This window comes from Dendrobates tinctorius, unplaced genomic scaffold (assembly GCF_039654945.1).
Source record: "Dendrobates tinctorius isolate UK_male_01 unplaced genomic scaffold, ASM3965494v1 ptg000028l, whole genome shotgun sequence".
NCBI classification, from domain to species: domain Eukaryota; kingdom Metazoa; phylum Chordata; class Amphibia; order Anura; family Dendrobatidae; genus Dendrobates; species Dendrobates tinctorius.
The window spans coordinates 80150039-80222127 of NW_027361696.1; the positions used below are offsets into that span (position 1 = coordinate 80150039).

The 72089-nt window shown below is 45.2% G+C and overlaps 1 long non-coding RNA gene across 1 annotated transcript; it reads left to right on the top strand.

The window, feature by feature from the left end:
* The first annotated feature begins 263 nt into the window (after positions 1-263).
* On the top strand, positions 264-34340 carry LOC141084960 (uncharacterized). The gene is made up of 3 exons (XR_012231187.1): positions 264-723; positions 33694-33993; positions 34201-34340. It is a non-coding gene; the product is annotated as an uncharacterized lncRNA (long non-coding RNA).
* Positions 34341-72089: the final 37749 nt, after the last annotated feature.

Genomic DNA, 72089 nt, shown 5'->3' on the forward strand with positions numbered 1-72089 from the left:
CTAAGTACCCGGGCAAGCCTGGGGGTCCAGAGGCCCCCCGTTGAGAGGAGGGTACTGTCATGATCTCAGTGCGGGTTTGACTCGCACACGTGGGGTTAATGTTTGGAACCAGCGCTGATGACTGGCATTTCTGGGGTTAAAAGTTGTGATCCCGGTGCAGGCTTACCTGCACACCTGGGGCTATGATTGTGGCCTCTCCCTGGTTCTGGGGGAGGCTTCTTATAGCCTCAGGACGCTCCCATCCCTGTCAGTTATACTTTCGCCCTTGGCATTGTGTGGTGACCCCTGAGTGTGTTAGTGCTGTGTTCTGGTTACTTGATTCTCTGTGTATGACTCGGTCTGTTCCCTGGATATCGCTTTGGATTCTGCCTGGTACCTCCTATGTCTGTTTGGTTTTGATCTCTGCTTGGCCCTGATTATCCGCTCTGTCTCCTCCCTGGTACTGTACTGATATCTTGTGTATGACCTTTGGCTTTGTCTGACCTCCCATCTGTTTATCTCTCCTGTACCTCGCTGGTCTGTACTGTGCATAACCTCTGCTTTGCTTGGACTCTGAGTTCTCTTCCTTCTCTGTGCACAGGACGCTAAGCCCCGCCCCCTTGCAGTCACATGACCATTCACATGACCATAGGTCCTATGCTGGCTTCCTAAACTTCAGCATCCACAGGTCCTGTGCATCGGTACTTTCTGGCTGTACCTGACCCCGGTACCCCTACATTGCGGGTGAGTCACTGCTCAGCGGAGGCTGCACGCCGGCGCTGACACTCAGGACACGCGCACTGGCTCAGTGAGCAAGTACAGTGCGGTGTTCCTGACACATGTCAGAGATTACATGATAGACATTATCCAGATTGGAATTTAACAAGAGCAATATCAATAGTGGATAATGTGGATAGGAAAAAATTATTGGAAAATAAAAGTAAAAATAAGAATAAAAAATTTTCTAATAGAAACAGTGAACAAAATATTACTTTTAGTACTGAATATACACCACAATATACAGATATAATTAAAATAATAAAGAAATATCTACCTATCCTAAAACAAGACAAAGATTTGGATAAAATTTTAGAAAGAAATAAAATCAGATTAGTCGCTAAAAAAGCGCGTTCGATTCAGTCTATTCTGTCACCTAGTGAATATAACATTGTTGACCAACAAAAATCTCATACTTGGCTTGATTTAAAGGGCTTTTATAAATGTGGAGCTAAAAAATGCAAATGTTGCAGATTTGTAAATAAAACAGAAAAAATAGTTTCAGTAAAAAATGGTAAAGAATATAATATTAATAGTTTTATCAATTGCAATACTACTAATGTAGTTTATTCTGTTGTATGTAATAGCTGTAAATTACAATATATTGGATGTACTACGGGCTCTTTGAAAAAAAGAATCCGTAGGCATTTATCTGATGCAGTAAAAGAGAATATGATAGGAGGCTCTGCAGTTTCAAGACATTTCTGGTATGAACATAAAGGAAATTTGAATGATTTGTCCTTTTATGGTATAGAGAAAGTAAAGAAATCCTTACGGGGAGGTAATAATAGAAGGACTTTATTAAATCGTGAAAGTTATTGGATTTTTACACTGGAAAGCCGTATACCTAATGGACTGAATAATAGGTTAGATTTAATCAGTCAATTCTAAATGGCAGGTTTTCCAGTGGTAAATATATATATATATATATATATATATATATATATATATATATATATATATATATATATATATATATATATATATATATATATATATATATATATATAAATAAAAAAACACTTGAATTTTCCTTTCTTTTTCCAATTTTTTTTTTTTTTTTGTTCATATGGTAAATTTTGTGATATCTAAGAATAAATATAAGATGCGAATAATAATGTATTAGATAAAAATAAGGGCACTTTGTAGCGATATGCTTTAAATATGTAGTACATTTTGTATTTAACAAAGTTTTATCCCTGTGTAAGGGTATACACCCTATTTTAATTAAGCCAGATTTTGTAATTGGATCAAGTTCCTGGAAGCAGGGTATATTACTATCTTGAACACTGCTCACACTTAAGACCTAGAAGAAGACCTAGTAAGGTCGAAACGCGTAGTCTGCACGCATAAAGCAGCAGTGTGCCCTTTTTTTCTTCTGACCCCCTGTATATATTTGGGTTTCTGCCACATGGAACTATTTTAAAAGATAAAAATAAAATTGATTTTATGGCCAAGTAGGAAGCATCCGCTGGAATTATTTGCTGGTTTTTACTTCTGTATTTTTCACCCACTCCTGGTTTTGGCTTACAAATATTGGGGTAATATAAAGGAACTGCTGGCCGGGAAGGAGAGAGAGAGAGAGAATGAATTTTGTCCAGCACCCAGAAAGAATTTCGGGTTAAATCAGTGTCTGGAGGATTCGCCAGAGAAAAAAAACGTTGCAAGCTCCGTTTTGAAATCTTTGAGGATGGTGACGGACAGCAACTTTTGGCGGATCCTCACAAAAAACAGATGCAATGGACAGCAATCCGTCACAATCCGCCATTAATGCAAGTCAATGGGGAAAAAAATGGATCCTCAAAAGAAAATTGAGGATCCGTTTTTTTCAAAACCTGGCGGATTGTGACTGATTGTAAAAAACGGAAGTGTGAAAGAGGCCTAAAGTCCTTTAGGCCACATTCTCATATTTGTGTGAAATGTCTGTGAGCTGCCAGATTTTTTTATATGGACTCAGAGATTTATAGATTCATTCACAGATCTGAGAATGAGATCTGTGAGACTCAGAGCATGTCCTGTTCTGATCTGTTTTTGAAGATCACAATAGGACTTACTTAATGGTCTGTGTGCTGTTTGAGAAAAAATGTCGAGCAGCACACTGATACAGAAATGTAGCCTTATTACCATATATACTCGCGTATAAGCCGAGTATTTTTTAAGGCTGAAAGTCCCCCTCTCGTCTTATACGGGAGTAATACGCCAGGGGGTCGGCGGGGGAGGGGAAGCGGGGGTGTCGGATCATACTTATTCTCCCAGCGCGTCTCTGCAGCCCCCCTGCTTCACCCACGGTCTCAGGTGCCTTCCTTCAGTGGTCATGTGGTATCGCTCATTAAAGTCATGAATATGCACATATTCTTGACTTTAATGAGCGGTACCACGTGACCACTGAAGGAGGGAATAGCTGCCGGAGACCGTGGGAGAAGTGGGGCTGCAGAGACCGCGCAAGGAGGGAGTTAGTATATGCGATATTCACCTGTCCCTGTTCCACTGCTGCACGCCGCTCTGTCCTCCGTGTCCTCTGGCTGTGATGTTCAGGTCAGAGGATGCGATGACGTAGTTTGTGCACGCTGCACCCTCTGCCTGACTGCCTGAACAGTCACTGACAGTGGGACCCAGAAGACGGAGCGGCGGGCAGCGATGGAGCTCGGACAAGTCAATATTGCAGGTGCCGGGGCCCTGAGCCAGCAGCGACATCGGCACCTGTCCCACATAGCGCGCCGGTGTCCCTGCCTGCTCAGGACACCGGCACCTGGCCCCAGCGACAAGAGGTGAGTATGTCATTTATTTTTATTTGCAGCAGCAGCATATGGGGCCTATTCTATGGAGCATCTTATGGGGCATAATCTATGGAGCATCTTATGAGGGCATAATCTATGGAGCAGCATATAGAGCATAATCTATGGAGCATTTTATGGGGCATAATCTATGGAGTAGAATATGGGGCATAATCTATGGAGCATCTTATGGGGGCATAATCTATGGAGCATCTTATGGGGGCAAAATCTATGGAGCAGCATATGGGGCATAATCTATGGAGCATCTTATGGGGGCATAATCTATGGAGCATCATATGGGGCATAATCTATGGAGCAGCATATGGGGTATTTTCTATGGAGCATTTTATGGAGTAGCACATGGGGCATATTCTATGGAACATCTTATGGGGCCATTATTAACCTTTGTGCAGCATTATATGGGTTTTTTTGTATTTTTTATATGGGTTTGTTTGGTTTTTTGGAGCATCTTATGGGGCTATCATGAACTGTATGAAGCATTATATGGGGCTCCTGATTCAATATGGATATTCAAAAACATTTAACCTACTGATGTCTCAATTAATTTTACTTTTATTGGTATATATTTTTATTTTTGAAATTTACCAGTAGCTGCTGCATTTTCCACCCTAGTCTTATACTCAAGTCAATAAGTTTTCCCAGTTTTTTGTGGCAAAATTAAGGGGGTCAGCTTATACTTGGGTTGGCTTAGGCTAGTTTCACACTAGCGTTTCCTGGAGCTGCGTCGGGCTGTGCACGACCGCCTCTAAGCTTCGCCCCTTGCCGCGCCTCCTCCAGTCAGCTCCTCCTATGGGCTCGTGACGCTGCATGCGACCTGTGTACCCTATCTTTAGCATTGGGTACGCAGGCCGTGCGCAGGTATGCGTTTGCCAGCGCATGCGTCCTTTTGACCTGCGCCAAATGCACCCTGTTGCATTTTGGTGCAATCGGCGCACGGTCAAAAGGACGCAAACGCATACATGCGCACGGCCTGCATACCCAATGCTAAAGATAGGGTACGCAGGTCGCATGCAGCGTCATGCGCCCATAGGCGGAGCCAACCGGGGGAGGTGCAGCAGGGGGCGGAACTTAGTTTCAACCATGCGCAGCCTGACACAGCTCCAGGAAACTCTAGTGTGAAACTAGCCTTATACATGAGTATATATGGTATACAGTGTATATAATGCCTTCCCTTCTTGTATAATGTACTCTCTTATTATGTACAGCTCCTTCCCTTAGTGTATAATGTACTCTCTTATTATGTACAGCTCCTTCCCTTAGTGTATAATATACTCACTTATTATGTTTAACACAGTCCTTGAAGGGGTATTCCCTTCTCCAATATCCTATGGCAATATGCAGTAGTTATAATAATAATAGTAATCTTAGCAAATACCTACTATTAGAAATGTAGTATAGTTCTCCTAAATAGCTACCATATATACTTGTGTATAAGCTGAGTTTTTCAGCCCCTTTTTTGAGCTGAAAAAGACCCTCTCGGCTTTTTCACAAGTCATATGCCAGAAAGTCGGAGGGGGAGGGGGAGCGGGTGAGCAGGAGACATCATACTCACCCTCCTGGCGTCTGCATATCCGGCTCTGCTACATCTCAGTCCCGGCGTCTGCACCTCCCTTCCTGTCTTCTTCCTGTGCTGGTCACATGGTACCGCTCATTAAAGGGAATCTGTCACCTCATTTTTAGCCTATAAGATGCGGCCACTGCCATCAGGGGCTTATCTACAGCATTCTGTAATGCTGTAGATAAGCCCCCCGATGTAACCTGAAAGATAAGAAAAACGAGTTAGATTATACTCACCCGGAGATCCGGTCTGGTCCGGTGCCTCCCATCTTCTAGTGATGACGTCCTCCTCCTTCTGCCGCGGCTCTTGCGCAGGCATACTTTATCTGCCCTGTTGAGGGCAGAGTAAAGTACTGCAGTGCGTAGGTGCTGGACCTCTGACCTTTCCTGGCACCTGCGCACTGCAGTACTTTACTCTGCCCTCAACATGGCATGGCAGATATAGTACCCCTGCGCAGGAGCCGGGGCAGAAGTAAGGAAGAGGATGTCATCTCTAGAAGATGGGAGGCGCCGGACCGGACCCGCCCTCCGGTGAGTATAATCTAACTTGTTTTTCTTCTCTTTCAGGTTACATCGGGGGCTTATCTACAGCATTTCAGAATGCTGTAGATAAGCCCGTGATGGCGGTGGCTGCATCTCATAGGCCAAAAATGGGGTGACAGATTCCCTTTAAAGTCATGAATAAGGATGTATCTCCACTTCCATAGGGGTGGAGAGCAGATTCATGATTTTAATGAGCGGTATCACATGACCGCACAGGAAGAAGACAGGAAGAGAGATGCAGACGCCGGGACTGAAATGTAGCAGAGCAGGATATGCAGACGCCGGGAGGGTGAGTCATGCCATATTCACCTGTCCCCTTTCCACTGATGTGCTCAGTCTCCCGGGTACTCTGGCTGTGACGTTCAGGTCAGAGGGTGCGATGACGTGGTTAGTGCGCGCCCTCCGCCTGAACAGTCACTGCAGAGAGCCGTGGGCAGTGACGAGAGGTGAGTATGTAATTTTTTTTTTTAAATCACAGCAGCAGCAATATATGGGGCATATATTAATATGGAGCATGTTATGGGGCCACCATTAACCTTTCTGCATCATTATATGGAGCGTATCTTAATATGGAGCATGTTATGGGGCCACCATTAACCTTTCTGCAGTATTATATGGGGCATATCTTAATATGGAGCATGTTATGGGGCTAGATATGGTATGTTGCTTACCTTATTTGCTGACATTGCATTTCTAACTGGAGATAGAAATACATCTTTAATTACATAGTTTCTTCCTTGATTATATAACACCCCCTTTATTATGTAGCATCCTCTCTACAGGGAGGGTCATTTATATGGATACACCTAAATAAAAAGGAAATGGTTGGTGATATCAGGTAAATAATAACGGATCACCGTGCAAATGCTGAGATAGATTGAATAATATACAGTGGGGAAAAAAAGTATTTAGTCAGTCAGCAATAGTGCAAGTTCCACCACTTAAAAAGATGAGAGGCGTCTGTAATTTACATCATAGGTAGACCTCAACTATGGGAGACAAACTGAGAAAAAAAATCCAGAAAATCACATTGTCTGTTTTTTTTTCATTTTATTTGCATATTATGGTGGAAAATAAGTATTTGGTCAGAAACAAAATTTCATCTCAATACTTTGTGATATATCCTTTGTTGGCAATGACAGAGGTCAAACGTTTTCTGTAAGTCTTCACAAGGTTGCCACACACTGTTGTTGGTATGTTGGCCCATTCCTCCATGCAGATCTCCTCTAGAGCAGTGATGTTTTTGGCTTTTCGCTTGGCAACACGGACTTTCAACTCCCTCCAAAGGTTTTCTATAGGGTTGAGATCTGGAGACTGGCTAGGCCACTCCAGGACCTTGAAATGCTTCTTACGAAGCCACTCCTTCGTTGCCCTGGCAGTGTGCTTTGGATCATTGTCATGTTGAAAGACCCAGCCACGTTTCATCTTCAATGCCCTTGCTGATGGAAGGAGGTTTGCACTCAAAATCTCACGATACATGGCCCCATTCATTCTTTCATGTACCCGGATCAGTCGTCCTGGCCCCTTTGCAGAGAAACAGCCCCAAAGCATGATGTTTCCACCACCATGCTTTACAGTAGGTATGGTGTTTGATGGATGCAACTCAGTATTCTTTTTCCTCCAAACACGACAAGTTGTGTTTCTACCAAACAGTTCCAGTTTGGTTTCATCAGACCATAGGACATTCTCCCAAAACTCCTCTGGATCATCCAAATGCTCTCTAGCAAACTTCAGACGGGCCCGGACATGTACAGGCTTAAGCAGTGGGACACGTCTGGCACTGCAGGATCTGAGTCTATGGTGGCGTAGTGTGTTACTTATGGTAGGCCTTGTTACATTGGTCCCAGCTCTCTGCAGTTCATTCATTAGGTCCCCCCGCGTGGTTCTGGGATTTTTGCTCACCGTTCTTGTGATCATTCTGACCCCACGGGGTGGGATTTTGCGTGGAGCACCAGATCGAGGGAGATTATCAGTGGTCTTGTATGTCTTCCATTTTCTAATTATTGCTCCCACAGTTGATTTCTTCACTCCAAGCTGGTTGGCTATTGCAGATTCAGTCTTCCCAGCCTGGTGCATGGCTACAATTTTGTTTCTGGTGTCCTTTGACAGCTCTTTGGTCTTCACCATAGTGGAGTTTGGAGTCAGACTGTTTGAGGGTGTGCACAGGTGTCTTTTCATACTGATAACAAGTTTAAACAGGTGCCATTACTACAGGTAATGAGTGGAGGAAAGAGGAGACTCTTAAAGAAGAAGTTACAGGTCTGTGAGAGCCAGAAATCTCGATTGCTTGTTTCTGACCAAATACTTATTTTCCGCCATAATATGCAAATAAAATGAAAAAAAAAACAGACAATGTGATTTTCTGGATTTTTTTTTCTCAGTTTGTCTCCCATAATTGAGGTCTACCTATGATGTAAATTACAGACGCCTCTCATCTTTTTAAGTGGTGGAACTTGCACTATTGCTGACTGACTAAATACTTTTTTTCCCCACTGTATACTCACACAATGAACGAGTCAGTATGGAGTGTACTCAGGGATAAATACAAATATTCATCCGTTTGGATAGCAAATCTGTTGAAATAGCGATGAAAAATTATATTAGATTTGAGAAAATATTTGAAAAATGGTGAGGTGCTAATGAGGGAATCTGTATACTCACTGGTTAATGCAAAAATTCATGAAAAAGGGAGATCTCCCTGAATAAAGTGCTGAATGCTGATTTTGACAGAGCGGCTAGAACCAGAGCACTTGCTGGCTATGCGTTTTTTCAATAAAGAAGCGGAGTGCTTTAGGGAATAATAGAAAGGTACTGGTTGGTGAGTATGTGCCCTCGTTAGTCATATAGACGCTGACTCACATGTAGGACAGTTAGGCTGTGTGCACACGCTGCGGATTCCGCTGCGTTTCCGCAGCGGTTTTGGCCGCTGCGGACACGCAGCAGTTTTAGCTGCGGTGTACAGTACCATTCATTTGAATGGGAAAAAAAAAACGCTGTGCCGATGCTGCGGAAAAAACCGCGCGGATTTGCTGCGGTTTTGAATCGGCAGAAAGAATTGCATGTCAATTCTTTCTGCGGAAACCGCTGCGGGTTCCTATCTCCACCATTGTGGAGATAGTGAATCCGCAGGACCAAACCGCAGGCAAAACCGCAGATAATCCGCAGGTCCAAAGACCTGCGGATTATCTGCGGTTTTTGCAAAATCCGTGCGGATTAATCCGCAGCGGATTCCGCAGCGTGTGCACGTACCCTTACTCTGGTATGAGCAGGAGTAGCAACCAGGGGTTGATAAGCGGTAGCGGCTCAATCGATGGAGATACAGGTGGTGTGTGCTAGATAGATGATGGTGACAGTTAAAAATGATCTCATCTGAGGCTAAATGCTAAATGCGATGCGCTTACTTGTGAAGCCCGAGGATCAGATGAATGGGCAGTATGGAGGTGCTGAGCGCTGAAAGTTCAGGCAGACAGTGAACTGATGGAGAACGCCGACTCCTCGTGCGCTCTGGACGGAAGCGGCGCTGAGGGTTGCGGCATGGGGAAAGGCTTCAGTGACGTCACAGGGAAGCAAGGACGGGTGTGTGAGGTGCACAATTCTTACGCGTTTCAAGGGGTGTCGCCCCTCTTCGTCAGGGACATCCCTGAATAGCACCTTTCTATTATTCCCTAAAGCACTCCGCTTCTTTATTGAAAAAGCGCATAGCCAGCAAGCGCCCTGGTTCTATCCGCACTGTCAAAATCAGCACTCAGCACTTTATTCAGGGAGATCTCCCTTTTTCATGGATTTTCTGCATTAACCAGTGAGTATACAGATTCCCTCAATAGCACATCAGTTTTGATATCCAAACAGATGAATATTTGTATTTATCTCTGAGTACGCTCCATACCGACTCGTTCATTGTGTGAGTATACATTATTCAATCTATCTCATCATTTGCGCGGTGATCCGTTGTTATTTACCTAACTTAGGCTACTTTCACACTTGCTTTTTTTGCGCTGCACACCGTGCGCAGTGCAAATGCGCATAAAAAATGCATCATGCGTTTTTGTGTGGTTTTGAGCATGTTTTTTTTTAAAAAAATGCATGCTTTTTTTGCGCTGACGTGTGCATTACCATGCGCACGTCAGCGCACCCATAGACTTTAATGGGTGTTTGGGTGAAAAAAAACGCTTTGCGTGCGCATGCGTTTTTTTGGGACAAGTCAGACGCACAAAAAATGCAGCAAGATGCATTTTGTGCGCCCGAGCGCACACTACAAGAAACGCATGTGCATACAAACGCATGCCAATGCGCACCCATGTAAAGTATAGGAAAAAAACACATGCGCAAAAAAACGCAAGTGTGAAACCAGCCTTAGCAATTTTACAGCAGCTGTCACAGAGCGTGTTGTTTTCACCAGCTGCATCTGAGATTCATTGTATTTCCTTTCTCGAGTAGGTAAGCGCCAGTGTGTATACATAATTATTTGGTTGGTGATATCAACTCCCTGTTTGTGGCACATTAGTATATGGGGGGGAAACCTTTCAAGATGGTTGGTGACCATGGTGGCCATTTTGAAGTCGGCCATTTTGGATACAACTTTATATTTTTCAATGGTAAGAGGGTGATATGAAGCATCAAACTTATTGAGAATTTTACAAGAAAAACAATGGTGTGCTAGGTTTTAATATAACTTTATTCTTTCATGAACTATTTACAAGTTTATGACCACTTTTAAAATATGTTCAAAGTGCTGCCCATTGTGTTGGATTTCAATCTGACCCCTTAGACTAGCATTTCTTCTACGGTGTTGCTAACAGTGTGTGAAGAGTGGGAGAAGAGGGTTGCATTGACAATCCAACACAATGGGCAGCACTTTGAACACATTTATAAGTAGTCATAAATTTGTAAATAACTCATGAAAGAATAAAGTTATGTTAAAACCAAGCACACCATTGTTTTTCTTGTGAAATTCTCAATAAGTTTGATGTGTCACATGACCCTCTTCCCATTGGAAAAAATAAAGTTGGATCCAAAATGGCCGACATCAAAATGGCAGCCATGGTCACCATCCATCTTAAAAGTTTTCCCCCTCCCATATACTAATGTGCCACAAACAGGACGTTGATATCACCAACCATTCCAATTTTATTTAGGTGTATCCATATAAATGGTCCACCCTGTACAGTTTACCACCTGGTGTCAGTATTGTAACATTCCTGTTAATACATTGCGCAGCTCCAATTATGGCTACAGTTCCCTCTACAGTTACTTCCTAATAAATCTTAAAGGGCTAGAGAGGGGTTTTACACAAAGTTTTACATGTTTTCAAAATTCCATAGATAGTTATAATTTACAAGTCTATAGTGAAAATGTTCTAATGTCCACACACAAAAAAAAACAAAAAAAAGAAAATGAGCTGGAGCATAAGTTGATACGCATGCAACGTCTAGGAGCATGTTCACTCTGGCCATTTAACAGACAAGAAAGAAACAAAATAGACATATACCCTGCTGTATGTAAGTAAAAAGTAGTGCATATAAATAATATAGGGCACTTAGGAAAAAGCGTAAAAGCCGTCCCACCGCGACAAGGTGTACTCAAATCGGGACAGTCCTATACCATGTTTAATAACGGCAGAAAATGCACCATGCCTGAGTAATGGAGGGTTTTTTTGTAATTCTTTTTCTCTATGGGATTTAAAAATAAGGTGTTCTGTCTCCGACATAATTAATGACTCTTGAATGTCAATATGTCACGATCCCACCGCTGACACCGGTATGTCATGAACGGGGGGATGCGACGCACTGCCGACACACGGCTATTGCAGGCACAGGGGGGCTTATCTTTGTTATCCCACCGCTGACACCATGTGATAAAAACAGCAAGCTAGTCTTGCCCTAACAATTTATCGCAGGGGGGTTATTTTGGATGTCCCACCACTGCTAACAATCTCCCATGAACTGCGGGGATTTATGCATATCCCACTTTTCAGTTCCACTTTGGAACTCGCAGCTCTCCGGCACCCCCCCGTTAGCCTCAGGTCAGTCAGGGAACTACACCTGGGATAATGGGTCGCCGGTCGGGTGCTTCAATGAGGTCCGGCCACCCGGCTCGCTGCACCACCCAATTAGCTTATAAAATCCCTTCCGTCACTCTCAGCAGTACCCAGGGCCCAGATCACACTTTGCTGCCACCAGCTCCAGAGTTTCTCTGATTAAGTTATAAACTTAATAGAGAGGTTTGAAGCCAACCCAATTCAGTAGCAATTATCTTAAAGGCACGTGTTCATTTTTAGAGCATGAAGACAGACTAATAAAGTTATATAATTTATTCCAAAAAAGGCGAGCAGTGATTACACAGATAAAAGATGTTGCAAAGTTGAGACATTAGATATGTACAACCCCTTGGATAGAGACAAACACCTTGGTCGCCTCAAAAAAACCTTTTTGAATCAGGGCTACCATTCAAGAACAATTGAAAACCAAATTACAAGAGCCACCAAAATATCAAGGAATCACCTGCTACATTACAAAACTAAAGAAGAAAATAACCGGGTGCCTCTAGTAGTCACCTACAACCCTAATCTGGAAGTGCTAAGGGGAGCTGCACGGAAATTACAACCTTTACTGCAAAAAGATGCCCGATTACAATCCATATTTCCAGACCCCCCACTGCTGTGTTTTAGGCAGCCCCCAAATTTAAGAAGCATAATTGTCAGAAGCTCCCTGTCCTCTCCAACAGCTGCAGGAACCAAATTTATGAAAACTTTCCACACATTCAGTGCAGGAATGAATGTGTCGCATGGATTTATGTCTTTTTACGTCAATTAAGGAATTTGCTCTTCAGACCTTCTGGGGTCATCACAACACAGAACCAGACCGCAATCAGAGGGCAATAAAACCTTCACATATCTATGAACTGTTCCAATATTTATGCTTATCCCTCTCCCATAATGACTATTCCACTTCACATCACTTGTCTTAGCTATTGGGTATTTCTGTGCTGTCTTGTGTATAAATATGTGATTCTTCAGATTTTGTATTATTCTAGCCTGATGAAGAGACCTGCGTAGTCTCGAAAGCTTGCAATTTGTCACCATCTTTTCAGTTAGCCATTAAAAGGTATCAACCACTGAGGACTCTCAATTCTAAATAATCTTCTATTTTGACCACATAAATTCAGTGATAATGCTCTGTTTGCCATAGATTCTGATGTTCACCGTTTTGGCTCCATCTAGTGGCCAACAATAATAACTACAGTGTCATTGTACCTTAGTTTAATTTTCGTTCTTGATTTCTCTCCAATCTGCAATGTACCCTGGGTAAGTTTACAAGGCATCTTGGTCTAATCCAGCCCCTTTTTTCTGCCCAGTCTGCCATTTTCTATCAGGCTTACATAGTGAAAACACCTCATCCCTCTTCTCCTTCTGCGTCAGCATCGTCGGTAAGTAGTCACGCTCCCACATATATCCCTGTCCTAGATAACCTTCTTTAGTTAGCTCTCCCCTGGTTAGCTGTTAGCGCAGGTAATCTGTATAATGTATTATGTATTTTTATGTACCCATACTGATTGATTGGATTGTATGTTTTGCTTGTAGTTTCACCGCCCAATATACCATCACGTTCGATAAAGAACAGATGCAACCTACAGTCTTCTTATTGGACCCTCGGTATAGCGGTTTAGCTGCCCGTATAAGCTATATAATCCCATTCATTTAGCTGAAGACGGAACAGTGAAACAACAGCTCTCCAGCTAGTTGGAATACAGAGAGAAGAGCCATCCATCTTGCAGGACCGCAGTGAACAGCGGCTCTCCAGCTAGTGGGAACTCAGTGATAGAAGAGTCTTCCATCCTGCAGAGGCCAGATACACAGCGCCATCCACCTAGTGCAATTCAGGGAAAGGACAATCCTTCATCCAGCTTGCAGGAACTAGTAAACGGCAGAAATCCATCTAAGACACATGTCCCACAAATCACACAGGACAAAATCTGCTACATTCGTCTCCTCAAAGACTGTGTCCATCAGCAGCGCGGTCGCCATTGCCCGCGTAAATGCTGAGGCCACCAAAATGTGAGCAAGGTATGCTGAAGAAGAGATGCAACTTAAGTTAGAGAAAGCACGCATAGATAATGAGAGAGCCGATCAAGAGAGAAAGGCGCAGTTAGAGAAGGCATGAGTGGATGCAGCTATAGAGAGCCTAGCTGCCAAAAAGGAAGCTGCTGTAGCAATGGCAGAGGCAGAAGCACTGGAAGCCGCACACAACCCTGAGCTGCATAGCCGTAGCAGTGCGTCAAGTCTGAAGTTGCCGCTGCAAGATTCACCACAACGCACATCTCAATATGTTAATGAACTTCCTGATCCAAACTATAACCAAGAGCATGACAGTGAAGCGAGTGAGAGTCATCATGAGGCTCAGCTCCAGGAAAATGTGGAGCAAAACAAATTTGCTAATGTCTACCTTGCCCCTCACCAGGTAACCAACATGAATCACCTTGCTGACACACCGCACGTCAGACTGAATCAATATGACACTGGCTGGTGCCATCCTGAGGATACTAACAGGTATGAATGCACCTCACATCACTATCAGGGTGACCCATCACAGTATACTCTGCTGACAAACGGTTCACATCAGAACTTGCTAGGATCTTCACACGACGTGATCTGGTTACTAAGGGACTCATGAAATTCAATGACCATGCTGAAGGTTACAGAGCTTGGAAAGCTTCCTTCCAAAATGTTACCAGAGACTTGGGGCTGCAACACAGGGAAGAGATAGACCTCTTAGTCAAATACCTAGGAGAAGAGTCAATCAAACATGCAGTAAGGATCAGAGACATTAGCATAAATCACCCTCAAATCGGTCTCAAAGAGATCTGGAAGAGTCTGGATGAGTGTTACGGCTCAGCAGAGGTAATAGAGAGAGCCTTGTTCAAAAGAATCGATGACTTTCCTAAAATATCTAACAAAGGACTCCCAAAACTTAGAGAGCTAGGTGACGTGCTACAAGAGGTCCTAGTCACCAAATGTGAAGCCTTCAGAGGAAAATCTATGCCGGAAGCTTCCTGAAAGAGAACGGTATCTGTTACAAGTGCTGCTCATCCACCACTCATCTCGCCAAGGATTGTAAGGTCAATGTAAAATGCACAGAATGTGGCACCACAGATCATAACACTGCCCTACACCCTGGCCCAGCTCCATGGAGTGCACAGAACACGCCAGCTGACAGTGAGCATGGCAGGGAGGAAAAGAGCACTGTTGCAGCTACGCCAGAGATCACTTCACAATGTACTGAAGTCTGTAAAGGGACAATAGACAGTAGGTCTTGTTAAAAAATATGCCTTGTCAGAGTGTACCCAAAGAGCCATAGAGACAAAGCTGTGAGACTGTATGCTATCTTGGATGATCAAAGTAATCGATCCCTGGCTAGATCAACATTCTTTGACCTATTCAACATTAAAGGACCAAGCACTCCTTACTCATTAAAGACATATGCAGGTACTGTGACAACAGAGGGCAGGAAAGCCACTGACTACCAAATTGAGTCCTGCCACTACCTACAATCAACGAGTGTAATCAGATCCCAGATAACAGGTCCTAAATCCCTACACCAGATGTGGCAATCCATCATGCTCACTTGAAATGCATAGCACATCTTATGCCGGAACTCGACCCTCAGGCACAGATAATACTGCTGTTGGGAAGAGGTATCCTACAGGTTCATAAAGTGAGAAGTCATATCAATGGACTCCACAATGCTCCTTATGCCCAAAAGCTAGACCTAGGATGGGTCATAATAGGAAACGTATGCTTGGGACACATGCACGCTCCATCTTCTTTGACAAGCATGCTAACAAATACACTGGAGAAAGGACGCCCATCTCTGTTTCAACCTTGCAACAACGAGTTCCATGTCAAGGAACTACCACACAGCATCCAACTACCCAATCATTTAATAGACTTTAGTCATGACAGCAGTATGGTGTCAGGAAGCTATGATGATCAGTTGGGGTGCACAGTCTTCCAGAGAACTAAGCAAGACAACCAAGTAGCAATGTCGGTAGAGGATAAGCTGTTCTAAGAGGTAATTGACAAGGGGCTTGTAAAAGATGAGACCAACAGCTGGGTCGCACCTCTTCCCTTCAGAACCCACAGACCACGTGTACCAAACAATAGAGATCAGGCATTCAAACGTTTCTCCTCTCTCAAACATAATCTGCAGAAGAAGCCAGAGATGAAAGATCACTTCTCCTTCATGTCAAAGATATTTGAGAACTGCCATGCAGAACTAGCTCCCACTCTCAAAGACTCTGAAGAATGCTGGTTCCTAGCCATGTTTGGATTATACCACCCTAAGAAATCAGACCAAATTAGAGTGGTGTTCGACTCCAGTGCTAAGTTTGATGTCTCCCTGAATGATGTTCTACTGACAGGACCAGACCTCAATAACAAACTGCTGGGAGTGGGTCGCCCTCACACCCAGGGCTGTGGGGTACTCGGTACCGGGCCGGTATCTCAGGGAAGTGTCACAGTAGCGGTGACCCGGTCCGTGGCCCTGGGCGCCCATTGTAAAGGTTCAGTGTGAATGTGCAAGTCGTGACGCCACCTGTGGTGTTCGGCAATATATATGTTAAGCCGACGCTGCAGACAGTTCCTCTGGGACAGATGGTGTGGTGCAGCAGTGATGGTATAGCCCTCCACAGGCAGGGCTGTAGTCCCAGGGCAGAGTGGATGTAGCGACACTCAGATGGTGTAGTGTCGGGCGCAAGGGATGTAGCAGTGCTGGGCAGGTTGACGCAGGAATAAGTGGAGGATACCAGGGTGTGGCGCCCCTGAGGCTTCAGTCACCACAGAGGTACTGCACCTTCTCCTAAGGTGTAGTTCCCCACCATCCAGGTAAGGTGGGAACTCCTGACCACGCTCCACATCTGCATTCCACACACAGGATAGTTCAGTGGGGCCGCCTAACAGCTTCAGGCTGGGGGTTAGCAGAGCACCCCTCGTGGAACCCTGCTTCGTAACACGAGATGTGCAGGGAGGCGGGTGGAGAGAGATGATACAAAAGAGTGGGAAGAGTGAAAGTTAGTGGTTAGTTGGTTAAAGGAGAGAGAAGAGACAAGATGGGTGTCTGAGGAACGTGCTGCAGCAGGTCCCAGTGATCTGGGCTGAAAGAGAAAGAGACTGATAAGATTGATAACCTAACCTTCCTAAGAGAGATAGAACAGATCGGAACGAAGGAGAATAGAAGGACGGTGGGAAGCAGGTTGAGAAAGAGAGAGAACCCCTCCAGAGAGCGCAAAGGCCGGGGCCCGGTCCCCGAGGTTGATTGGATCTTTATGTCCGGCAACAGACACCGGAGGAGTAGTGAGCCGCTAACGCCTTGCTCCCATCATAGACTTGGGACACAACAGCAACTGAATAGAGAGCCGGGACGCAGTGAGGAGTCCCCGAAGCAGGCTACAGCTGTTTGTCATACAAGTAAAGACTAGGAACACCTAGAGAGAGGCATTCCAGGGTAACTAAGTACGGGAGTGCTTCGCACCTAAAGGCGCATTGGAAGTGTCGTTCAGTAAGGTACATGTTGGCGGAGTGTGGAAGGGAGAATCCTATCCTGCCTGGAGGTTGGCTGGAGCCCTGACCTGGAGGACACAGTACGGAGGCAGGCAGTTGTGTGAACTGCAAACAGTGAGTAAAGCTTTGGAACCGCACACCCTGGTGTCCTCCAGTTATTCCAGCACCACTACACCTGGGTACCAGCCTCCATACCATTCTGCGCCTCTCCTCATCCATTGCACCTACACTGCCCTGGGACTACAGCTCCACCTGTGGGGAGCTATACCATCTCTGCTGCACCACACCATCAGTCCCAGCGGATCTGTATGCAGCGTTGGCTTACCATCTTACTTGCCAAACACCACGGGTGGTGTCACGAACTATTCATATAAACTTTAACACCATTAACCTCACCGCCATTGATATTGGGCGCCCAGGGCCACGGACCAGGTCACCGCTGCTGTGACACATTCCCACCTTGACACCGGCCCGGTACCGAGTACCCCGCTGCCCTGGGTGTGCGAGGGCGATCCAAAGGCATGTAGTTCCAAAGCTTTACTCAGTCTGTGGTGGCTCAAGAGCCCGCATCGGTGCCGTGTCCTCCGGGTCAGGAGCCCAGCCAACCTCCAGGCAAGATGAAGCACACCTTTCCAACACTCCTCCAACTTATGTGCCTTTTCTGAACGTCTCCCTCTTAGCGCCTTTAAGTGAAGTACTCCTAGTACTGAGTTACACTGGAGTTCCTCCTGTCCGATGTTCCTATGAACTCTACTTGTACGGCAGACAGCTGTAGCCTGCTTCGGGGACTCCCTTCTCCTGAGTCCCAGCTCTCCATCCAATTGCTGTTATGCCCCAAGTCTTAGATGGGTGTAGTGCATTTACAGCCAACTACTCCACCGGTGTCTGCTGCAGAACCATAAGTGTCCATACAACCTCGGGGACCGGGCTCCGGCCTTGCGCTGAGAACCTATAGGCAGGGTTCCTCCTCTAACCCACGTCCTCTCTGTTCTCTCTGTTGGGACTCTCTGCTTCTTAGTCCCGGCTCTCTATCTCGTTGCTGTTGGGCCCCCAAGTCTTGTGTGGGAATAAAGTGATGACAAACTTCTATTCCTCTGGTGTCTGTTGCGGGACCATAAGTATCCAAACAACCTTGGGGACCGGACCCCGGCCTTGCGCCTAGAACTTGAGTGGGGTTCTCCTCTAACCCTCAATCCTCTGTTCTCTTCCTCTCCTCACATTCTGTACTAATCCTTTCCTTCTTATGGAGAGTCAGGCTTTCTTTCAGTGTTCCTTTCCTGTGCCAGCGGACCCAGATCACTGAGGTCGGCTGCAGCACTTTCCCTCCTTCATCCCTCTCAGGGGATCTCCTTACACAGGTCCGACCTCGTCAGACTCCTGTGACTAACTCCCTATATCCTATCCTCTTCCCGCTCTTTAGTGCAAAACTAAACTCCACCCGCCTCCCAGCACGCTTCGTGTTCCAAGCAGGGAGCCACCAAAGGGTGCTTTGCTACACTACTGAGTTGTGTGGGATGCAGGTGTTGGAGCGTGGTCAGGGGTCTCCACCTTACCTGGATGGTGGGGTACCACACCTCAGGAGGAGGTGTAGTACCTCTGTGGCGACTGAACCCTCAGGGGCGCCACAGGAGTGTTTATGCGCTTCTGTAAGGATTCCATTGCCTTCATCGCTGACATCCAGCAATTGTTCCATTGTTTCCTTGTGAGAGAGAGACAGGAACTTCCTAAGATTCTTCTGGTACAGAGACAATGATCCTACTAAAGAAGTCACAGAGTAACGCATGAGAGTGCACATCTTTGGCAATAGCCCATCTCCTGCAGTCGCCATCTATGGACTCAAAAGGTCAGCTCTAGAAGGAGAAACAGAATATGCATCAGACAGTTCATAGAAAAAATTTTATGTTGATAACTGTCTGAAAGCCATGCCTTCAAATGAGACTGCCATCAGTCTTCTCAGGAGAGCACAGGAGATGCTTGCTTTCTCTAACCTCAGGCTTCACAAAATAGCCTCAAACAGCCAAGAACTCATGAAAGCATTCCCTTCACAAGACTTGTGTAACAGTCTCAGAGACCTAGACCTGGGGTCAGACCCCACACCAATGCAACACAGCCTCGGGCTTCTCTGGAAAGTACAGTCAGACACTTTCACCTCTCAGGTCAGCCAGGAAGAAAAGCCTTTCACACGCAGAGGTGTCCTGTCTACCATCAACAGCCTGTACGATCCCTTAGGTTTTGCAGCTCCTGTTACTATACAAGGCAAAGCCATACTAAGAGACTTAACCAAGGAGACTTCTGACTGGGACGCACCTCTGCCACCTGATAAGAGAACCCAGTGGGAAGCATGGAAGATCTGTTTAGCAGCCCTCTCCAACCTGAATGTGCTAAGGCCATACACCCCTGTGCCGTCTACAGAGATACAGAGCCAAAGACTGTACGTATTTGCAGATGCTTCTGTCAAAGCAATTGCTGCTGTTGCCTGTCTCAAAACTGTGGACTCCAAATGTCAGAGCCACATTGGATTCGTTATGGGGAAGGCCAAACTTGCTCCACAACCAGTGCACACTATACCGAGGTTAGAACTTTGTGCTGCAGTCTTAGCCATCGAGTTAGCAGAGTTCATCGCATCCGAGATGGATATCGACCTGACACAAGCCAAGTTCTACTCAGAGAGCAAAGTCGTCCTGGGTTACATCCACAATGAAACCAGACAAATCTATGTTTATGTCAATAACAGAGTGCTACGAATTAGGAGATCAGTTCGTCCAAAACAGTGGCATTACATTCCCACGGACCAAACCCCGGCAGATCATGCAACTAGAGCAGTTGACGCAAGTCGACTAGAGAGCACAACTTGGCTCTCAGGATCAAAACTATTGTACACTGAGGAAAGTTGTCCAGACACCTTTGAACTGATAGGAGAGGGCTCACATGCTGAAATCCGCCCTCAAGTGTCCACACTTCATACAATTACTTCTGCTATTTAGCTTGGATTCCACAGATTTGACAAATTTTCAAGTTGGAAGTCACTTACTCGAGCCATTACCTGCTTGACTCATATAGTTCGCTCATTCAAGACCACCAGAGCTTGTGACACAGAAAAATGTAAAGGTTGGCATCTCTGCAAAAACACCTACAGTATGTTGCCTCCGACTTGGAATCTTCCAGAAACCACATCATCTCCACAATTCAGAGAGAAACCTACTTTGTGGAAATCCAATGTCTCATTAACAAGCTTCAATACCTGCGAGCAGCTCAATGAGAAAACTCGACCCATTCATCGACAACAACGGCCTGCTGAGAGTAGGAGGTCGCCTCAAAGAAGCTAAAATGGAGTTTGAGGAGAAATTCCCTCTTATCACTCCTGGAAAATTTCATGTTGCTTACCTTATCGTACAACATTACCATAATCTGGTCAAACACCAAGGAAGACTATTCACAGAAGGAGCCATCAGAACTGCTGGCCTGTGGATTGTCAGTGCAAATAAACTCATCTGTAGTGTCATCTACAAATGTATTACCTGCCGTAAGCTTCGTGGTTTCAGTCAAACCCAAAAGATGGCTGACCTACCAGCAGATAGACTCAACCCAGACCCTCCTTTTACCAACGTTGGTCTCGATGTGTTTGGATCTTGGTCAGTTGTTACTTGTCACTCGAGAGGCGGACAAGCCAATAGTAAATGTTGGGCCGTCATGTTTACTTGTCTGTCAATCAGAGCCATCCACATAGAGCTCATTGAGTCACTTGACACCTCAAGCTTCATCAATGCTTTGAGACGTTTCATTGCCATCCGTGGTCCTATCAAACATATACGTTCAGACAGAGGTACCAACTTCATTGATGCAGCAAAGGAATTGGGCATACCTTCAAATCTAGACCATAAGACTCTTGAGAGGTTCCTCAGTGACCAAAGTTGCACATGGTCATTCAACCCACCTCACTCCTCACACATGAGTGGATCTTGGGAATGAATGATTGGTCTAGTACGGAGAATTCTTGACTCTACTCTTCTTCAGGAAGGAGCAGCGAGACTTACCCACGAAAGCCTAACCATCTTCATGGCAGAAGCCGCAGCTATAATCAATGCAAGGCCCTTGGTTCCAGTTCCTAATGACCCTGAGGAGCCCTTGTTATTGACTCTAGCTACTCTCATCACCAAGAAAACAGGACTATCCAGTGCCCTTCCAGGAGGATTCGATGCTAAGGACATCTACAAGCGCCAATGGAGACAGGTACAAAGTCTTGCAAATACATTCTGGGACAGGTGGTGCAAACAATACTTGTCTACCCTGCAGCCATGGATGAAGTTGCATTCTACCAGGCCTAATCTGAAGATTGGTGACCTCGTCCTTGTAAAAGACTGTCAGGCCCATCGGAACCAGTGGCCACTTGGACTAGTGACTGCTACATTCCCGAGTAAAGATGGCAATGTCCGCAAAGTCGAAGTCAGGATGGCCAAAGAAGATGGACCTAAGACGTTCTCCAGACCAATGACTGAACTGGTTCTATTGTTGTCTTCAGAGGATAGGAATAGTGGCATCCGTTCAATGCCAGACGGGGAGTGTTCTGTCTCCGACATAATTAATGACTCTTGAATGTCTATTTTGACAACATAAATTCAGTGATAATGCTCTGTTTGCCATAGATTCTGATGTTCACCGTTTTGGCTCCATCTAGTGGCCTAAAATAATAACTAGAGTCTCATTGTACCTTAGTTTCATTTTCATTCTTGATTTCCCTCCAGTCTGCAATGTACCCTGGGTAAATTTACAAGGCATCTTGGTCTAATCCAGCCCCTTTTTTTCTGCCCAGTCTGCCATTTTCTATCAGGCTTGCATACTGGAAACATCTCATCCCTCTTCTCCTTCTGCGTCAGCATTGTCGGTGAGTAATCACACTCCCACATCTATCCCTGTCCTAGATCACCTTCTTTAGTTAGCTCTCCCCTGGTTAGCTGTTAGCGCAGGTAATCTGTACTGTATAATGTATTTTATGTACCCATACTGATTGATTGTATCGTATGTTTTGCTTGTAGTTTCACTGCCCAATATACCATCATGTTCAATAAAGTACAGATTCAACCTACAGTCTTCTTATTGGACCCCCGGTATAGCGGTTTAGCTGCCCGTATAAGCTATATAATCCCGTTCATTTAGCTGAAGACGGAACATAGGGTAAAATACTGAAATGTCACTAAAATAAAAATAAAGACCTCCAAACATGAAAAAAAACTTACATTCTAAAACACAGGAAAAATTGCTTTTAAAAAAGTTGTCTCAACTTCTTAAATGGGTAAAGACAACAGACCACCTCTGCAGTCGGTGGCCGGTTTCCTAAGAAAGGTGAGACCACTTGTAGAGCTGGCAAGAATAGCTTTGCAGCGGGCCGGATTTGGAAGATCCAGCCAGCTTCAGTGCCCCCTGCCTCCTCTGAGCACAAACATGCCACTAAGTCTGAATTTTCAATTTTCGGGAGCTCACCGCACCCACCAGCAAACAGGAAGTTCTTCTACACAACCAATATACCAGATTTTGGGGATTATAAGATGCACCGGAGAATAAGACACACCCCAAATTTTGGGGAGAAAAATAGAATTTTCTTTTAATAAAATGATGGTACATCTTATATTCCCTTTTAACAGTAGCTTACTTGTGGGCGGCTGCTGTGGAGTGGGTTTACAGGAGGCAGGGTAGCTATTTCAGGAGGCAGGTGGCTGGAGCAGAAGCGAGGCAATGATGTGGTGCCTGGAAACTCACAAGGTGTCATTGAGCAGAGTCTATTTTCCCTATGAAATCCCAGGAGTAGTCTTCGGGAAAATGGACACATGCGCAGATTGGTATCTCGGCCATTTTCCCGAAGCCTACTGCAGTGATATAATAGGACTCCGCTTACTGGCGTCGACAGCTTCTAAGTTCCCTGGCACCGCAGCATCTCCCGGCTCCTGCCCTCACTGCAGGCCTCCTGATATGATATGATAAGAAGCATAAGAACGTACTGGACTGGCCTGTCCAATCTCCAGATCTCAACCCCATAGAAAACCTATGGAGGGATTTGAAAGTCTGTGTTGCCCAGTGACAGCCCAAAACATCACTGCTCTAGAGGAGATCTGCATGGAGGAATGGGCCAACATACCACCAACAGTGTGTGCCAACCTTGTGAAGACTTACAGAAATCGTTTGACCTCTGTCATTCCCAACAAAGGATATAAAACAAAATATTGAGATGAACTTTTGTTAATGACCAAATACTTATTTTCCACCATAATTTGAAAATAAATCTTGCCAAATCAGGCAAGGTGATTTTTTGGATGTTTTCTCATTTTGACTCTCATAGTTGTGGTCTACCTATGATGTCAATTACAGGCCTCTCTCATCTTTTTAAGTGGGAGAACTTGCACAATTGGTGGCTGGCTAAATACTTTTTTCCCCACTGTACATTTAAAAATAACCTGACCCTAGTAAACAAATTTACTTTTGCTTCTGCGTAATATTAAATTGGCTAATTTGCTTAATGAATTATAAGACAATACTTTTTTTTCTGCACTACTCATTAGCACTTCTTTACAGGGGCCCTCTGGGGGGGTCTTCTGGGGGATTCTCCTGTTGTCAAGTTCAAGCCTACACCTGATAGTGTCAAGTAATGCCATCATAAGGGTTGCTCCTTATCTGTATCTCATTGGTTCCTTCTTTAGTGTTGAAGTCATTTCCTGCTACTCTATTATCTCAGGATCTCTCTAGCAGGGAGGTTCTTTCACTCACATGCAGTGTGCCTATGGATATTCATACAGCAGTGCTCTGCAATCTGTATGCTTAATGTGACACTAGCTGTGTGGCATAGTATTCTAGAGGTCCAAGGTCAAAAGCCAGGAAGGTACATCATAAACGAAAGAGACAAAGACATAGTAAGGTAACGTTCCGATGTCAGAATACCAGGAGGATAGCTAAATGTATGTCTGGCAGAGGTCTGGGAGTAACAGCCCAGTTAAGTAGCCTGGCAAGCACCTGGGACAATAAACACCTGGATAAAGCCAGTGCCTCCCGATCTCTGATTGGATGGTCGAGCTGTCAATCAACAAACGGACAGCTCAGCATGCCCCTGCACCAGACTGGATGACTGAGCTATAAATCAAAGTACTGACAGCTTCAGCACGCCCATATACCAAAGTGGACAGCTGTGCTGTCAGTAACTGCATCCCAGACACACTGAGGGTTGGAACCATGATATTTAACAGTCCCAACGTGGATCTCACTCATCTGCAGCCACTTTAACCTGAATAGCCACTGTCTCTCCCTAGTTGCTTACTGATTTCTCCTGCAGCTTAGCTGGGCATTTCTTTTCATAGGCTTGTCTCTGCCCACTTCTGTGGATTTTCTGCATCAGATGCAAATCTATGGGAAATTCTGTACAGAAAACTCAGCAGAAAAGAAATTGACATTCTGTGTATTTGAAACATGCACCGCTTGTCATTTTACACTGAGTAAAAAAGAAGCGCAGAGGGATGGAGATTTCTTTAGATCCTATCCACTTTGCCGCAAATGGAAGACGCTGCGTTTTTGATGCAGCAAAAATATGCAGTGTGAAAAACACACCAAAAATTCATTGTGGGAACATAGCCTTATAGAAATCTCATGACCACTGCGCTTATTTTTTATGCAGTGTAAAATGACCTGCAGTGCGTGTTTCAGATCCACAACATGTCACTTTCTGATTCGGGTACGCTGAGTTTTATCTGCAGATTTTCCCCATAGACTTGCATTAGATGAGGAAGATCTTCAGGAAAAGCAAGTACATGTGTTAAAAATGCATTAAAAACGTATTAAACGCATCAAACTGTATCAATAAAGTTTTGTCAAAGCCAAATATCAGTAATTTTCAAAAACACAGCAGCTTTATTTAAACCATAACACACCAAAATGAAACAGAAAAACGCATGTGAAAAAACGCACGTAACCTAATTTAACCCTTTTGCGCCAGAGCCTGTTTTTGCCTTCATGACTGGGCCAATTTTTTCAATTCTGACCAGTGTCTCTTTATGAGGTCATAACTCTAGAACCCTTCAACGGATCCCAGTGATTCTGAGAATGTTTTCTTGTGACATATTGTACTTTGATAGTGGTAACATTTATTTGATATGACTTACGTTTATTTGTTAAAAAAAATGGAAATTTGGGGAAAATTTAGAAAATTTCATAATTTTCAAACTTTTAATTTTTATGCCCTTAAATCACAGTCATATCACATAAAATAATTAATAAATAACATTTCACATACTGTATGTCTACTTTACATCAGCACTTTTTACATCAATTTTTTTTGTTAGGACGTTATAAGGGTTAAAAGTTGACCAGCGATTTCTATTTTTTCCAACCAAATTTACAAAACCATTTTTTTTAGGTACCACCTCACATTTGAAGTGAGTTTGCGGGGTCAATATGACAGAAAATACCCAAAAGTGACACCATTCTAAAAACTGCATCCCTCAAGGTGCTCAAAACCTCATTCAAGAAGTTAATTAACCCCATATGTGCCTCACAGGAATTGAAGCAATGTGGAAGGAAAAAAAATCATCATTTAACATTTTTTCACAAACATTTTAATACAGAACCAATTTTTGTATTATTTTTACAAGTGTAAAAAGAGAAAATGAACCACAAAATTTGTTGTGCAATTTTTCCTGAATACGCCGATACCCTATATGTGGGGGTAAACCACTGTTTGAGCGCACGGCAGAGCTCGGAAGGGAAGGAGCGCCGTTTGATGTTTTCAATGCAGAATTGGCTGGAATTGAGATCGGACGCCATGTCGCGTTTGCATAACCCCTGATGCACCTAAATAGTATAAATCCCACACAACTGACCCCATTTTGGAAACTAGACCACCCAAGGTACTTATCTAGATGTGTGCTGAACACTTTGGACCTCCAAGTGCTTCACAGAAGTTTATAACGTAGAGCCATGAAAATAAAAAATCATTTTTATTTCCACAAAAATAATCTTTTTGCCCCAAAATTTTTATTTTCCCAAGGTTAACAGGAGAAATTAGACCACCAAAGTTGTTGTGCAATTTGTCCTGAGTACGCTGATGTCCCATATGTGGGGGTAAACCACTGTTTGGGGGTCACGGCAGAGCTCGGAAGGAAAGGAGCACTGCTTGACTTTTTCAACCCAGAATTGGTTGGAATTGAGATAGGATGCCATGTCGCGTTTGGAGAGCCCCTGATGTGCCTAAACAGTGGAAACCCCCAATTCTAATTCCAACCCTAACCCCAACACACTGCTAAGCCTATTCCCAAAACTAACTATAGCCCTAACCACAACCCTAACACCGATACACCCCTAACCCTAACCATAACCCTAACCACAACCCTAACCTCAACACACCCCTAACCGTAATCCCAACCCTAACCATAACCCTAACCACAAAAATAACCCTAACACACCCCTAACCCTAGCCCCAACCCTAACCCTAACTTTAGCCCCAACCCTAACCCTAACTTTAGCCTAACACTAACTCTAACTTTATCCTAACCCTAACCCTATCTTTAGCCTAACTCTAACTTTAGCCTAACCCTAATGTTAGCCTAACCCTAACTTTGGCCTAACCCTAACTTTAGCCTAACCCTAACTTTAGCATAACCCTAACTATAGCCTGACCTTAACCCTAACTTTAGCCTAACCCTAACTTTAGCCTAACAATAACCTTAACTTTAGCCTAACCTTAACTTTAGCCTAACCCTAACTTTAGCCTAACATTAACCCTAATTTTAGCCTAACAATAACCCTAACTTTAGCCTAAGAATAACCCTAACTTTAGCCTAACCCTAACCCTAACTTTACCCTAACCCTAACTTTAGCCTAAACCTAGCCCTAACTTTAGCCTAACACTAACCCTAACTATAGAACTAACCCTAACCTGCCTTATCTGTTTTTTTTACTTTATAAGAAGATCGCTGACTGGCACAGCTGTTGCCAGCAGCACTTGCCATACTGTTTCTCCTCTAATCTCTCACTGACAGGAGATCAGAGGAGAAACAGTGTTATATAATAAGTCAGATCGCCTGGGAAAGTCTGATGCTACAACAAACTTTCCCAATAATTTGGCTCATTGGCTGGTGTGATGCTGACGTCATCAGGACCTGAACCTATCAGGCCTCTATGAGGTCGGGGGTCACAGGAAGCATTGTACACTGGAATTGTGGTGCCCCTGTGGGTTCAGTCACCACAGAGGTACTGCACCTCATCCAGAGGTGTGGTACTCCGCTCTCAGGTAAGGAGGGGGCACTACCCAGAACCCAGACACTTGCATCCAACACCAGACATCTCCAGGCCAGGGAAGGACTAGGTAGAGGGTGTGGGTGGAGAAAGCAGCAGGGGGAGAGCTGAAAGAAGTGACAGTGAGAGAGTGAGACAGTTAGTGCTGGGGACTGGAGCACGGAGGATCTTGTCCCTAGACTGAACTTGAGAAGAAAGAGAAGAAGAGAAATGAACAGAAGGGATTCTAAGGACACGGGAAGTGAGGAATCCACCCGTGGTGCTCAAACCCACACTGACTTTAGTCAGGTGGAGAGACCAGGTCACAGCAGGGGACCGGCCCCAGATTAATGGAGAAACTCAGCCAGCAAACCGGAGGTTGCAGTATCTGTATGTGCTACAGCCAGCTCCATACACATTTGCTGAAAAGGCAGGCAGATAGGATCAAGGGGACTAAGAAAACGTCACCCGACAGGATCTGAGGCTGCTGGCTTGGGACACTGTTTGTGAAGCCGCAGGGCAGGAGAGGTGGGAGCCAGCGCAGTAGGACGGCCAGGAAAGGAATATCTGAAGGGGGTTCTGACACGGTGTACCCCAAATTACCTGAGAGCTGGCTGGACCACCGACCCGGAGGACACAGCACCCTGGCTGGGGATTGTAACTGGAAGAACTGTGAGTAAAACTGTCAAGACTGCACTCCACTGTGTCCTCTGACTTATTTACAGCGTCACCTGCGTTACACCACAACCACCATCATCACCACCTCTAACACTTATAATTGTCCTGGGGCCTAGCTTTGCCTGTGGAGAGCTGTAACAACTCTGCTGCATCATCAACAGCCCCAGCGGCCTCTTTTGCAGCATTGGCTATCACCTTCTTTGCTGAACACCATGGGTGGCGTCACAAATTATCCCCATCTTTATTCCCTAAAATCATCATCTTTTTCATTTTATTGCACGCCCAGGGACATGGACCGGGTCACTGCTGCCGTGACATATCTCCTAAAGAACTAACCGACCCGGTACCGAGTAACCCCGGCCCCAGGGGGCGCTGCAGAATCCCCTCCTTATAAGTTACGTGGAGGTCCCGATAAGCACAAAACCGCCGACTGTAGACAAACGGCGCTGCACAAAGCCCTGCTAGCGCCAATGTTTATTTACCGTTGGGGGTCATATGAAGCGGTTAGGTAATCGGTGCAGAAATTCTCCAGTTTCAAAAATTCCCCAAAAGCTGATCATGGGAACGTAGCCTGAAGTGCTTGGACCGGCAGCTGCCAGAGATCTGTAGTGGCTGCATCCAGAGACTAGGTTGTGGCTATTCATTATTAGGGCTCGATCACACGAGCGAATAAATCAGACCAGTGCAATCAGATAAAAAATCAGATAGCACTCAGCCCAGTGTTATACAATGGGACAGTGCACATCTGCAATTATTTTATCATGCTGATTCGGTAAGCAAAAACAATCGCAGCATGCTTCGAATGGTTGAGAGAATCAAATCAAATGCACCCATAAAAGTCAATGGGTGCATTTGAAACATCTCTACCATTGCCGGGAATCGCACTGCAATCGCATGTCACCCGAGTGCAGTGCGATTCCCAGCAATGGAGGAGATGGAAATTAATTTCTCCATCTCCTCCGCACCTGTGCTCCGATTCTCTGATGCAAGAGAATTGGAGCACAGAGCACTGACACTTGGATCACATTCGCAGCAGAGCGGGATTCCAGTGTAATTAGAATATCACATGCTATACGCTAGTGTGACTCCGTCCTTAAGATGGGGACTGGAGCGTGACTTGAGGAAGCACCACATGGTGTGAAACGGTCATAGGCTGTCTGTGAAGTTTGTTATCCTACTATTATATGCGTATGAAGGCTCCGTTCCCACAATGAGATTTTGGTGAGTTTTTGATGTTGCAGATTTTCTGCACCCATTAAGCAAAATGGGTTACTTGTATTTTTTTTTAAAACACAGTGTCAAAAGCTCATTGTGGGAATGTAGCCTTATTGATTAAAAGCAGAAATGTGCTCTGGATTATTTTCTACTGCTGGAATTGAGTATTGCATCTCTGCTGGAATCATGAGCACCGTTCCTGTGCATTCACCATTGCTCAATTTAAGTTTCGCACAGCTATGTTCAGGAGGAACAATGGACTAGTCCTGGCCAATTGATTTTTTTTTTTGCTATGGATGTGACATTTTTGGGGCCATTGGTACTTTCTTGGTGACATCACTTTTATGGGTGGGTTGCTTAGTACACTGTAGGTCACCAACTCTTGTTGGGATTTAAGAATGGCAAATAGTGGGACACAGATGTTTGGTATTGTCCCTACAAAGTTTTCATGCAAGAGCATAAGTCTTTTAAACAAAGCACAAACATTGGTGTTTAAGACTCCAGGAGAGTTTGATGGAGACAGTATCAGGAAAGTTAGGTGTCTAAATTTCCTGACACTGCCTCCACCATTCCTACAGATTGCCTTGACAAAGGCCTCAACAGGTCTTTGTCAAGTTTGTCAACAGTTCCTTATCTGTATCTCATTGGTTGGAGTTTATTAAATATGACTTATTCAGCAATTTTTTTGCAGCATCTTTATTCTTCTGTGCCAAAGTCATTCTCCTGCTATCCTATTATCTCAGGATATCTCTGGCAGGGAGGTTCCTTCACTCACATGCAGTGTGCCTATGGATACTCACACAGCAGTGCTCTGCAATCTGTGTTCTTAATGTGACCCTAGCCGTGAGGCAGAGTGGTCAAGAGGTCCAAGGTCAAAAGCCATGAAGGTACATCAAAAGCAGAAAGAGACAAAAGCATAGTCAGGTAACGTTCAGTGGTCAGAATACCAGGAGAATAGCGGATCAGACCAAAAGGGGTTAAATAGACGAATGATCAGAACAAGGTCCAAGGTCAGGCAACGAAAGATCCAGCAATAGAGGGCAAGCATAGAAAGAAAAGCCACACAGTAACTGGATGTACATCTGGCAGTTGTCTGGGAATAACAGCCAAGTTAAGTAGCATGGCAATCACCTGAGACAGTGAACACCTGGAGACAGCCAGCACCTCCCAGTCTCAGATTGGATGGCCAAGCTGTCAATCAAGACACTGACAGGTCAGCATGCTCCTGCACCAGACTGGATGACTGAGCTGTCAATAAAAGTACTGACTGCTTCAGCACACCCCTGTACCAGATTGGACAGCTGAGCTATCAGTACCTGCAACCCAGACACACTGAGGGGTGAAACCGTGACACTTAAAGGGAACCTGTCACCCCCTCAGGCGTTCTTACGTAAAAGAGCAACTAATGCTGCATTCTGCCAAGATGGCTCTGCTACTTAGCTTCCATTCCACCACAGAAATAATCGTTTATAAAATTGTTCAAAAATACCTGAAATTTGACGGGGGGGCAGGTCTTTCCCCCTCTGACAGACGCCTCACATCGATCACTCATTTCGTATTTGGCGCCGCCTCCTCAGTTTTCTTTTGAAATGCTGATAACTACTGTGCATGCTCGAGATTCCCAGCCCCGCAGTGTGAATAAATCATAAGCGATTGCGGGGCGGGATCTGTGGCCGCGCGATATTTAGGCCGGGATGTGATCTGAGAGCACGGGCACGTCGGGCAGCGCTGACTGCGTATGCCAGAGAAGATATAGTACAGCGCAGGCGCCGCATTTCAGAAGAAAACTAAAGTGATATTTAGGCTTGCCTCTGCCAACTTCTTCACATACAGCTCTACACAGCGGGTATTCAGTTCCCTGAGATGTGAATCTCTCCTAGATTTCTACTTGGTTGGCTCTCGACAGCAATGCACCCTGGAGCCTACAGTTTGGCAAACAGACTCCCCAATTGGTCACAGCCACACACTGTCTAACTTGCCACACACTTTAACTTCCTGTTTTGCAGGCCATTTATAGTCCATGGCCCTAAAGTGATATTTAGCAGCTACAAATAACGTTACGAGTAGAAATAAAGCTATTTTTAATTTATTTTAAGGCATCATATTCCACAGCACTTTACAGACTTCATCATTGTCCCATTGGGGCTAACAACCAAAATCTCCTTTCAGTAGGTCTTTGTAATGTGGGAGGAAACCAGAGTACAAAAGGAAAGCCCACACAAACTCTTTGCAAATGTTGTTCTTGGTGGGATTTTAACCCAGGACCCCAGTGATACAAGGCCATCGTGTTGCACAATACAGTACACCCAAACAGAATATCGTATGTACAGTGCTGTGGAATATGATAGCGTTATATAAGCAATGCATAATAATAATAATAGCTGGAAAGCATATACTCGTACAATAGCAAGCGTAAGAAAACTGTTTGCACCCAAGAAAATAAAGAACACAGGGAAATTATCATACCCTCTATGTCAGTTTTCTGATTTTAAAAAAGTTGACAAATTTGCCCTCAGGTTTAAAAAAAAAAAAAATTGTATGATTTTGTGCTTTTCTGCTTTCTTAGCATTTTTAACCCATATAATTAATTAAATCAAGGTGGCAGCCAGAGGAAGACAGAACATTCTGTCGAAACGCGTTGTGGATTACTTGAAATAAAAGAAGACTTTCAATAATTATCTCCTGTTCTTGCGCTCCAACTGACCGGACCTAACTAACTCTGCAATATTAATAAATAAGAATTAGTGTATCATAAGATTGTATGTGCCACAAAAATAGAGGTGTATATGTGCAGCACAGAATAAATAAATAATATATGGACTGAAAATATAGTATATATCTCTATAGAAATATGTATATATTTAAGTAAATAAATATAGATAGATCTAATATATAAAGCTCAAAGTGTGTATGTGTGTATGTCCGGGATAGGCATCCGCACCGTCGCAGCTACAGCCACAAAATTTGGCACAGTCACACGTCTGGACCCCAAGAGCGTCCTAAGCTATGTTGTGAGGCGAAATTTTAACCCCGCGCGTTCCAATTCACCAAACAATTTTGCCCCTATCTACATACTGGGGGAAAAAGAGTGTGCGTGTCAAGCCCCGCCCCTCATTGTGATGTCACAACGGTTGCCATAGCGACGCTGATGTCATCATAGGTCGCAAGCCCCGCCGCCGCTCATTATGATGTCATAATGGTTGACTATGGGATGGAGGATGTGTGATGGGTATATGGGCACTGGACTATGGGATGGAGGATATGTATGACGAGTATATGGGCACGGGACTATGGGATGGCGGATATGTATATGGGCACGGGACTATGGGATGGAGGATGTGTGATGGGTATATGGGCACTTGACTATGGGATGGAGGATATGTTTGATGGGTATATGGGCACGGGACTATGGGATGGAGGATATGTATGATGGGTATATGGGCATGGGACTATGAGATGGAGGATATGTATGATGGGTATATGGGCATGGGACTATGAGATGAAGGATGTGTGATGGGTATATGGGCACTCGACTATGGGATGGCGAATATGTATGATGGGTATATGGGAATGGGACTATGGGATGGAGGATGTGTGATGGGTATATGGGCACTGGACTATGGGATGGAGGATATGTATGATGGGTATATGGGCATGGGACTATGGGATGGAGGATGTGTGATGGGTATATGGGCACGAGACTATGGGATGGAGGATAATTATAATTTGCTACAACTAACCACAGTTAGTTACTATGCCCGGGCAGCGCTGGCCTCTTCAGCTAGTAAATAAATATAATTAAATATCATGAACAAATTACTTACATAAAAACATACATATCTCTTTAGAAAAATGTATGTATACATGTAAGTAAATTGTCCATGATATTTATTTAAATTTATTTATCTATACTTATTTACGATACTTACATATATACATACATTTTTCTAAAGCAATAGGTATACTATATTTTCAATCCATATATTATTTATTTATGCCTATTTATTCTGTGCTGCACATATGCACCTCTATTTTTGCTGACCATTCCATCTTGTGATACACCAAGTCTTAATTATTAATATTGACCCTTTTGTAATTTACTAAAATTGACCCATTGATAATTCATATGGTGTTATTTTATTTTACTTTTATTAATAATTTGGATAATTTTATACATCTGTTTATCCCTGTTAATTTATGGAATAATGAATTTCCTTGCAATTTATGTTTTATTGGTGTACAAAATCAAAAATTCTATAATTGATATGTACCGTATATAATTCACGTTATTGTAGACCAACTTGCTGCAAATTTTATTCTAATTGTGAAGATTTTTCCCTTTTTCAGCTTCACTGAGAGATCAGGCTACAGTTGTTGGCCATAATTGAGCAGAGAGGAGGAGAGACAAGCTGCAAAAAGATAGAGAAGGCACACAGACACTACTGCTTCTACAAAGTGATCTGCTAGCTAAACAGTGCTGGATTCACACCAAGACAGCTGGAACGGGGTTCAAGGAAAATTGGCAATTAGTGATGGAGGCTAAAGAGAGTAAAATTGCAAAATACAAATTAAATTATGGAGAGAAATAACGCTATTCCTTGTGTATAGACAGGAAAACTTATTCTGAAAATTCACCCAGAATGAAAGGTACAATCTAATAATTCCTGCACCTTGATTAAGCTTTAGTCTAGTCTATTATTCTCATCTAACAATAAAACTTTGATGCTGCTCTACCAGAAGAATAACTTCGGAAGCGAGTTTTGTGCTTTCCTTAGGCTTACAATGTCACAATGATATTTCCTTCTGAACATGAGCAGTTAATCCAAAGGCTTGCTTTGATGTATTTGTTCACAGCTTGTGGCCAGTACAAGTTCTGCACGGTTCCATGTGTGGCAACGAATCCCTGCTGAGGGGAAACCGCCGGTCAGAAGAACATTCTGTATTTTAGATGATTTTTTACATACCGGAAATAAAACCTGAAAGAACAGTAAACGGGTTGATTAGTTGTCACATGTAATGTTCAAAAGTTAAATATCACAAGATACCGTCAATACCAAACCATCATTTATTTTTGCCATTACGGCACAAACACAACATATAAAAATAATACAATTGTGTCATGAAGATGTCTTATGCACATAGTCGTACTACAACTGCTGCCTGTCTGTATGAAGTTGAAAGTTGAAAGAGGCAAAGGTCTTGCAGCCAGGACTAAGGTCCTGAAGCTAGGATCTCTGGATCAAGATCATGCAGCCAGGGTCTCTGAGCTGAGGTACTGCAGCTAGAGTCTCCAGGCTGAGTTCCTGTAGCCAGGATCCCCAAGCCAAGTTTCTGCAGTCAGAGACACTGGAATAAGGTCCTGCAGCCAGGCACTTGAGGCTGAAGTCTTGCAGCCAGTAACTCCGGGCAGAGGTCTTAAAGCAAAGCACTTGAGGCCAAAATTCTGCAACCAGGCACTGCGGGCAGAGGTCCGGCAGCCAAGGACTTGAGGCTGAGTTCTGCAGTGAGGCACTTCTAGCTGAGGTTCTACAGCCAAGCACTCTGAGCAGAGGTCCTGCAGCTAAGCACTCAAGGCTGAGGTGCTACAGGCAGAGTCTTTAGGCTTAGGTTATGCTGCCAGGGTTTCTGGGTCTAGGTCATGAAGGTCAGAGTGGAGCAGGTGACACAAGTTCCCCATTCTGGCAATCAGATCTACCCAAAAATAATCACCTATTCACTGGGTAGGTGATCAGACATGTAGACCATAATACCACTTTAAATGTGAATAGCAGCAATTGCAATTTGCAGAATACAGCTGCTCAGGGGATGTCTAGAACTGGACACATGGGATAAACCTCTGCTGTGTAACATAGACCCATAGCAAGCAGATGCCTCAGCAGCATTTATTGTTTTCTTACACTAATAGATGCAAAATCAACACTTGGTATAAACTTCAGACCATTTCTCTCAGTCAGTTTTCTTAGTCAATCGACCAATTACTTTTGAGCATGTGAAAATGGAGGTACTATATAAAAATAGCTATGGTGTCTACATGGACAACTCTGTGACCATTCTTGACTGGCCCAGCCACAGCCCTGACCTAAACCCAATTGAGCATCTCTGGAGAGACCTGAAAATGGCTGTCCACCAAAATTCACCATCCAACCAGACGGAACTGGAGAGGATCTGCAAGGAAGACTGGCAGACGATCCCCAAATCCAGGTGTGAAAATCTTGTTGCATCATTCCCAAGAAAACTCACGGCTGTACTAGCTCAAAAGGGTGCTTCTACTCAATACTGAGCAAAGGGTCTGAATACTTATGACCATGTGATATTTCAGTTTTTCTTTTTAAATAAATTTGTGATGCAGAGTATACATTAATGAGAACAAAAATGAACGTTTTTGCATTTACCAAATGGCTGCAATGAAACAAAGAGTGAGAAATTTAAAGGGGTCTGAATACTTTCCGTACCCACTGTATATATACAGCTCTGGCAAAAATTAAGAGACCATTGCGAAATGTTCAGTTTGTCTGAGTTTTCTCTTTATAGGTATATTTTTGAGTAAAATGTAAATTGCTCTTTTGTTCTGTAAAATACTGGAAACATGTCTCCGAATTTCCAAACAATGAATTTTATTTTTATTTTCAGAAAATGAGAAATGGTTAAACGAACAAAAAAAATGCAGTGCTTGCAGACCTCAAATAATACTAAAAAACAAGTTCATAATCATTTAGAAACAACAATACTAATTTTTTAACTCAGGAAGAGTTCACAAATTAATATTTTGTGGAATAACCATGATTTTGAATCACAGCTTTCATGTGTCTAGGCATGGTTTCCACCAGTCTTTCACACTGCTTTTGGGTAACCTTATGCCACTCGGGGTACAAAACTTTAAGCAGTTCTTTGCTTGATGAGTTTTGACTATCCATCTTCCTCTTGATTACGTTCCAAAGGTTTTCAATGGGGTTCAGGTCTGGAGATTGGGGTGGCCACGACAGGTATTTGATGTGGTAGTCCTTCATCTACGCATTGCTTGACCTAGCTGTGTGGCATGGCGCATTATCCTGCTGTAAAAACCAGTCCTCAGAGTAGGGGAACATTGCCTAAGCAGAAGGAATTAACTATTTTTCCAGGATAACCTTGTATGTGGTTGCTGAGTGACATTCGAATAAGATGACGGTCATCCCGGTCTGTGGAGAGTCATTTTCGCCCTCTGCCGGTCTGTAGCTTTGCTGTCCCCTATGTTTGTTGCTTGACCTTGTTGTAATGGACTGCCGTCTTAGAAATTTGAAGGATGGGGGCAACATGACGCTCACTGTATCCCTCTGCTAGTAAAGCCAGAATTGAGCCCTTCTTTTTCTCGCTCAAGACATTTCTTTTCAACTCCTTTGGCATGGTTAAAAGTTATTTTTTAGTTCCTATTACTTTTGGAATATTACTAGCACTTGTTTTGCCATCCAGCTTGTCCTATTGCAAGAGGATTGTGAAAAACACAGCAGGGCTTTTTTTATACTTTCCTTCGTTAAATGAGGTTTAAGGTGATCACCTAATCAGAAGCACATTAAGCAGAATGAGGTGTACTCTGGTTGAAATTCAACTGACACTGGAATGGAGTGGCTGTCAGACATGTAGAGAAGGTGATTCTTATAAAACTGTGCACAGTGGTCTCTTAATTTTTGCCAGAGCTGTATATATATACAGTATATATATATATATATACTATATACAGTGGGGAAAAAAAGTATTTAGTCGGCCACCAATTGTGCGAGTTCTTCCACTTAAAAAGATGAGAGGCCTGTAATTGAAATCATAGGTAGACCACAACTATGAGAGTCAAAATGAGAAAACAAATCCAGAAAAATCACATTGTGTCATTTGGCAAGAGTTATTTTTAAAATTATGGTGGAAAATAAGTATTTGGTCACCTAAAAACATGCAAGATAACACATTTCCTTTGTATATTAGGCAATATATATATACTAGCTGAAGAGCCCGGCGGTGCCTGGGCATAGTAACTAACTGTGGTTAGTTGTAGCAAATCATAATTATCCTCCATCCCATAGTCCCGTGCCCATATACCCATCACACATCCTCCATCTCATAGTCCCATGCCCATATACCCATCACACATCCTTCATCCCATAGTCCCATGCCCATACACCCATCATACATATTCGCCATCCCATAGTCGAGTGCCCATATACCGCCATCATACATATCCTCCATCGCATAGTCCAGTGCCCATATACCCATCACACATCCTCCATCCCATAGTCCCATGCCCATATACCCATCATACATATTCTCCATCCCATAGTCCCATGCCCATATACCCATCATACATCCTTCATCTCATAGTCCCATGCCCATATACCCATCATACATATCCTCCATCCCATAGTCCCGTGCCCATATACCCATCATACATATCCGCCATCTCATAGTCCCGTGCCCATATACCCGTCATACATATCCGCCATCCCATAGTCCCGTGCCCATATACCCGTCATACATATCCTCCATCCCATAGTCCAATGCCCATATACCCATCACACATCCTCCATCCCATAGTCCCGTGCCCATATACATATCCGCCATCCCATAGTCCCGTGCCTATATACCCGTCAAACATATCCTCCATCCCATAGTCAAGTGTCCATATACCCATCACACATCCTCCATCCCATAGTCCCGTGCCCATATACATAACCGCCATCCCATAGTCCCATGCCCATATACCCATCATACATATCCTCCATCCCATAGTCCAGTGCCCATATACCCATCACACATCCTCCATCCCATAGTCAACCATTATGACATCATAATGAGCCGCGGCGGGGCTTGCGACCTATGATGACATCAGCATCGCCATGGCGACCGTTGTGACATCACAATGAGGGGCGGGGCTTGACACGCACACACTTTTTCCCCCAGTATGTTGATAGGGGCAAAATTGTTTGGTGAATTGGAACGCGCGGGGTTAAAATTTCGCCTCACAACATAGCTTAAGACGCTCTCGGGGTCCAGACGTGTGACTGTGCCAAATTTTGTGGCAGTAGCTGCGACGGTGCGGATGCCTATCCCGGACATACACACACACACACACACACACACATACACACATACACACATACATACACACTTTGAGCTTTATATATTAGATATATATATGGGTCGCCATCCCAGAGCTGTGGGGTACTCGGTACCGGGCCGGTGTCAGGGGGATGTGTCACAGCAGCGGTGACCCGGTCCGTGGCCCTGGGCGCCCAAGCAATGGGGAGATGTAGTTGATGGTAGAATAGTTTGTGACGCCACCCGTGGTGTTTGGCAAGTATGGTGTTAAGCCAACGCTGCATACAGATCCGCTGGGACTGATGGTATGTGCAGCTTAGATGGTAAAGCTCCCCACAGGTGGAGCTGTAGTCCCACGGCAGTGTAGATGTAGCTGGCACGGGGATGTAGCAGTGCCGAAAGCGTAGGGAACAGACAAGACACAGCGGTTGTAGTTTCTGTACCTTTACTGAGTATATGCAGTCCAGAGTCCTGATTACAGATGGTATTGGTGCAGGTTAGCCTGGAAGCAGATCAGGATTCTCTCTCAGCAGAAGGGCTGTGCAGTCATCTTCCTAGCGCTTTGTAGTGTGAAGCACTCCAGTACTTAGTTACTCTGAAATGCCTCTCTTCAGATGTTCCTAGAACTATACTTGTATGACAGACAGCTGTAGCCTCTCTCAGGGACTCCTCTCTTCAGTCCTGGCTCTCTTTTCAAGTGCTATTGTGTCCCAAGTCTTTGCTGGGAGCAGGGCATTTACAGCCTCCTACTCCTCTGGTATCTGTGGCAGGACCGTCAGTATCCGTACCACCGTGGAGACCAGGCTCCAGTTCTGTGCACTCTCAAGCTGAGGGAGCTCGCCTTCTGCAGCTCGACCTCCAGCTTCGCACCTCCCGTCTGCACACTTCACCCTCCGCAGACTATCTGACCCTTCTTCCTCCTGGCCCTCAGAGGACACTCCTCTCCAGAATCCTGGTTCAGAGTTCCCCCTGCTGGCCCGGAGTGGAACTGTGCTGCATGCATTAGATTAACTGCTGGAGAGACCCATCACTGCTTCCAAGCCTGGCATTTACCCTCCCCTGGAGGAAGGCAAAGACAGTGTGGCGACCATACCCCTGGGGGCGCCACATATATATATACTATATACAGGCACATGGTCAAGGGTAATAAGGAACAATGAGAATACAGTGAAATATAGCACAGAACACCGTAATACAGTTAGACAGTGATATATTTACACTCTGCTTCATAGAGTAATCTTAGATATTGGCTAGTTCTAAGTCCCCAACCTAACGGGGGTCACTGGTATTTCACGCTAGGCCAAAAGTCCCGGATTGGTGAGTTACTTGGTACACAGTGTGCTTGTCACACTGCCGTCTTCGTTCATTGAAGCATGGTCCCCAGCCCACAGTCTGTACCATATGTCTACGGCTCATGCGAACATTCCCTTCTGCACAGGGCCGCCATCAGGGCTTACTGCCCTGACTGGCTTATGGGGCCCGGTGGGCAGAGGGGGCCCGCATCGGGCCCGGTCTCTGCTCACCGGGCCCCTACCGGCAAGTAAACCGGGCCCTTAGCGTGGCGCTGCGGCAGCTAAATGCAATTGACTGAGGGCCCGCTGGCCCGCACGTCAATAGTTAACAGCAGCCAGCCAATCGGAGGCTAGCAGCTGACGTCAGCCGCAGAGCGCACATCGCCGGCGTCTGACGTCACTGTCAGTTGCTGGCAAGTGCGCACTTCAGCTGTGTGGAGGAACGGAGCCTCGCCACTGGAGCGCGGCCAGGTAAGAAGAACTTGTTTTTTTGTTGTTTTTTTGAGAGTGGCTATCCGGGGGGCCTGGGGCAGACTGTGAGACGGGGGCAAAATGCTGGACACTGGGACAGAATTCTGGATGCTGGGGAAGAATGCTGGACACTGGGGCAGAATGCTGGACACTGGGGCAGAATGCAGACATGGGGCAGCATGCTGGACACTGGGGCAGAATGCAGATACGGGGGTAGAATGCTGGACACTGGGGCAGAATGCTGGACACTGGGGCCGAATGCAGACATGGGGGCAGAATGCTAGACACGGGTGCAGAATGCTGGACACTGGGGCAGAATGCAGATACGGGGGTAGAATGCTGGACACGGGCAGAATGCAGACACAGGGGTTGAATGCTGGACACGGGCAGAATGCTGGACACTGGGGCAGAATGCAGACATGGGGGCAGAATGCTGGACACTGGGGCAGAATACTGGATACTGGGGCAGAATGCTGACTCCGGGGTAGAATGCTGGACGCTGGGGCAGAATGCTGGACGCTGGGGCAGAATGCAGACATGGCGGCAGAATGCTGGGCACGGCGGCAGAATGCTGGACGCTGGGGCAGAATGCAGACATGGTGGCAGAATGCTGGACGCTGGGGCAGAATGGTGGACACTGGGGCAGAATGGTGGACGCTGGGTCAGAATGCTGGACGCTGGGTCAGAATGCTGGACGCTGGGTCAGAATGCTGGACGCTGGGGCAGAATGCAGGACATGAGGGCAGAATGTGACACTAAGACACAGGAGGGGGCAGAATGTGACAGTAAGGCACAGGAGGGGCAGAATGTGAGACATGGGGCAGAATGAGAGATATGGGGCAGAATGCGAGACACGGGGCATGATTGGAGACACGGGGCAGAATGGAAATACGGGGCATAATTGGAGACAGATGGGGCAGGGATGGAGACAGATCGCACAGGATCATGGGGCAGGATGGAGACAGATGGGGCAGGATAGGGAGATCATATGGGGCAGAATGGATACTCATGAGGGTGGGATGGGAGAACATATGGCTGAAGCCAGGAATGAGACACACCGGGGTCAGGATGGGGGATATTATTACCATAGGGGCTAATTAAGGGATATTATTACTGCAGTGATGTATTTCATTTTTTGAGTATACTGTTTTAAATGGGGGGTGGTCCTGTTACTGTGCAGAACGACACTATGTCGCCTTTTTTTCTTCATGTGGTGTAATGTAGAAGTTGGGAAAAAAATAAGCAATGTGTTCTGCAAGCGGAGCTCTAGATAACTGTGTTATTTCCTGTAGAGATGACCCCTGGCTGGAAGACGTGATGGCGATCTGTGCTGTATGAAAGATGCAAAGCAAATATGAAGGACTTCACCTAGAGACATCACTGGTGAGTTAGTGTGTTACCTATACACTGACACTATACACTGTATACTATATACAGAGGTCCTGTGTATAATGTAACCAGTGATCAATGGTGTTTTTTTTTTTTTTTTTTTTTTTTTTTTTAATGATCAGTATTGTAGTATTCAGTCACCATGTGGTGGTAATATGTGGTCTGGGCTTGGTGCAGTGGTATTTGTCCCTTGTATGTGCTATTATTTGGTCACTTTGTGGTGGTAATATGTGGTCTGGTCATGGTGCAGTGGAATTTGTTCCTTGTATGTGCTATTATTCGGTCACTATAATAATAATCTTTTATTTTTATATAGCGCTAACATATTCCGCAGCGCTTTACAGTTTGCACACATTTTCATCACTGTCCCCGATGGGGCTCACAATCTAAATTCCCTATCAGTATGTCTTTAGAGGAAACCAGAGTGCCCGGAGGAAACCCACGCAAACACGGATGTTTGCAGATGTTGTCCTTGGTGGGATTTGAACTGAGCCACCGTGCGTATGGTAGTAATATGTGGTCTGGTCATGGTGTGGCAGTATTTGTTCCTTGTATGTGGTATTATAGGTCACTATGTGGTGGTAATATGTGGTCTTGACATGGTGTAGCGGTATTTGTTAATTGTATGTGATATTATTGGTCATTTTAAAAATTGAAAAATAAATAAAAATATACCTAAATTGTATTGCATATTTTAACAAATATTTAATAGGTTACAGTAGAGTAGGGCCTGGCCAAAAGTGACTTCCCTGTTATGGTGGCGGTTTAAAAAAATCTTTTGGCCAAAGCAAAAGCTTCTGGCTATATGTGTGATCTGGTGATGGAAACTGTTAATGTGTGATAGGTGAGAAGTGGAGTTTTTCCAAGAGAGAGCGGTGGGACTATGGACAGTTCAAGGGGTGGAGGTGGGGCTGGGTGGAGCCTGGGCAGAGTCTCAAGGGGGCCCCAAAAATTTTGCCAGTATGGGGCCACAAAATTCCTAGTGGCAGCCCTGCTTCTGAAGCCCGGTCATCTTGCTCGGCCCTTGCTTAGCTCGCTTAATTCGGATCTCTCAGCCCTGGTCTGTAGTCACTTGGCTCTTATCACCTGAACCTTCTCCCGAAGCTGGGTACTCGGTACTGGCTAGGCTTACTGGTAATGGCGGCTGTAAGCCATCTCCACAGCACCTCACATCCGTCCTGCTATAGGTCCAGGTGTCAACTCCTCCTCTTCCCAGGCTTTTTATAATTATTAACTGCGCCACAGCTGTTACCTGACAGGATGTCATCCTCAGTCTCCTACCTATGGGAACTGTTAGGAATCAAGTTCTTGCACCTGCTCTGCAGGAATTCAGACCCTTACATTCTGCGGTCTCTTGCTCTTTATCTACCGCAGAGGAGATTGCCTTGCAGCAAATCTCTCCAGAGACTAAGTCCCTCTGTGCTCCTACTGGGCATGCTCACGAGACGATCTCACATTGAAGATCGTGAGTAATGTGCCCAGGTCCTGTTTCAGATCTCATTGGTCCATCTCAGAGATCTGGAAGGTCCCGCACGGCTATAAAAAGCGCGAATGGCTGTTCCGCCATGCGCTAGTATAGACTATACTCCTATGTGTGACTGGTGACGGATGTATGATTCTGGTGACTGACTTATTATGAAACCCCTTCCCTCTGATATTACGCATGTGGTTAGGGAATTAGTTCAGTAGTCTGCGCCAGTCTGTGGCAAGCCTTAGGCCACTGTGCACACCGCACCTCTGCGCTAGCGTCCGACATAGCGCCTGCTTTGCAGCTGTGTCGTCCAGCGGCAGTGTCCTGCGCCGCGCTGCAGTTGCAGACCTTCTTGGTGTTCACAGCAGCGACGCCGCACACACGGTAGGTCTAGACGGACGCAGCCCCTCTGTCTTAGTTCCTGCTCCTGTGACCTTATACCATGTGTGCATTTACCTGAGGCCTGTGACTCTAACAGGCTCAGCCTTTTGTATGTTTTTGTTGCGGCGCCTCTGTGTGTGAACAGAGCCCACTCTGCGCACTTCGGGTGAAGTTGAACCCGTGCGCATTATATTGCCATATTGCTCGTCTGCCATTACTCAGCAGCGGTTGTAACACCTACTGCACGGTGGACCCCGAGCGGCGAACGCACTTTATTATTATTTTTATTTAGTGCAATCCGCCGTTCCTAACATTATACTAGCGCCATGGTCTGGCTAGTGATGGCAGATCAGTAGCAACTCCTTCAGTGCATTCTCCAGCTAGAGGGCCGGTTAGCTACTCTTGAGAGTGTTATCGCAGCGGCGAAGTCTACGGAGGCTGCTGTACAGGCGACCGCAGAGGCGGTTTCTCATATGTCCACGTCCTCCCACGCGCCGACAGTTACCCGCCTCCCGTTGCCCGATAAATTTTCTGGTGATGGCGCCTCCTGTAGAGGTTTAGTAAGCCAGTGCTCTATCCAGCTGGAGTTACTGGCTGCGCAATTCCCTACGGAGCGGGCCAAGGTGGGGTTTATTGTTTCCCTTCTGTCGGGCAAGGCGTTGGAGTGGGCTACGCCACTATGGGAGCGTGGTGTCCCAGAGGTTTGGACCACTGCTCGGTTTTTAACAGCTATTAAGCAGGTCTTCCTGGGACCACGGGTCAGGCATGACACCTCTCTACTAGAGTTGAGCGATACCGTCCGATACTTCAAAGTATCGTATCGGATGGTATCGGCCGATCTTTAAAAAAAGTATCGGTATCGCCGATTCCGATACCGGAAGTCCCATTCAAGTCTATGGGACTTCCGGTATCGGAATAAGAAAAACCCTTTCCTGCCCTTGTACAGCCTCTCTGGGGTCTGTACGGGCCTTTCGGGGGGCTGTGCCAGCCTGCCAGGGGGTCTGTGCAGGCTCCGGTGGTCTGTGCCGGCCTGCCGGGGGGCTGTGCCGGCCTGCCGGTGGTCTGTGCAGGCTCCGGTGGGCTGTGCCGGCCTGCCGGGGGGCTGTGCCGGCTTGCCGGGGGGCTGTGCAGGCTCCGGGGGGCTGTGCCGGCCTGCCGGGGGGCTGTGCCGGCCTGCCGGGGGGCTGTGCCGGCCTGCCGGTGGTCTGTGCAGGCTCCGGGGGGCTGTGCTGGCCTGCCGGTGGTCTGTGCAGGCTTCGGGGGTCTGTGCAGGCATCGTCCGATGGGACTACAAGTCCCATCGGGCGATGCCTGCTACCATGACAGTGATTGACACATTAGCCAATGATGGGACAGTAGTAGTCCCATCATCCGGCTAATGTGTTAAATGTAAAAAAAAAAAAATTACATGCTACATACATGCTACATTCATACAACATGCATACTACATACATGCTACATTCATACTACATAAATACTACATGCAACATACATACTACATATATACTACATACATACTACATACTACATACATGCTACATTCATACTACATAAATACTACATACATACTACATATATACTACATGCATGCTACATACATACCACATACATACTACATACATACTACATACATACATACTACATATATACTACATGCTACATACATACTACATATATACTACATGCATGCTACATACATACTACATACATACTACATGCTACATACATACTACATATATACTACATGCATGCTACATACATACTACATATATACTACATGCATGCTACATACATACTACATGCTACATACATACTACATGCTACATACATACTACATGCTACATACATACTACATATATACTACATGCATGCTACATACATACTGCATGCTACATACATACTACATACATACTACATGCTACATACATACCACATATATACTACATACATACTACATACAATACATTCATACAATACATACATAGACATACAGTACATATAACATAGAGTAACATACTTACCAATACTTGTCACATTGTTCCCCGAAGCCATTGTCTTTTCCGGAATAAATATTAACATAACAAACCACAAAAATACTCACCCACGATCCGAAGCAGTCCACGAGTGTGTCCCACGACGATCTTGGGTAGAGAACTGCAGCATCAGATGATGCTGCCGTTCTCTACGGGCTGCAGGAATCCAATGACGGAAGGTAGGTATCCTTCCGCACTGTATTCCTCCGCCACTTAAAAAAAAAAAAAAGTCCCTAGTCTCACTTTATGCCATTGCTGTGTGGGAATTTCCCACGCAGCAATGGCATAAAGTGAGACTAGGGACTTTTTTTTTTTTAAGTGGCGGAGGAATACAGTGCGGAAGGATACCTACCTTCCGTCATTGGATTCCTGCAGCCCGTAGAGGACGGCAGCATCATCTGATGCTGCAGTTCTCTACCCAAGATCGTCGTGGGACACACTCGTGGACTGCTTCGGATCGTGGGTGAGTATTTTTGTGGTTTGTTATGTTAATATTTATTCCGGAAAAGACAATGGCTTCGGGGAACAATGTGACAAGTATTGGTAAGTATGTTACTCTATGTTATATGTACTGTATGTCTATGTATGTATTGTATGAATGTATTGTATGTATGTAGTATATATGTGGTATGTATGTAGCATGTAGTATGTATGTAGTATGTATGTAGCATGCATGTACTATATATGTAGTATGTATGTAGCATGCATGTAGTATGTATGTAGCATGCATGTAGTATATATGTAGTATGTATGTAGCATGTATGTAGTATGTATGTGGTATGTATGTAGCATGTAGTATGTATGTAGCATGCATGTAGTATATATGTAGTATGTATGTAGCATGTAGTATGTATGTAGTATGTATGTGGTATGTATGTGGCATGTAGTATGTATGTAGCATGCATGTAGTATGTATGTAGCATGCATGTAGTATGTATGTAGCATGCATGTAGTATGTATGTAGCATGTATGTAGTATGTATGTAGTATATATGTAGTATGTATGTAGCATGTAGTATGTATGTAGCATGCATGTAGTATATATGTAGTATGTATGTAGCATGTAGTATGTATGTAGTATGTATGTGGTATGTATGTGGCATGTAGTATGTATGTAGCATGCATGTAGTATGTATGTAGTATGTATGTAGTATGTATGTAGTATGTATGTAGCATGCAGTATGTATGTAGCATGTATGTAGTATGTATGTAGTATATATGTAGTATGTATGTAGCATGTAGTATGTATGTAGCATGCATGTAGTATGTATGTAGTATTTTTTTTTTTTTTTTTTTTTTAACATTTAACACATTAGCCGGATGATGGGACTACTACTGTCCCATCATTGGCTAATGTGTCAATCACTGTCATGGTAGCAGGCATCGCCCGATGGGACTTGTAGTCCCATCGGACGATGCTTGCACAGACCCCCGGACATCAGCACAGCCCCCCGGCAGGCCGGCACAGCCCCCCGGCAGGCCGGTACAGACCCCCACAGGGTGCACAGACCACCGGCAGGCCGGCACAGCCCCCCGGCAGGCCGGTACAGACCCCCACAGGGTGCACAGACCACCGGCAGGCCGGCACAGCCCCCCGGCAGGCCGGTACAGACCCCCACAGGGTGCACAGACCACCGGCAGGCCGGCACAGCCCCCCGGCAGGCCGGTACAGACCCCGGGCAGTCCACACAGCCCCCCGGCAGGCCGGCACAGCCCCCCGGCAGGCCGGCAGAGACCCCCGGAAGGCCCGAAATGACGGCGCATCATGATGCGCACACACCGCGCATCATGATGACGTCAGTCTGTCAATCAACTTGGAACTTCCGATTCCGATGCCGAATTCCGATATTGAAAAAATATCGGAAGTCGGTATCGGAATTCCGATACAGCAAGTATCGGCCGATACCCGATACTTGCGGTATCGGAATGCTCAACACTACTCTCTACAGATACTGGCTTTGACTCAGGGATCTCTCTCGGTTAGTCAGTATGCCGTTCGTTTTCAGACACTGGCTTCCGAGCTGGAGTGGTCTGACAAAGCCCTCATCCCTGTGTTTTGGAGAGGTTTAGCTGAGCATGTTAAGGATGCTCTTTCTACCAGAGAGGTTCCTGCAAGTCTGATTGCCATTGCCACCCGTATTGATCTCCGTTTTTCGGAGCGCGGGCTGGAGCGTGCTCAATCCAGACGGAAGGTTTCTCCGGCTCCCAACCTCTTTGAACCTCTGGAATCACCTGAGCCAGAGTGTTCACTCCCAGAGCCCATGGAGGTGTCTCGCACCAGTCTCGAGGCGCGTCCGACACTAAGTTCCACTTGCGGCTGCCACTGTCAGCACTCTGTTCAACAGGATAATGGGCCCCGCAATGGCCAAACTCTGTGCCACCGGGCAAGACCTTTGTCCCTGTGGCGCCCCTGAGGCTCAGTTGCCACAGAGGTACTGCACCTTCTCCTAAGGTGTAGTGCCCCACCATCCGGGTAAGGTGGGAACTCCTTTCCACGCTCAAACACTCGCACCCCACACAACAGGGTAGTTCTGCACAACCACATTGCAGCTCCTTGCTCAGAGGGTAGCAGAGCACCTTTGGTGGTTCCCTGCTTGGTACACTGGACGTGCTGGGAGGTGGGTGGAGTTAAGATACATAAAAGAGTGGGAAAGTGTAGGAGGACAGGTCAGTCTGACAGAAGGTCAGTTGGGTAGGAAGTCACTGACAGGAGTGAGGATCCCTGGAAGAAGGGATGGAGGAAGGAGTGCTGCAGCTGCCTCAGTGATCTGAGCCAGCTGGCACGGGAAAGGAAAAGAAGGAGAAAGACGTAGAACTGAAATCTAAGCTTCCATAAGAAAGAAAGACAAGTACAGAACGAAGGAGTAGAGAGAGAACAGAGAGGACGTGGGTTAGAGGAGGAACCCTGCCTATAGGTTCTCAGCGCAAGGCCGGGGCCCGGTCCCCGAGGTTGTATGGACACTTATGGTTCTGCAGCAGACACCGGTGGAGTAGTTGGCTGTAAATGCACTACACCCATCTAAGACTTGGGGCACAACAGCAATTGGATGGAGAGCCGGGACTCAGGAGAAGGGAGTCCCCGAAGCAGGCTACAGCTGTCTGCCGTACAAGTAGAGTTCTTGGGAACATCTGACAGGAGGAACTCCAGTGTAACTCAGTACTAGGAGATCTTCACACTTTAAGGCGCTATAGAGGACTCGTTCAGAAAGGTACATGTTGGCGGAGTGTCGGAGGGGAGAATCCTAACTTGCCTGGAGGTTGATTGAGTCTCTGACCCCGAGGACACGGCCCGGAGGCAGGCGCCTGTGTGTGTGTACAACGCACTGTGAGTAAAGCTTTGGAACTACAAGCCCTGGTGTCCTCCATTAACTTGTGCGCTAACACATTCAGCACCGCTATATCTGGGTACCATTCACCACACCGCCTGCACCTCTCCTCTTCTATTGCATCCACGCTGCCCTGGGGCTACAGCTTCACCTGTGGGGAGCTACACCATCTAGGCTGCAACACCCCACCAGCCCCAGAGGATCTGCATGCAGCGTCTGCCTAACATCCTACTTGCCGAACACCATAGGTGGCGTCACAAACTATTCCATTAACTACATTCCACCATTTACATTCCCCCATTACTTGGGCGCCCAGGGCCACGGACCGGGACATTCCCCTGACACCGGCCCGGTACCGAGTACCCCACAGCCCTGGGAGGGCGACCCAAATTTGGCGTCACAAAAAGGGTGACAAGACCCGATGCCATCGGGTTCTGTGTGCCTGAGATTTGTTGGACTTTGAACTTTTGAAAATGTGCAGAAGACCCAATTTAATAGACAGTGACATGAATATTAAAAATGGCCATTGGTGCGGAGAAGAAGGGCGTGAAGAGATGGGAGGTCCTAGGAAATGACCGCGAAGAGTCTTGGGCCTCCCCTGCCTGAATTACTATGTGCCAGCAACATGGCCCACCCCCCGAGGGGTTCGTATACTGGCTTGGTATGGAGGCGCTGGAAGAAGACGCCGCCCCCGAAAGGAGGGGCAGAAGAAGCCAGTGGCGGGAAAGGGGCCGAGGCGGGGAGAAGAACGCCAGAGCGCCATGATGAAAAGAGAGGAGAAGTCAGAAGAACAGGGGGAGGAGAGGCCACTCGCTCCCAGGCCGCCCCTGCGGAGGTTGCGACCGCTGATACACCCTCTGCAGCGGCCGCCACCACCTCATACCCGATACTGTAATTGGGTGAGCCCCATTCGGAGAAGATATATGAGGACACTAGAGCAGAATGGAGGCCCAGGTCGACGTCCCCGCCTGGACCGGGCGCGGCTGTACCGACCTCCATCGACGACCCCGGCCGAGACCGGCCTGGCCCCGGCACGGATCCAACTGCGGTTCATCCCATCAGTCACCCCGGGAGTTGCGGCTGCAGCCATGTACCACCAGGTAGTGGAGCCGGAACCGCGGCTTGAAACGCCAGGTACGATTACTGCCCCGGGGTTGACCCTGGCTTTGGGAGTGGAACCCATGGATAGGAATGGCCCAGTTGACCTCCGCCGACGATTCCCGACTGCGGTACCACTGACTGAAGTCCCAATGGACACTGAGGAATCAGATCCCGAGGAATTAGTGACGGCGCCGGCTGAATCGCCAACAGCAGCAGCGGTGCTGTCAGCGGATGCGCCATCCCCGCAGGCAATTGATGTTTCAATGGCCCTTTCCATTACCCCGACCAGTCCTTATCTTACCCTGTGGGAGGCAGGATACATGCGTTTAGCAAGAAACCAGAATCAAGTTGAAGATACCACATCTGATAGCAGTTCTATATCAGCTTCCAGAACCCCAGGAGGGGATCAGCATTAATAATTCTCGTTACCCAGGAGGGTTTATTTGCACCATTGTGCCTTCTTTTGTTCATCATGTTTTCCCTGTTTGCACTTTTGTTGCCTGGTTTTTGATTGGCAGCGTTTTCTAATTTGAACTTCCGTAATCATGAACTTGGAGTGCATCACAAACTTTATTGTAAATAGTTTGCGCCTCTTTAGGTGCCCTCTCTTGGTTTTACATAAGGACACTTTTCGAAGAAAGAGTCTACCTCAACGGACACTGCAAGAGATCCCGGCTGGGAGCGGTGTCCAAGACTTACAAGAATTTTTGAAAAGTTTTACTGTGAAATATTTGATAATGTGTCTTATGATAGTCAATGGCTTTTATATTGAAGTAAGAATGTTTTGATACGTAAAGATGAGAAATTTGAATAAAGAATTAAAAATTTTAGGTGACGAACCAGGTATTTACGGTTGTCGTCCAGAGTCTAGAAGAGACAGTGAAAAGAAAGAAATGTATTGATGAAGAATACTGAAGTGATAGTGAGTAACAGATGCCATCACTTTGAAATTAAGTAAAGATTTGCACTTTTGACTTAGAATTTTAGATAAGTAATTAGGAATTGTTTGCAACGTTTAAGAAACAGTGCCTCTCATATCGGGAAGTTATAGTATAAGAGATGTTGTTCAGCATTGCAAAATTTTGTGTTACTGTACTGTCGACTTTGTTTATCTTGCAGCCCGCGGACATGCTGTGTTTAACGGGGGGGTATGTGGCACCCATGAGCCTCAGTTGCCACAGAGGTACTGTACCTTCTCCTAAGGTGTAGTGCCCCACCATCCGGGTAAGGTGGGAACTCCTTTCCACGCTCCAACACTCGCACCCCACACAACAGGGTAGTTCTGCACAACCACATTGCGGCTCCTTGCTCAGAGGGTAGCAGAGCACCTTTGGTGGTTCCCTGCTTGGAACACTGGACGTGCTGAGAGGTGGGTGGACTTAAGATACATAAAAGAGTGGGAAAGTGTAGGAGGACAGGTCAGTCTGACAGAAGGTCAGTTAGGTAGGAAGTCAGTCAGACAGGAGTGAGGATCCCTGGAAGAAGGGATGGAGTAAGGAGTGCTGCAGCTGCCTCAGTGATCTGAGCCAGCTGGCACGGGAAAGGAAAAGAAGGAGAAAGACGTAGAACTGAAATCTAAGCTTCCATAAGAAGGAAAGACAAGTACGGAACAAAGGAGTAGAGAGAGAACAGAGAGGACGTGGGTTAGAGGAGGAACCCTGCCTATAGGTTCTAAGCGCAAGGCCGGGGCCCGGTCCCCGAGGTTGTATGGACACTTATGGTTCTGCAGCAGACACCGGTGGAGTAGTTGGCTGTAAATGCACTACACCCATCTAAGACTTGGGGCACAACAGCAATTGGATGGAGAGCCGGGACTCAGGAGAAGGGAGTCCCCAAAGCAGGCTACAGCTGTCTGCTGTACAAGTAGAGTTCTTGGGAACATCTGACAGGAGGAACTCCAGTGTAACGCAGTACTAGGAGATCTTCACACTTTAAGGCGCTATAGAGGAGTCGTTCAGAAAGGTACATGTTGGCGGAGTGTCAGAGGGGAGAATCCTAACTTGCCGGAGGTTGATTGAGTCTCTGACCCGGAGGACATGGCCCGGAGGCAGGCACCTGTGTGTGTGTATAACGGACTGTGAGTAAAGCTTTGGAACTACAAGCCCCGGTGTCCTCCATTCATTTGTGCGCTAACACATTCAGCACCGCTATAGCTGGGTACCATTTGCCACACCGCCTGCACCTCTCCTCTTCTATTGCATCCACGTGGCCCTGGGGCTACAGCTTCACCTGTGGGGAGCTACACCTTCTAGGCTGCAACACACCACCAGCCCCAGAGGATCTGCATGCAGCGTCGGCCTAACATCCTACTTGCCGAACATCACAGGTGGCGTCACAAACTATTCCATTAACTACATTCCACCATTTATATTCCCCCATTACTTGGGCGCCCAGGGCCATGGACCAGGTCACCGTTGCTGTGACACATTCCCCTGACACCGGCCCGGTACCGAGTACCCCACAGCCCTGGGAGGGCGACCCATCCCCCCTCGCCTTCGGGCGAAGGTCCTTGCGTGGGCACACGCGTCCAGGGCAGGTGGTCTCTGTGGCTACATGCAGATCACAAAACTCCTGGCAGGGTCGTATTGGTGGCCTTACAGGGCTCGGGACATTAAGAAATGTATTCAGGCATGCGCCTCGTGTGCTCGGGTAAGCTTCCTTAAACAGAGAGTGGAGACGTTCGCCGACAGACTGCGGCGTTCAACTTATGCTCCGGGCGGTTTTGCCGCTCCCATTGTCTCCAACGTGTCCCTTCTTAAACCCGGTGATCTTGCCGCCTCTGATACCTTCCACGTGTCACGATTTTCCGTGTCACCTCCCGGGACATCAGACTTGCCTTCAGACGAGTCTGAGGCCTATGCCTCTGATGGGCACAGGGTGGTGGATTGGAAGGCTCAGAGAGGAGGGGGCCTGTTGTGAGTTCATTTTCCCCTTCACTACTGAGGCCCGAGGAACTCCCTCTTCTGGTGAAGAAAGGTAGTGAGCCTGATTGTCAAACACCTGGGGCTGATTATGATGACTGGCTGAGTGGAGTTAATGACTGGATATAAGGCTGCCGACGCCCTTCTGGCCTGCGGGTGATTTCTCTGTGGACTTCTAGGAAACCAGTCTGATTCCTGCTCATCTAAAGCTAAGATTTCTGCTTTGCCTTTTTGCATTAGTGTTTTGTTTTCCTTGCTTTTCTGGATTCTGCCATTCCCTGCTGGGGTTAGCTGAATCTCCGTTTGCCTGTTGCTCTGTCTTCAGAATATTCCTGAGTACTGACATAGCTTTTTTGAAGCCTAGCGTCTTCAGGGCCTTTTTTACTGTCAGTTTGTTGGCTCTTATTTTCATAGGGTTTTTCACGGATTGCAGACAGCAGCCTTCCTGTCCTTTCTTATCTAAGCTAGCGTGGGCCCCATCTTTGCTCAGTCTATCTTTCTGTCTGTGTTTTGTTCTTTCTTCTTGCTTCACCGTCATTATATGTGGGGGGCTGCCTTTTACTTTGGGGTCTGCTCTGGGGCAGTTTAGATTTCCCTTTCTGTCTTTAGGCTATGTAGTCCTCCGGCTGTGATCGAGGGGCCTAGGGCATCGTAGGAGCCCCCCACGGCTACTGCTAGTTGTGCTGATAGGTTCAGGGGTCTGCAATCCGATAGCTGCCAACTTCTCTGGTTTTCTGGACTTAGCTAGCATTACTATTTTTGCCTCCTACGGTGACTCAATCATAACAGAATCACCCGCCATACCGCAGATTCTAGGGTACTCAATAGCAGGAAAGAATTGTATATAAAAAAAAAAAAAGTGTGTATATTTTTTCCTCTATATCTCTGAGGCCATAGGGGGAATTTCTTTTTCTCTCTCAATGGAGATAAAGCAATTGTCTGATCGTGTGGAGCAGCTCGCTGCAGAAGTGCGGGGAATTTCCGCCTACCTTGCTCATTCACATTCTGCTGAACCAAAGATTCCTACATCTGATGTATTTTTTGGGGATCGGTCTAAATTTTTGAATTTCAAAAATAATTGTAAATTATTTTTTGCCTTGAAGCCTAACTCGTCAGGGAGCTCCGCGCAGCAGGTTAAAATTGTCATCTCTTTGCTGCGTGGCGATCCCCAGGATTGGGCGTTTTCTTTGAAACCAGATGATCCTATTCTGACTAATGTGAACGCATTTTTTCAGGCCTTGGGGTTGTTGTATGACGAACCTAATGCCATTGATCAGGCTGAAAAGACCCTGCTGGCATTGAACCAGGGTCGTGATTCTGCAGAGTTGTACTGTCAAAAGTTCCGAAAGTGGGCGGTACTTACTACCTGGAATGATAGTGCCTTGGCTGCTCTCTTTCGGAAGGGGTTGTCAGAAGCCGTAAAAGATACTATGGTGGGATTTCCTGTTCCCTCTGGTCTTGACGATTCTATGTCTTTAGCCATTCAGGTTGATCGGCGTTTACGCGAACGCAGAGCTGCACGAGAGGTATTGCCACCTGTTGAACAGATGTCTGAACCTATGCAATGTGATAGAGTTTTTTCCAGAGAGCAGCGTCAGGAGTTCAGAAGGCGTAATAAGTTGTTTTTTCTGTGGAGATGCCTCGCATATTATTTCTGTCTGTCCTAAACGCGAGAAACGCTTTGCACACACGTTTTCTGTTGGTGGTGTTCAACCTAAGTTTCTTCTGGCTATTACTCTGATCTGCTCCCTGTCCACATTTTCCGCCAAGGCTTTTGTGGATTCGGGAGCAGCTCTAAACCTAATGGACTTGGATTTTGCTAAACGTTGTGGATTTCCGATGACACCTCTGCAGATGCCTATCCCTTTGAGGGGGATTGATGCTACTCCTTTGACTAAAAATAAAACCCAGTTTTGGACCCAGGTGGTAATGCGGGTCGCCCCAGACCATCAAGGAAATTGCAGGTTTTTGGTGTTACATAATCTGCATGATACTATTGTTCTGGGGTTTCCCTGGTTACAAATTCATAATCCAGTTTTGGATTGGAAATCTGTGTCTGTGGTGAGTTGGGGTTGTCGGTATGCCTTTAGTGAGGCTCCGGTGTTTTCCACCTCTCCTCAGTCGCATGATGTTCCTGATTATTTGGCGGACTTTTATGATGTATTTAGTGAGAATGAGTCTGCGTCTCTGCCTCCTCATAGGAGTTATGACTGTGCTATTGAACTGAGCCTGGGGTGTAAATTTCCCAAGGGTCGGCTCTTCAATTTATCTGTACCCGAGCACGAGGCTATGCGATCCTATATTAAGGAGGCGTTGGAGAAGGGTCATATTAGACCATCCTCGTCACCCTTAGGTGCCGGTTTTTTTTTTGTAGCCAAAAAGGATGGATCATTAAGACCTTGTATTGATTATCATGCTCTCAACAAAATTACTGTTAAATATCAGTATCCGTTACCCCTGATTTCTGATCTATTCTCCAGAGTTAAAGGTGCTTGCTGGTTTACCAAGCTTGACCTCAGGGGGGCGTATAATCTTATTCGCATTAAGCATGGGGATGAATGGAATCATAGAATCATAGAATCATAGAATCGTAGAGTTGGAAGGGACCTCCTGGGCCATCTGGTCCAACCCCCTGCTCAAAGCAGGATTCGCTAAATCATCCCAGTCAGATGTCTGTCCAGCCTCTGTTTGAAGACTTCCATTGAAGGAGAACTCACCACTTCTCGTGGCAGCCTGTTCCACTCATTGATCACTCTAACTGTCAAAAAGTTTTTTCTAATATCTAATCTGTGTCTCTTCCCATTCAGTTTCATCCCATTGCTTCTAGTCTTTCCTTGTGCAAATGAGAATAAAGTTGATCCTTCTACAATGTGACAGCCCTTTAGATATTTGTAGACAGCTATTAAGTCTCCTCTCAGTCTTCTCTTTTGCAAACTAAACATTCCCAAATCCTGCAACCTTTCCTCATAAGACAGGGTTTGCAGACCGGTCACCATTCTGGTCGCTCTTTTCTGAACTTGCTCCAGTTTGTTGATGTCTTTTTTAAAATGTGGTGCCCAAAACTGGACACAATATTCCAGATGAGGTCTGACCAAAGAGGAGTAGAGGGAAATAATGACTTCACGTGATCTAGACTGTATGCTTCTGTTAATACATCCTAGAATTGCATTTGCCTTTTTTGCTGCTGCATCACACTGTTGACTCATATTCAGTCTGTGATCTATTAGTATACCCAAGTCTTTTTCACATGTGCTGTCACTTAGCCCTATTCCTCCCATTCTATATATGCTTTTTTCATTTTTATTGCCCAGATGTAGTACTTTGCATTTCTCCCTGTTAAAAACCATTCTGTTAGTTGCTGCCCACTTCTCCAGTTTATTTAAATCTTTTTGAATCCTCTCTCTCTCTTCTCTAGTATTAGCTATCCCTCCTAGCTTTGTGTCATCAGCAAATTTAATCAGTTTACCCTCAATTCCTTCATCTAAATCGTTGATAAAGATGTTGAACAATACAGGGCCCAGGACAGAGCCCTGTGGTACCCCACTTGAGACATTCTTCCAACTGGATGTGCAGCCATTTACGACCACTCTTTGGGTCCGATCACTAAGCCAGTTATGAATCCACCTAACAGTTGCCTTGTCCATTCCATACTTAGTCATTTTTTCAATAAGGATTGTATGAGAGACTTTGTCAAATGCTTTGCTGAAGTCAAGATATACTATATCTACAGCATTTCCTTGATCCACCCAATCAGTGATACCGTCATAGAAGGAAATTAAGTTAGTCTGACATGACTTATTAGTTAGAAACCCATGCTGACTCTGTTTAATCACTTCATTCTTATCCAGGTATTGACATACATGTTGTTTAATAATTTGTTCAAAGATCTTTCCTGGTATAGAAGTCAGACTCACCGGCCTATAGTTGCCTGGGTCCACCTTCTTCCCCTTTTTGAAGATAGGAACAACATTTGCTCTTCTCCAGTCTTCTGGCACTTCTCCTGTTCTCCAAGAATTTTCAAAGATTATGGAGAGGGGTTCAAAAATTTCTTCTGCTATCTCCTTCAGTACTCTGGGGTGTAATTCATCTGGACCTGGAGACTTGAATTCATTTAGGTTAGCTAAGTGTTTCCTCACTATCTTTCTGTTTATAGATATCCTGGATTCTTCTATTCCCTTAATAGGACAGTGAATAACAGTTGATGTTGCATTTCCTTTCTGAGAGAAAACAGATGCAAAATAGGAATTTAAAAGTTCAGCCTTCTCAACATCCTGTCTTACCATTTCATCATTTTCATCCTGTAAAAATCCTATAGCATCTTTGACTTTTCTTTTACTTTTGACATATCCCCAAAATCCTTTATTATTGCTTTTGACATCTCTTGCAAGCCTCAGTTCATTTTCAGCTTTAGCTAATCTGATTTGTGCCCTGCAGGTACTGCAGACAGCATTATATTCTTCTTTAGATATGCCTCCCTCTTTCCATTTTATAAACATTTTTTTCTTCCTTTTTAGCATGTGCTTAAGTTCTGTGTTCATCCATCCTGGTTTCCTTAAATGCTTCCTATTCTTCCCTCTTTTCGGAATTGTTAACAACTGTGCTTTGAGAATTTCATTTTTCAAGATTTCCCATCCTTCCTGGACATTTTTGTCTTTAAGGATATCCAGCCATTGGATCCCTCCAATTCTCTTTCTGAATCCCTTAAAATCTGCCTTTCTGAAATCTAACCTTGACGTCTGAGTCTTCACAGGTCTTCCACCTCTAGTAATCCAAAATTCTAAAATAGCATGGTCGCTACCTCCTAGGGTCCCAGCCACTTTTACCTCCTCAACCATTTCCTCCCTGTTTATAAGGATTAGATCCAAGGTAGCAGTTCCCCTTGTTTTCTCCCTTACCTTTTGGAAGATAAAGTTGTCAGCAAGAGAGGATAAGAATTTCCTTGACCTGTTAGTTTTGCCTGAGAGAGCTTCCCAACAAATGTCTGGATAGTTGAAATCTCCCATGACAACTATGTCATATTTTTTGGAGAACTTGGCCATCTGATGCATAAAGAGTTCATCTATATCTCCGGCTTGCACAGGCGGCCTGTAGTAAATGCCTACAATGGTGTCCTTTCCATTGTTCTGTCCTTGTATTCTTACCCAAACAGTTTCCACAGAACTCCCAGTCTCTGAAGCTTCAATCTCTGTGCAGATATACGCGTTTCGAACATACAATGCGACACCCCCTCCTCGTTTATCAAGTCTGTTTCTTGCAAATAAGTTGTATCCTTCTAGTCTTGTATTCCAATCATGTGTATTGTCCCACCAAGTTTCAGTGATTCCAATTACATCATATTTCTGTTCCTGTGTTAGAAGTTCCAATTCTCCTTGTTTGTTGCCCATGCTTTGTGCATTAGTATAGAAACATTTTAGTTTGTGATTGGTTTCTCTTTCTCCAATATTTTTATTAATTAGATTCTTTCGTCTTTGTTCTTCCTTTCCACTTCTAATAGCAGAGTTCTCAATAGCATTTGTCAGGTGTATGGCTTTTTCTGGTCTTTTGCTTCCCTTCCCATGTTGTTCTAGTTTAAAGCTCTCCTTACAAGTGTAGCAAGGCGACTTCCAAATACATGCTTTCCAGTCTTCGTAAGGTGCACCCCATCTCTAGCAAGTAGTCCATCGTATAAGTAGTTCACTCCGTGATCCAGAAATCCAAATCGTTGCTGACGGCACCATCGACGTAGCCAGTTGTTCACCTGCAGAATCTTATTCCACCTCCTTGTTCCATGGCCATCCACTGGGAGGATGGAAGAGACCACCTGCGCTCCCAGTTCTTTCACTTTCTTGCCTAAGTCTTCAAAGTCTCTGCAGATGGTTTCCAGGTCGTTTCTTGCGGTGTCATTTGTCCCCACATGTAGTAGCAGGAATGGGTAGTCATCTGTAGGTCTGAAGAGTCCTGATATCCTGTCAGACACATCTTTAATTTTTGCACCTGGAAGACAGCACATTTCTCTTGTAGTTATATCCGGTCTGCAGATAGCGGCCTCTGTTCCTCTCAGCAGGGAATCCCCCATGACCACCACTCTCCGTTTCTTCTTCACAACATTTTTCTTTCTCCATCCAGGAGGACTCTGAGGGCGTACAAGGTTGCTGTTTGTTGGCAAAGTCTTATCCTGATGTATTTCTTCATCGTTTTCCTGCGTGAGAGCCTGGTACTGGTTCCTGAGCAGTATGGGTGCTGACTGCCTCCTGATCCTCCTGCTTCTCTGGGTCACATGTCTCCATTCCTCTGTTTCTTCAGGTGCACTTCGAATTTCTTCTCTTTCTGTAACATGAAGAGATAATTCTGCTCTGTCCAAGAACTCTTCACCTTCCTTAATGATCTTCAACGTAGCTAACCTCTCTTCGAGATTTTGCAACTTTTCCTCCAACAGGGACACAAGCTTGCATTTGTGGCATGTGAAGTTTGGCTTTTCCACTGGTAAATCTGTGAACATGTAGCAAGAAATGCAGCTCACCAAATGGCTCCTGGCCTCTTCCATCTTGAGATTTCTTAAAAACGATGAAAGATGAGCCAATTTCCTCTTTTCAGCTGCAACGGCCAAAACCCAGTGATCGTTGAGCTCGCGGAGACTCTTCACTTATCCCAGAAGGCACTGGGAATATGCAAATGATCTCCTCAAGACTCTTCCCCTGGTTTTCCGATTTCCTCTTTTCAGCTGCAACGGCCAAAACCCAGTGATCGTTGAGCTCGCGGAGACTCTTCACTTATCCCAGAAGGCACTGGGAATATGCAAATGATCTCCTCAAGACTCTTCCCCTGGTTTTCCGATTTCCTCTTTTCAGCTGCAACGGCCAAAACCCAGTGATCGTTGAGCTCGCGGAGACTCTTCACTTATCCCAGAAGGCACTGGGAATATGCAAATGATCTCCTCAAGACTCTTCCCCTGGTTTTCCGATTTCCTCTTTTCAGCTGCAACGGCCAAAACCCAGTGATCGTTGAGCTCGCGGAGACTCTTCACTTATCCCAGAAGGCACTGGGAATATGCAAATGATCTCCTCAAGACTCTTCCCCTGGTTTTCCGATTTCCTCTTTTCAGCTGCAACGGCCAAAACCCAGTGATCGTTGAGCTCGCGGAGACTCTTCACTTATCCCAGAAGGCACTGGGAATATGCAAATGATCTCCTCAAGACTCTTCCCCTGGTTTTCCGATTTCCTCTTTTCAGCTGCAACGGCCAAAACCCAGTGATCGTTGAGCTCGCGGAGACTCTTCACTTATCCCAGAAGGCACTGGGAATATGCAAATGATCTCCTCAAGACTCTTCCCCTGGTTTTCCGATTTCCTCTTTTCAGCTGCAACGGCCAAAACCCAGTGATCATTGAGCTCGCGGAGACTCTTCACTTATCCCAGAAGGCACTGGGAATATGCAAATGATCTCCTCAAGACTCTTCCCCTGGTTTTCCGATTTCCTCTTTTCAGCTGCAACGGCCAAAACCCAGTGATCGTTGAGCTCGCGGAGACTCTTCACTTATCCCAGAAGGCACTGGGAATATGCAAATGATCTCCTCAAGACTCTTCCCCTGGTTTTCCGATTTCCTCTTTTCAGCTGCAACGGCCAAAACCCAGTGATCGTTGAGCTCGCGGAGACTCTTCACTTATGCCAGAAGGCACTGGGAATATGCAAATGATCTCCTCAAGACTCTTCCCCTGGTTTTCCGATTTCCTCTTTTCAGCTGCAACGGCCAAAACCCAGTGATCGTTGAGCTCGCGAAGACTCTTCACTTATCCCAGAAGGCACTGGGAATATGCAAATGATCTCCTCAAGACTCTTCCCCTGGTTTTCCGATTTCCTCTTTTCAGCTGCAACGGCCAAAACCCAGTGATCGTTGAGCTCGCGGAGACTCTTCACTTATCCCAGAAGGCACTGGGAATATGCAAATGATCTCCTCAAGACTCTTCCCCTGGTTTTCCGATTTCCTCTTTTCAGCTGCAACGGCCAAAACCCAGTGATCGTTGAGCTCGCGGAGACTCTTCACTTATCCCAGAAGGCACTGGGAATATGCAAATGATCTCCTCAAGACTCTTCCCCTGGAAGACGGCGTTTAATACTCCGGAGGGACATTTTGAGTACCTGGTGATGCCTTTTGGGCTCACTAATGCCCATTCTGTCTTCCAGTGCTTCATGAACGATATTTTCCGAGGTTTTGTCGATAAATTTTTGATTATCTATCTGGATGATATTTTGATCTTCTCCAAGGATTGGGATTCTCATGTGGAACATATTCGGACTGTGTTCCGGATCTTGAGGGAGAATTCCCTGTATGTCAAAGGATCTAAATGCCTTTTTGGAGTACAGAGGATTTCTTTTTTGGGATTTATTTTGTCCCCGTCAACTATTGAAATGGACCCGGCCAAGGTACAGGCCATTTACGATTGGGTTCAGCCCACTTCTTTGAAGGCCCTCCAGAAGTTTTTGGGTTTTGCTAATTTTTATCGGAAATTTATAGCAAAATTTTCTAGTATTGCCAAGCCATTGACTGATTTGACTAAGAAGGGTGCTGATGTGTTAAATTGGTCTCTGGAGGCTGTTTCTTCCTTTCAGGAGCTGAAGCGAAGATTCACCTCCTCCCCGGTTTTGCGGCAACCTGATGTCTCACTTCCGTTCCAGGTAGAGATGGATGCTTCTGAGATTGGTGCAGGAGCTGTTTTGTCCCAAAAGGATCCTGTAACATCTAAAATGAATCCCTGTGCTTTCTTTTCCCGAAAGTTCTCTCCATCTGAACGTAGCTATGATGTGGGGAATCGGGAACTGTTAGCCATGAAATGGGCATTTGAGGAGTGGAGACATTGGTTGGAGGGAGCTAAGCATCAAGTCGTGGTCCTCACTGACCACAAGAATTTGATTTACCTAGAGTCGGCTAAGCGCTTGAACCCTAGACAGGCTAGGTGGGCCTTGTTTTTTACACGATTTGATTTTGTGGTTTCTTTTCTTCCTGGAACTAAGAATGTCAAGGCTGACGCCCTCTCTAGGAGCTTCTTTGCTGATTCTCCTGTGGTGACCAAGCCTGCTACCATCTTAGGCGAAGGGGTAGTTCTTTCTGCCATCTCGCCCGATTTGAGATGTGCTCTGGAAGAGTTCCAGGAGGACAAACCTGAGCGTTGTCCCAGTGGAAAGTTGTATGTTCCTGACCAGTGGAAGAAGAGAGTGATGTCTGAAGTTCATTGCTCTGCTTTGGTTGGTCATCCAGGTATTTTTGGTACTAGAGATCTGGTGAGTCGGTCTTTTTGGTGGCCCTCCTTGTCTCGTGATGTCAGGAATTTTGTGCAGTCCTGTGGGACGTGCTCCCGGTCTAAATCGTGTTCTCGCTCTAGTGGGTTCTTGATGCCTTTGCCTGTCCCCAAGAGGCCATGGACCCATATTTCAATGGATTTCATCTCTGATATGCCTGTCTCTCAAAGGATGACTGTTATTTGGGTGATTTGTGATAGGTTCTCTAAGATGGTTCATCTTGTACCACTCCCTAAGTTGCCGTCTTCCTCTGAATTGGTGCCCCTGTTTTTACAACAGGTGATTCACTTGCACGGGATTCCTGAGAACATTGTATCTGACAGAGGAGTCCAGTTTGTGTCTAGATTTTGGAGAACTTTCTGTTCCAAGCTGGGAATTCAGTTGTCCTTCTCCTCTGCTTTTCACCCTCAGACCAATGGGCAGACAGAGAGAACAAACCAGACCTTGGAGTCATATTTGAGATGTTTTATTTCTGCTGATCAGGATGATTGGGTTTCATTTTTGCCCTTGGCCGAATTTGCTTTAAATAATAGAGCTAGTTCTGCCACTTTGATGTCTCCTTTTTTTTGTAACTTTGGGTTTCATCCTCGATTTTCTTCAGGGCAGGTGGAGCCCTCTGCCTGCCCAGGGGTTGACACTGTGGTGGAGAGAATGCACCAGATCTGGGACCAAGTGGTGGATAAGTTATCTCTCTCCCAGGAAAAGGCCCAGCGGTTTTCCAACCGACATAGGACCATTGGTCCCCAATTTAAGGTTGGTGATTTGGTGTGGTTATCATCAAAAAATATTGCTATGAAGGTGGCTTCTCCTAAGTTTAAGCCTAGATTTATTGGACCTTACAAGATTTTGGAGATTATTAATCCGGTCTCTTTTCGTTTGGCTCTTCCTGTCACATTTAAAATCCATAATGTGTTCCATAAATCTTTGTTGAAGAGGTTTGTTGAACCTGTTGTTCCGGGGGTTGCACCTCCAGACCCTGTATTGGTTGAAGGTAACATGGAATATGAGGTAGAGAAAGTACTGGATTCCCGTCTGGCTAGACGGAGACTCCAGTATTTGGTTAAGTGGAAGGGTTATGGTCAGGAGGATAATTCCTGGGTCTCTGCCTCTGATATTCATGCCAAAAGATTGGTGCGTGCCTTTCATCGGGCTCACCCTGATCGCCCTGGTGGCGTGGTTGAGGGTTCGGTGACCCCTCCTCAAGGGGGAGGTACTGTTGTGAGTTCATTTTCCCCTTCACTACTGAGGCCCGAGGAACTCCCTCTTCTGGTGAAGAAAGGTAGTGAGCCTGATTGTCAAACACCTGGGGCTGATTATGATGACTGGCTGAGTGGAGTTAATGACTGGATATAAGGCTGCCGACGCCCTTCTGGCCTGCGGGTGATTTCTCTGTGGACTTCTAGGAAACCAGTCTGATTCCTGCTCATCTAAAGCTAAGATTTCTGCTTTGCCTTTTTGCATTAGTGTTTTGTTTTCCTTGCTTTTCTGGATTCTGCCATTCCCTGCTGGGGTTAGCTGAATCTCCGTTTGCCTGTTGCTCTGTCTTCAGAATATTCCTGAGTACTGACATAGCTTTTTTGAAGCCTAGCGTCTTCAGGGCCTTTTTTACTGTCAGTTTGTTGGCTCTTATTTTCATAGGGTTTTTCACGGATTGCAGACAGCAGCCTTCCTGTCCTTTCTTATCTAAGCTAGCGTGGGCCCCATCTTTGCTCAGTCTATCTTTCTGTCTGTGTTTTGTTCTTTCTTCTTGCTTCACCGTCATTATATGTGGGGGGCTGCCTTTTACTTTGGGGTCTGCTCTGGGGCAGTTTAGATTTCCCTTTCTGTCTTTAGGCTATGTAGTCCTCCGGCTGTGATCGAGGGGCGTAGGGCATCGTAGGAGCCCCCCACGGCTACTGCTAGTTGTGTTGATAGGTTCAGGGGTCTGCAATCCGATAGCTGCCAACTTCTCTGGTTTTCTGGACTTAGCTAGCATTACTATTTTTGCCTCCTACGGTGACTCAATCATAACAGGGGCCCTAGGAGGGGGGGGTAATGTTAGTAGTCAGGTTCCTGCGTCTGCTCTGCAGGAATCCAGACCCTTACATTCTGCGGTCTCTTGCTCTTTATCTACCGCAGAGGAGATTGCCTTGCAGTAAATCTCTCCAGAGACTAAGTCCCTCTGTGCTCCTACTGAGCATGCTCACGAGACGATCTCCCATTGAAGATCGGGAGTCATGTGCCCAGGTCCTGTTCCAGATGTCATTGGTCCATCTCGGAGATCTGGAAGGTCCCGCACAGCTATAAAAAGCGTGCTTGGCCATTCCGCCATGCGCTAGTATAGACTATACTGCTATGTGTGAATGGTGACGGATGTATGATTCTGGTGACTGACTTATTATGAAACCCCTTCCCTCTGATATTACGCATGTGGTTAGGGAATTAGTTCAGTAGTCTGCGCCAGTCTGTGGCAAGCCTTAGGCCACTGTGCACACCGCACCTCTGCGCTAGCATCCGACATAGCGCCTGCTTTGTAGCTGTGTCGTCCAGCGGCAGTGTCCTGCGCCGCGCTGCAGTTGCAGACCTTCTTGGTGTTCGCAGTAGCGACGCCACACACACGGTAGGTCTAGACGGATGCAGCCCCTCTGTCTTAGTTCCTGCGACCTTATACCATGTGTGCATTTACCTGAGGCCTGTGACTCTAACAGGCTCAGCCTTTTATATGTTTTTATTGCGGCGCCTCTGTGTGTGAACAGAGCCCGCTCTGCGCACTTCGGGTAAAGTTGAACCCATGCACATTATACCACCATGTTGCTCGTCTGCCATTACTCAGCAGCGGTTGTAACACTTACTGCACGGTGGACCCTGAGCGGCGAACGCACTTTATTATTATTTTTATTTAGTGCGTTCCGCCATTCCTAACAGGAACATGCACTTCACTCTTGAGTTCCCACTACTGTAATTCTTTTTGCTTTCACTTTCTCTATAGTCTTTGACCAGCAGATGGTGGTTTTCACTTGCAGCTACTCTGCCAAGCAGTAACTAAGTGCATCCTCTCTTGTTCATCTCCTTACAGCAGCATGGAGGTTACAGTTTTCAATTAAGTGTGAACAGACTCATTAGGATGGATTTTTCCTGTCCAAACCTATCTCATCCAGTTTACCTAAACTTTAGAATTTCTGGAATCTGTTGTATATTCCAGTGTCTATGACCATAACTTAATATGCCCAATAATGATACAGGAAAGATGTATATCTTTGTACCGTGTTAGCCAGTAGATAGAAAAATATTCAGGATAGTCCAGCCTGATGAAGAGACCTGAGTAGTCTCGAAAGCTTGCAATGTGTTACCATCTTTTCAGTTAGCCATTAAAAGGTATCAACTACTGAGGACTCTCAATCCTGAATATTTTTCTATGCCCAATAACAATTTTCTGCAACCAAGCAAATAACATAATGTCATTTACAGTGGTGAAAAAAAGTATTTAGTCAGTCAGCAATAGTGCAAGTTCCACCACTTAAAAAGATGAGAGGCGTCTGTAATTTACATCATAGGTAGACCTCAACTATGGGAGACAAACTGAGAAAAAAAAATCCAGAAAATCACATTGTCTGTTTTTTTTAATTTTATTTGCATATTATGGTGGAAAATAAGTATTTGGTCAGAAACAAGCAATCAAGATTTCTGGCTCTCACAGACCTGTAACTTCTTCTTTAAGAGTCTCCTCTTTCCTCCACTCATTACCTGTAGTAATGGCACCTGTTTAAACTTGTTATCAGTATAAAAAGACACCTGTGCACACCCTCAAACAGTCTGACTCCAAACTCCACTATGGTGAAGACCAAAGAGCTGTCAAAGGACACCAGAAACAAAATTGTAGCCCTGCACCAGGCTGGGAAGACTGAATCTGCAATAGCCAACCAGCTTGGAGTGAAGAAATCAACTGTGGGAGCAATAATTAGAAAATGGAAGACATACAAGACCACTGATAATCTCCCTCGATCTGGTGCTCCACGCAAAATCCCACCCCGTGGGGTCAGAATGATCTCAAGAACGGTGAGCAAAAATCCCAGAACCACGCGGGGGGACCTAGTGAATGAACTGCAGAGAGCTGGGACCAATGTAACAAGGCCTACCATAAGTAACACACTACGCCACCATGGACTCAGATCCTGCAGTGCCAGACGTGTCCCACTGCTTAAGCCTGTACATGTCCGGGTCCGTCTGAAGTTTGCTAGAGAGCATTTGGATGATCCAGAGGAGTTTTGGGAGAATGTCCTATGGTCTGATGAAACCAAACTGGAACTGTTTGGTAGAAACACAACTTGTCGTGTTTGGAGGAAAAAGAATACTGAGTTGCATCCATCAAACACCATACCTACTGTAAAGCATGGTGGTGGAAACATCATGCTTTGGGGCTGTTTCTCTGCAAAGGGGCCAGGACGACTGATCCGGGTACATGAAAGAATGAATGGGGCCATGTATCGTGAGATTTTGAGTGCAAACCTCCTTCCATCAGCAAGGGCATTGAAGATGAAACATGGCTGGGTCTTTCAACATGACAATGATCCAAAGTACACCGCCAGGGCAACGAAGGAGTGGCTTCGTAAGAAGCATTTCAAGGTCCTGGAGTGGCCTAGCCAGTCTCCAGATCTCAACCCTATAGAAAACCTTTGGAGGGAGTTGAAAGTCCGTGTTGCCAAGAGAAAAGCCAAAAACATCACTGCTCTAGAGGAGATCTGCATGGAGGAATGGGCCAACATACCAACAACAGTGTGTGGCAACCTTGTGAAGACTTACAGAAAACGTTTGACCTCTGTCATTGCCAACAAAGGATATATCACAAAGTATTGAGATGAAATTTTGTTTCTGACCAAATACTTATTTTCCACCATAATATGCAAATAAAATGAAAAAAAAAACAGACAATGTGATTTTCTGGATTTTTTTTTCTCAGTTTGTCTCCCATAGTTGAGGTCTACCTATGATGTAAATTACGGACGCCTCTCATCTTTTTAAGTGGTGGAACTTGCACTATTGCTGACTGACTAAATACTTTTTTTCCCCACTGTATGTATGACACCTAAAAAAAACTAGGTGCTCAGAACAAGTTTCATGAAACATGAATGATGTCAGTTTTCTATACCTACAAAATTAATAATTTGTGCCAATACAACCTATTTTTAAATCTGCACAGATTTGTAGATATTACACCTTTAATGATGACTATCCCCCACTCCTCCCCACCAGGACACCCTGTGCTCTCCCTTGCCCACTGGAACCATCCTCCATTAGTTCTAATGCTGTTGGTCAAGCATGTTCAGATGCAACGAATGACGCTCTGTAATAGCACAACTGACAGTTGTGTTGTCATAATAATCATTTTTCTTTCAATAGCGTTAACATATTCTGCAACATTTTACATTTCAGAGGGGACTTTTATAGACATTAAAGACATAACAGAATAAACACATAATTCAACAGATACCGAGAGGACTAAGTGCCCTGTTCGCAAGCTTAACCCCTTCACTACCAAGGGTGGTTTGCACGTTAACTACCGGGCCAATTTTTACAATTCTGACCACTGTCCCTTTATGAGGTCATAACTCTGAAACGCTTCCGTGGATCCCGGTGATTCTGACATTGTTTTCTCGTGACATATTGTACTTCATGTTAGTGGTAAAATTTCATTCATATAACTTGCGTTTATTTATGAGAAAAACGGAAATTTGGCAAAAATTTTGAAAATTCCGCAATTTTCCAACTTTGAATTTTTATGCCCTTAAATCACAGAGATATGGCACACAAAAAAGTTAATAAGTAACATTTGCCACATGTTTACTTTACATCAGCACAATTTTGGAACCAAAATTTTTATTTGTTAGTAAGATATAAGGGTTAAAAGTTGACCAGCGATCTCTCATTTTTGCAACACCATTTTATTTTTACGGACCACATCACATTTAAAGCCACTTTGAGGGGTCTATATGATAGAAAATACCCAAAAGTGACACCATTCTAAAAACTGCACCCCTTAAGGTGCTTTAAACCACATTCAAGGAGTTTATTAACCCTTCAGGTGCGTCACAGGGATTTTTTGAATATTTAAAAAAATTAACATTTAACTATTTTTCACAAAAAAAATTACTTCAGGTTCAATTTTTTTTATTTTACCAAGTGTAACAGTAGAAATTGGACTGCAAAAATTATTGTGCAATTTGTCCTGAGCACGCTGATACCTGATATGTGGGGGGGAACCACTGTTTCGGCGCATGGCAGAGCTCGGAAGGGAAGGAGCGCCGTTTGACTTTTTCAATGCAAAATTGGCTGGAATTCTGATCGGACGCCATGTCGCGTTTGGAGAGCCCCTGATGTACCTAAACAGTGGAAAGCCCCCACAAGTGACCCCATTTTTGAAACTAGACCCCCTAAGGAACTTATCTAGATATGTGGTGAGAACTTTGAACCCACAAGGGCTTCACAGAAGTTTATAATGTACAGCGGTACAATTAAAAAAATCATATTTTTTCCACAAAATGATCTTTTCACCCCCAATTTTTATTTTCCCAAGGGTAACAGGACTCTAAAAGTTATTGTGCAATTTGTCCTGAGTACGCTGATACCCCATATGTGGGTGTAAATGACTATTTGGGCACATGGCAGAGCTCGGAAGGCAAGCAGCGCCATTTGACTTTTTTGGCTGGAATTGAGATCAGACACCATGTCGCGTTTGGAATGCCCCTGATGTACCAAAACAGTGGAAACCCCCCACAAATGACCCCATTTTGGAAACTAGACCCCCCAAGGAACTTATCTAGATGTGTGGTGAGAACTTTGAACCCCCAAGTGCTTCACAGAAGTTTATAACGCCCAGGCGTGAAAATAACAAAAAAAATTTTTTCCACAAAAATGATACTTTTGCCCCCAAATTTTTATTTTTCTAAGGGCAACAGGAGAAATAGGACCCCAAAAGTTGTTTTGCAAATTGTCCTGAGTAGGCTGATACCCCATATGAGGGGGTAAAACACTGTTTGGGTGCATGGCAGAGCTTGGAAGGGAAGGAGCACCATTTGACTTTTTCAATGCAGAATTGGCTGGAATTGAGATCAGATGCCATGTTGCGTTTGGAGAGCACCTGATGTGCGCAAATAGTGGAAACCCCCAATTCTAACCCTAACCCTAGCCCTAACCCTAGCCCTAACCCTAACCCTAGCCCTAACCCTAATGGGAAAATGGAAATAAATACATTTTTTTAATTTTATTATTTTTCCCTAGCTAAGGGGGTGATAACGGGGGGTTTGATTTACTATTTATGGTGGTTTTTATGTTTGACAGCTGTCGCACGCTAAAAGACGCTTTTTATTGTAAAAATAGTTTTTGCATCACCACATATTGAGAGCTATAATTTTTCCATATTTTGACCCACCGAGTCATGTGAGGTCTTATTTTTTGCGGGACGAGTTGACGCTTTTATTGGTATCATGTTCGGGCATGTGACATTTTTTGGGACGCAGAATTTACAAAAACCAGCGTTTCATGAATTTCTTTTGGGTGGTGCGTTTACGCCGTTCCGGGTGCGGTAAAATTTATAAGGCGGTTTTATTCTTCGGGTCAGTACGGTTACAGCGATACCTCATTTAGGTTTTTTTATGTTTTGGCGCTTTTATGCAATGAAAACAATTTTATATAAAAAATAATTATTTTTGCATCACTTTATTCTGCGAGCTATAACTTTTTTATTTTTTTGCTGATGATGCTGTATGGTGGCTCGTTTTTTGCGGGACAAGATGACGTTTTCAGCGGTACCATGGATATTTATATGCGTCTTTTTGATCGCGCGTTATTGCACTTTTTGTTCGGCGGTATGATAATAAATCATTATTTTTTGCTTCGTTTTTTATTTTTATTTTTTAAGGGGTTCGCTTAAGGGGTTAACTATTGGGACAGTTTTATAGGGCGGGTCGTTACGGACGCGGCGATACCAAATATGTGTACTTTTATTGTTTTGTTTTTTTTTATTTCCAAAAAATGAATTTATTGGGGAATATTTTTTTTTTTTTTTTATTTGGCGATTTTTTTAAAATTATTTTTACACTTTTTTAAATTTTTTTTTACTTTATTACAATGTCCCAGGTGGGACTTCACTGTCCTGTGACAGATCACTGATCTGTCACATCACAGATCACTGTGACAGATCAGCGATCTGTCACAGGCACTGCACAGGCTTCCTCATGCCTGCGCTTTGCAGGCACTGAGGAAGCCAGCTTCCTGCAGGCCCCCGGAGGTCCCCGTCGCCATATTGGATCCGGGGGCCTGGAGGAAAGGAGTCCCCCGCAGCAGCGCTGCACATTGCGCTGCCGTGGGGGGCTCAGGGAAGCAAGTTTGATCGCGGTGTGCAAGGGGTTAACGTGTCGGGGGCAGTCCGTCACCGCCCCTGACACATTGTGTCGGGTGTCAGCTATGATAATTAGCTGACACTCGGCCGCGATCAGCGGCGCTCACCATGTGGGCGCCGCTGATCGCGATGACGTAATATTCCGTCCATGGTAATTAGGTCCATGGTCACATGGACGGAATATTACGTCATTTGTAGGTAAGGGGTTAACATTTCTGAAAGTTAGTTCAGCTATGCTTTGCTAAAGATCCCACTGATGCACCTAATGACCCTATCTAATTCATGAAATACAGATGCACCTATGACCCTACCTAATGAAACATCTCCCAGGCCCTATCAAGGCATCCTCATTGCCCTTACAGCTATGTTGTAGCATATCTGAGCTATTTTATTTCCACCTATGCAGGAGAGAAGTGATTATACTCTGAAGATTCCCAGGAGCCACCAATAAAAAGGGGCATTTGTAAATAGTAATGAATATTTGTCAAATAGTGGGTTACAGTTGCTACCTTCAAAACAAACAATGGTCACTTCATCCATATAAATAAAAATTATATTAACCCCTTATTCCCAGACCTTTTTTCGGTTTTGCGTTTTCATTTTTCGCTCCCCTTCTTCTCAGAGCCCCTTCTTTTACTTTTTCAGTCAATATGGCCATGTGAGAGCTTGTTCTTTGCAAGACGAGATGTACTTATAAATGACAGCATTGGTTTCACCATATCATGTATTAGAAAATGGGAAAAGTTTCTAAGTGTGGTGAAATTGCAAAAAAAAGTGCAATCGTACACTTGTTTGTTTTTTTTTCACCATGTTCAGTAAATGCTAAAACTGACCTGCCATTTTGATTCTCAGGGTCATTACGAGTTCATAGACACCAAACATGTCTAGGTTCTTTTTTATCTAAGTGGTGAAAAAAATTCCAAACTTTGTTAAAAAAAATAATTGTGCCATTTACCGATACTCGTAGCGTCTCCATTTTTCATGATCTCAGGTTGGGTGAGGGCTTATTTTTTGCCGAGCTGACATTTTTATTGATACAATTTTGGTGCAGATACAATCTTTTGATCACCAGTCATTGCATTTTAATGCAATGTCGCGGCGACTAAAAAAACGTAATTCTGGTGTTTTGACTTTTTTATCGATACGCCGTTTAGTGATCATTTTGATCCTTTTTTTATTGATACAGTAGATCTGGCGATTCTGAATGTGGCGATAGCAAACATGAGTATGTTTGATGTTATTTTTATTGTTTTATTTTGAATGGGGAGAAAGCGGGGTGATTTGAGCTTTTATATTTTTTTTACTTTTTTTATATTTTTAAAAACATTTTCTTTTTACTTTTGGCATGCTTCAATAATCTCCATGGGAGACTAGAAGCTGCCATAACCCGATCAGCTCTGCTACGTAGAGGTGATGATCAGATCACTTCTACATAGCAGATTTACTCACTTGCTATGAGCACCAACCATCGAGTGGCGCTAACAACAAGCCGGCACTGACAACCAGAGAGGTCTCCAGGAGACCTCAGGTTGACATACCAACACATCGGGGTCACCGATGTACGTATTTCCAGCGTGATTGCTGGAAGAGCTAGTTACATGCCGCTGTCAGCGTTTGACCATGGAATTTAACTGGTTAATAGCTGTGGGTGGA